Source organism: Pecten maximus, chromosome 9 (assembly GCF_902652985.1).
Source record: "Pecten maximus chromosome 9, xPecMax1.1, whole genome shotgun sequence".
Taxonomy (NCBI): domain Eukaryota; kingdom Metazoa; phylum Mollusca; class Bivalvia; order Pectinida; family Pectinidae; genus Pecten; species Pecten maximus.
In genome coordinates, this window is record NC_047023.1 from 30668695 (window position 1) to 30740783 (window position 72089).

At 36.2% G+C, this 72089-nt stretch overlaps 2 protein-coding genes across 5 annotated transcripts in view; both read right to left on the reverse strand.

Moving 5' to 3' along the window:
• Window positions 1-2439: 2439 nt before the first annotated feature.
• Window positions 2440-59209, reverse strand: LOC117334290 (lon protease homolog, mitochondrial-like). 2 transcript variants are annotated; one of them, XR_004534069.1, is made up of 23 exons: window positions 58705-59209; window positions 57252-57340; window positions 56302-56421; window positions 55001-55065; window positions 54057-54436; window positions 53102-53163; window positions 51987-52057; window positions 50214-50272; window positions 49947-50030; window positions 48896-49027; window positions 48645-48733; window positions 48279-48417; window positions 47565-47687; window positions 28197-28252; window positions 27838-27925; window positions 27425-27547; window positions 26768-26884; window positions 16588-16728; window positions 16217-16382; window positions 15615-15838; window positions 15025-15189; window positions 4231-4490; window positions 2440-4191 (listed from the first exon to the last, which is right to left on the reverse strand). XR_004534069.1 is itself a non-coding variant. In XM_033893814.1 (22 exons), the coding sequence occupies exons 1-22, from the start codon at window positions 59200-59202 to the stop codon at window positions 4314-4316; spliced, it is 3168 nt and encodes a 1055-aa protein (XP_033749705.1). In that variant the 5' UTR covers window positions 59203-59209; the 3' UTR covers window positions 2440-4313. The 2 variants fall into 2 exon arrangements, 1 of the variants encoding a protein (XP_033749705.1); XM_033893814.1 differs by having other exon boundaries at window positions 2440-4490.
• A 2006-nt stretch (window positions 59210-61215) lies between these two features.
• The window catches only part of LOC117334292 (protein rolling stone-like), a 15163-nt gene continuing 4289 nt past the window's right edge, over window positions 61216-72089 (reverse strand). For 2 of the 3 annotated variants that reach the window (XM_033893815.1, XM_033893816.1), the window contains exons 2-5: window positions 69136-69375; window positions 68159-68369; window positions 67403-67519; window positions 61216-64092 (exon numbers count right to left, since the gene is read on the reverse strand). In XM_033893815.1, the coding sequence (XP_033749706.1) occupies window positions 63722-64092; window positions 67403-67519; window positions 68159-68369; window positions 69136-69375 (939 nt within the window). In that variant the 3' untranslated portion in view covers window positions 61216-63721. Of the gene's footprint in view, window positions 64093-67402; window positions 67520-68158; window positions 68370-69135; window positions 69376-70808; window positions 71425-72089 lie in introns of those variants that run through there. The other variant, XM_033893817.1, reaches the window with a different exon arrangement.

The window sequence follows — 72089 nt, forward strand, 5'->3', positions numbered from 1 at the left end:
CTGTTTAGACTGGTTTTGATGGAGTTCTCTCGGCTTCTATTGACATTGGCTGACACAGCACATTCGATTAGCCACTCTACCTAGACGTCATCTAGCGGTTCCCTTCTACGAAAGCCGGTTGGGACCATTTTCGTAGAAGAAAATAAGTTTTTTTGCGTTATATCGCGAAACTATCGCATTATATCGCGAAACTAACGCATTATACGCGAAACTAACGCGTTTTATTATATGACTGCGCTTTTCCCCCTTTCTTAATTGGCCAATTCTAAACATTCTCACTTTGCTAAAATATTATACCAACCCCGAATCCGCGCTACAGGGTAATATAACCACCCAACAACTCGAGTTCGTACCCAAATATAGTAACACGGGACTTTCCAGCAAGCCTTCTTGTTAAACGCAGTCGTTTCAAATATCGTTTAAGCGTTAATTTGCTAAGAACAACTCTATGTACTATTGCTAAAAAACTCAAAATTACTAAAATGTCGTGCTTCATGTCGATACACTTCAAAAGTAACCGGCAGTTCTTATATATACTAGGTTTCGCGATATAACGCGTTGGTTTCGCGATATAACGCATACGTTTCGCATAATAACGCGTTAGTTTCGCGTAATAACGCGAAAAAATATATTATTTTCTTCTACGAAAATGGTCCCAACCGGCTTTCTTACCCTTCCTATCTACGTATTTAGTATAATTATTTCCCATAGGACCTGGAAATAGTGTCCTAGAACTGCTTCAGAAATCTAGTACGACATTAGTTTTCATTATATTGTACACGTACATAGACGTGAAATGAAAGAAAAAGCATGGTAGATGTATGAACTAATTTCTTTATAAAAAGACGTATCGGCTTTAAATGATCTACCTGAATCGTTTATAGTTAAGTTTATCAGGATAAAATTGCATGTCCCATGGAATGGCCTTTCGAAACAGAATGCTCTTCATTCATCACTATTTTCTACAGCATTTTTACATTCCATGTTACGCAGTATAAGCTTTCCGAGTTTATTGATTTTCGTATGAAAACTATTAAAAGGCAAATGACTCTAGTCTGTAATTACTTCTCTGGCAGACAACAGCGCTAGGGTTTTAGATCCGGGAGGTATACACGTAGGCGAGACATAACACGTGACAGACGGGGGACCACGACCGAGAAACATGGGCAAATGAAATTCAAACATTCTGGACGGATGTCAAGAACTTAAAATTATTTTGTGCATACATGGCCCAAAAGTCTAAAAATGACCTTTCAGGGCAGGGTCATGCTCTGCACCTCAGTAATTACCAATGATAGGATACTTTCAACAAAATCAGTCAGCACACATTTTCGGATGTTTTCAACTTAGTCGTCATGGTGAAAGCGGCATGGGCGAGAACATCTATGGAACATGCAGTCATACAAATGTCTGCAGCAGTAACCTTAATGTAGGACAAACTTGGCCATCATCAATTCCAAATTCAATCATATTATCATATAATCTTTAAGCTCATGTATGATTTTAATACCTTCCTTCCTAGATCATCCATTTGGCCACGAAAAAAGAGTGGGTAAGGTGCAGTTTTATTTCTTAATGACATGTACTATTCAGAGACAGATGATCACAAGTCGAACCATATGGGACTTCAGTTCTAAAAAGGTCATTAAATGTTATAATAAAATTGGATGGATGTTAAATCAAACCTCCATAAATATCTGACTGACCTTCTGAAGATTGGCGCGCAAAAGAATTATCACCATAGCAACAAAGCGAAATGCTATTTTGCATCATACCTACTGATCATATATAGTCAAACCTTTGGTTCCATGGGAGACATTTTGATAATCAAGTGGTAATGATAAAGTTCAGATGGAAGAGGGAGTGGATTAAAATGTGTAAATATAGCTTGGAGCAAGACCAGGCTTATTATTGGTGTGTTAATAAGACCTATCATTTCAAGCTTCTTTAGCAATGTTGTAGAAAGACCAAATCAGTTTAAACTAAACACTTCAGGTTGTAGATTGTCTTAGAGCAGATAAAACGGTACATCCTACCAGATCAGATGTTTAAACACCTACAAAGACAGGTATATACACCAACATCAAAGTCAAATGAGTCGAGGTTTTACCTAGGGCCTGTCCTACTCAGTCTCTGTACCATTAACTTATTCAGATTAATACTGGGCTGTGACAGTGTCAACAAAGACACTATGTAGACTCTACAAAACTCTGGAGTGGAAGTTGTGTGTCAATATAATCTTGTGTATGACATCCTGCATCGACAGAGGGAGGGACAAGCATGCAAACTGCACCGACAGATGGAAAGAAGGATGCAGATGTCCTGTGGTGGACCATGTTATTTGACAAGTAGAGCTAACAAAAATAGAAGTAACTAATATGGCTGGTTTTATAGACCCTTTAGTCTCTGTGTATGTCAGAGAGACAACAAACTGTAAAACACATTTTATTATACATTTAATAAGCACTCCTTTATAACGACATACCAAGACACCTGGACAAACTCACATATATACTGAAGCAGTCACAGGTTACATGCTTTTAACATTTTGTTATATACTGCTTACAGTTTTAATTCACTCAATGTGGTTACATTAGAGGAAAAAATTATTCAAATATATCAACAAAAAATTCTAAATCAAAACCTGAATTTCATCAACACAGTAAGCACCAACCTTGATCTGGTGACACTAGTTATGTATTACTACCTACATAGCAACATAAATTCATGTCCCTGTGTTAATATCAGTTACTGACAGTAGAGTACAATTTAATATAGCCAAGAATCTGAATTATTCACAGTATTCTTACATAATTGTATAGAGTGCATATATAGGACATATGACTGCAGTTGTAATGCTTTAATATGATACAACATATATTACAGTGCACATATTTAATAACAGTACTGCGTAATATAAATTTCTTAACATTTCTTCACATTTACATGACACAATATACACCAACTAGAAAGAAGTATGATGTAAAGTGATGACCATAAATGCCATAGATTGCCCGTTACGACATTATATACTTGTAGCCATGGAAACAGCGACAGTTCCTGGTCAAAACGGCTGTTCCATTTGCAGTAACTGAGGAAATAAGCGCAACGTTTTAATTGTGATGCAGGATTTAAGTGATTATAACTGCAGCTTTTATGTACCAAATTATTATCATTCATTACACCGTCTCATTCACACATCATACACACATCTCTTTTAAAAACATACTATATTTTTAAGTTTAATGAACTTCACACATACATAAATATATATAACATAGGACAAGGCTATACAGACATGGAAGGAACTCAGATTAACCTCCCGCCATGACAAGAGGCCTGATGGGCCTGTATTGCTCACATGTTCTGAAGCTGATGAATCGAATATAAGATTTTCCAACAAAGTCAGGTCAGCTAAAAAGAAAAAAAAACATGAAAAAGTAGCAGTCCTAACTGTAGCTTTATTTTGTTTCCTTGATCTTAAATGAGAGTCTGACAAAAGAATTTATTATCATGTAATCAAATAAAGTTTTTATTCATAGATGTATTTCTTGAACTATGTCGGACTTCCATTGATTATTATCATTATCATCCATCCAACAATAAATACATACAAGGCAATCTATTAAAGGGAAATTATTTTAATTTCTAAAGACAATATTAGTTACGACACAGGTTAATCGATGAAAAAGCTGTACACCTCATTACAAGGTGGTAATTATCGCTAAATGTTGCCAAGATAAATCTGGAATACTGTAATATGGGAAACTTTTAACCTCTTATTTTCCTCCTTTAATGAATGAGGAAATTAAACGTCAAGGTATATATATTGTCAAACAACAGACAAGTAACTTCCATTAGCTGGCAGTATTATACAGGTCATTCCAATACAATAGTTAATAAAAATCTGGCAAAATGGGGGACGACATGGCATTCAAATTACGAAAAATAAATTAAATCTGCCAACATAATTGACAGTTATGACAAATAAAGATAATCAGTAACAAAGAATATAATATTACTATCCTCAAACTCTCAGTTTCCTATCTCTAACCTCTTAGTCAACATTTACACTACAAGGTTTCTGTACCCACACTACCAGTTCCCTTTCCAATCATATCACCAAAAACCATTTGTTTCCACATTATCAGTTTATATGTCACCACACAGCCAGGAACTTGTCACCACAATCTTTTGTTTCCACACAGCCAGGTTCCTGTCATCCACAATCTTTTGTTTCCACACAGCCAGGATCCTGTCACCACACAGTCAACATCCTGTTATCACAAACGCAATATTTTGATTCCATATTGTCAGTTTCCTGTCGCCACACTCTCAGTTTCCTGTTCACCAAAAGCTATATCGTACACATCCTTGTAATCGCTGGCATAATGCACCTCAAGGTCCTTGGTGATGAAGTCAGGGAGGTCGGTGTAGTCACGTTTGTTCTCAGCTGGCAGTATTATACAGGTAACCCCAGACCTTTTAGCCTGTAATTACAAAAGTGAAGCAGTTATATGTTTGATCTACAGAAATCACACCAAGGTATTTTAGTACACTGTATATTAACCCATTTGGATAATTGCAATCTGTTTCTATTGTTTTATCCAATGTTGACATAAAACAATGAAACTGACATTATCTACAAAAACATCTTCGTGATATAAGATATCCATACTGTATTCTACTTCAAAGTAATTTTGACAGGAAAGTTCATCAAGAGGCCATATTCACCTGTTATCAATGGTGTATCAGGTATCAACTATCCCCTTATACATAGAACTTAACACTTGGTCACATCCTTTCCTGTTCAACTCCTTTATAGTTTTGCTTCAGATTGTTACATATGACAAAATATCTTCTAGTGCACTAGTCAGCAGGTTTAATATCAAGACCACCAAGGTCCTTTTGACCTTGGTGGCCTTGATATTAAACCTGCTGACCTTGACATTTGACCACATGATTTCCAGCACAACTCTGATCACCTCTGCTTCAAAATATCAAAACAAACTATTGACTTAGTAATAGAAACTTAATTTGACCTCTGTGAGATGTTACAATGAGGGCTGTACATACACCAATTATAAAACTGTACCCTTAACCTACTCAGGGGCCAGATTCTAAAACAATAATTCAGGTGACATCCTGTATATCTCTGTATAGGTTTGAGTGACCTTAACAGTGTGACCATCGCCCAGTATATCGATCCCTGTCTTAAGGTTTTAGTGACCGTGACATGTGACCATTGTCCAGTACATCCCTGTCTAGGTTTGAGTGACCTTAACAGTGTGGCCATTGTCCAGTACATCCCTGCCTAGATTTTAGTGACTGTGACGTGTGACCATTGTCCAGTATATCCCTGTCTTAAGGTTTTAGTGACTGTGACATGTGACCATCGCCCAGTACATCCCTGTCTAGGTTTGAGTGACTGTGACATGTGACCATTGTCCAGTACATCCCTGTCTTAAGGTTTTAGTGACTGTGACATGGGACCATCGCCCAGTACGTCCCTGTCTAGGTTTTAGTGACTGTGACATGTGACCATTGTCCAGTATATCCCTGTCTTAAGGTTTTAGTGACTGTGACATGTGACCATTGTCCAGTATATCCCTGTCTTAAGGTTTTAGTGACCGTGACATGTGACCACGTCCAGTATATCCCTGTCTTAAGGTTTTAGTGACTGTGACATGTGACCATTGTCCAGTACATCCCTGCCTAGATTTTAGTGACTGTGACATGTGACCATTGTCCAGTATATCCCTGTCTTAAGGTTTTAGTGGCTGTGACATGTGACCATCATCCAGTAAATCCCTGTCTAGGTATTAGTGACTGTGACATGTGACCATTGTCAAGTATATCCCTGTCTAGGTTTAAGTGACCTTAACAGTGTGACCATTGTCCAGTACATCCCTGCCTAGATTTTAGGGACTGTGACATGCGACCATTGTCCAGTATATCCCTTTCTTAAGGTTTTAGTGACTGTGACATGTGACCATTGTCCAGTACATCCCTGTCTAGGTATTAGTGACTGTGACATGTGACCATTGTCCAGTATATCCCTTTCTTAAGGTTTTAGTGACTGACATGTGACCATCGTCCAGTATATCCCTGTCTTAAGGTTTTAGTGACTGTGACATGTGACCACCGTCCAGTACATCCCTGCCTAGATTTTAGGGACTGTGACATGTGACATGTGACCATTGTCCAGCATATCCCTGTCTTAAGGTTTTAGTGACTGTGACATGTGACCATTGTCCAGTACATCCCTGCCTAGATTTTAGGGACTGTGACATGTGACCATTGTCCAGTGTATCCCTGTCTTAAGGTTTTAGTGACCGTGACATGTGACCATCACCCAGTTTATCCCTGTCTAGGTTTGAGTGACCTTAACAGTGTGACCATTGGCTAGTAAATCCCTGTCTAGGTTTTAGTGACTGTGACATGTGACCATTGTCCAGTACATCCCTGTCTAGGTATTAGTGATTGTGACATGTGACCATTGTCCAGTACATCCCTGTCTAGGTATTAGTGACTGTGACATGTGACCATTGTCCAGTATATCCCTATCTAGGTTTTACAACGTGACAATTATCTTTACCATATGAACATTAGTGTCCCTAATTATAACACTCTCTCTAGAGCATTAGTGAATGGATGCAATATAAATAAACAACCTCAACTCACAAAATCATATTTAGCTAAAACACCAAGCACATACAATCAATATCATTAATATTGATGACAGTAAAATAATGCCAATTTAAGATAATCTTCTCACGGTCCAGTCCGGTAAGTGTCCCCTACTGGCACTATATACGACAGGAAGTGGAAGATTTACATGGCACATGTTAAAGCTAAGTACCTCTGAAACCAAACCTATAATGGCCATTAACGTCAGGATTTTCTCCCACATTTCATTTGAAATTAGAAGTAATATGCTGGCAATATATTATAGCATACCAAACAGTTATACGACTGAAAACGAATAAAAAGTCTTTTTTACAGAGGCTAAGGACTGACAACTCTGTAGATAGTACGGAAACACTGCCAGAGGCTAAGGACTGACATCTCTGTAAATAGTACGGAAACACTGTCAGAGGCTAAGGACTGACATCTCTGTAGATAGTACATAAACACTGCCACAGGCTAAGGACTGACATCTCTGTAGATAGTACGGAAACACTGTCAGAGGCTAAGGACTGACATCTCTGTAGATAGTACAGAAACACTGCCACAGGCTAAGGACTGACATCTCTGTAGATAGTACGGAAACACTGCCAGAGGCTAAGGACTGACATCTCTGTAGATAGTACAGAAACACTGCCACAGGCTAAGGACTGACATCTCTGTAGATAGTACGGAAACACTGTCAGAGGCTAAGGACTGACATCTCTGTAGATAGTACAGAAATACTGTCAGAGGCTAAGGACTGACATCTCTGTAGATAGTACAGAAACACTGCCACAGGCTAAGGACTGACATCTCTGTAAATAGTACGGAAACACTGCCAGAGGCTAAGGACTGACATCTCTGTAGATAGTACAGAAACACTGCCACAGGCTAAGGACTGACATCTCTGTAGATAGTACGGAAATACTGTCAGAGGCTAAGGACTGACATCTCTGTAGATAGTACAGAAACACTGCCACAGGCTAAGGACTGACATCTCTGTAGATAGTACGGAAATACTGTCAGAGGCTAAGGACTGACATCTCTGTAGATAGTACAGAAACACTGCCACAGGCTAAGGACTGACATCTCTGTAGATAGTACGGAAATACTGTCAGAGGCTAAGGACTGGTAACTCTGTAGATTGTATGGCAAAACTGCAAAAATACAATTTCAACAGTAATCTTAATTTTGTGCAGTTCACATTCAACACCTTTGACTAAATTATGATCTCACTAATTGCACTTTCTGCACTTCCTAAGGCCATGGCTGTGGATGAGCTTTTCATCATTGTGTTAATCTGTTCAATTTCAGTTATGTCTCAAAATTTGAATGTGCTAGTAAACAGACAGTATATAACCACCTACAGAAAGATTTAAAGATTTCTGATGAGTAAAATATTGATTTGATCTGATGCAAATAATGGATGTGTATCCTTCTGTGAAAATGATAAATGATATTTCTTCCTTTGAACAATTTTATAAACTTGATAGCAGAGTGTCATGAAATATAGATTATCTTAGTAGGAACTGTTTCACTCTTCCAAACCTTAATCAGGAAAATTGATTCCAAGCAAACATTTCATGTCAAAACAGTAAACATGTTTATGCTGACACAAAAGCTATTTCAGTTCCGTTATCAGCCTTGGGCTTGTTCAAACCTAGACAGTAAATGTAATCCACAGCAAGGAAATTACTGACAGATAAAAATACCACAAATTATTGATCAGCTGAAATTAGACTGTGAAAACTAAGTATGCATGATTCAGCTTCAAAACTGTTGACTTTCTGCCAAGATAAGGATGGGACTTGGAATCTACTATAGAAAATTACATAAATATATCTCTTTAATGTTTTCTTGTAAAGAGAGAATTATACAAATCAATACACTACATAGAATTAATCTATTGACAAAAGAGGTGTCAAACCAAGTGTTTTATTACTACAGACTAAACATGTTACACATACAGATCTATATAGTCACAAAAACCATTAGTAAAGAGAAGTAGTTAGGGTAATGTCCACAGTAGTAACAGGAAAAGTAGTTAGGGTAATGGCCGTAGTAGTAACAGGAGAAGTAGTTAGGTAATGTCCACAGTAGTAACAGGAGAAGTAGTTAGGGTAATGGCCGTAGTAGTAACAGGAGAAGTAGTTAGGTAATGTCCACAGTAGTAACAGGAGAAGTAGTTAGGGTAATGGCCGTAGTAGTAACAGGAGAAGTAGTTAGGTAATGTCCACAGTAGTAACAGGAGAAGTAGTTAGGGTAATGTCCACAGTAGTAACAGGAGAAGTAGTTAGGGTAATGTCCACAGTAGTAACAGGAGAAGTAGTTAGGGTAATGTCCACAGTAGTAACAGAAGTAGTTAGGGTAATGTCCACAGTAGTAACAGGAGAAGTAGTTAGGGTAATGTCCACAGTAGTAACAGGAGAAGTATTGAGGGTAATGTCCACAGTAGTAACAGGAGAAGTAGTTAGGGTAATGTCCACAGTAGTAACAGGAGAAGTATTTAGGGTAATGTCCCCAGTAGTAACAGGAGAAGTAGTTAGGGTAATGTCCACAGTAGTAACAGGAGAAGTAGTTAGGGTAATGTCCACAGTAGTAACAGGAGAAGTAGTTAGGGTAATGTCCACAGTAGTAACAGGAGAAGTAGTTAGGGTAATGTCCACAGTAGTAACAGGAGAAGTAGTTAGGGTAATGTCCACAGTAGTAACAGGAGAAGTAGTTAGGGTAATGTCCACAGTAGTAACAGAAGTAGTTAGGGTAATGTCCACAGTAGTAACAGGAGAAGTAGTTAGGGTAATGTCCACAGTAGTAACAGAAGTAGTTAGGGTAATGTCCACAGTAGTAACAGAAGTAGTTAGGGTAATGTCCACAGTAGTAACAGGAGAAGTAGTTAGGGTAATGTCCACAGTAGTAACAGGAGAAGTAGTTAGGGTAATGTCCACAGTAGTAACAGGAGAAGTAGTTAGGGTAATGTCCACAGTAGTAACAGTAGAAGTAGTTAGGGTAATGTCCACAGTAGTAACAGGAGAAGTAGTTAGGGTAATGTCCACAGTAGTAACAGGAGAAGTAATACCCGATCAATATTATGTAACAGGATATTCTTGTTCTCTCCACTTTCAATCTTTTAGTGATGATCATCGTATGTTATTTAAACCATGCAATGTATTGTCAAGTACATACCAGCAAACGTGTCATGATTCTCATAGGGGGGGAAAGTGTATGTCAGTAACTCGACAACATACATGGTGTATAGCAATGACTGTATGGACAACATACATGGTGTATGTCAATGACTGTATGGACAACATACATGGTGCATGTCAATGACTGTATGGACAACATACATGGTGCATGTTAATGACTGTATGGACAACACACATGGGGAATATCAATGACTGTATGGACAACATACATGGTGTATGTCAATGACTGTATGGACAACATACATGGTGTATGTCAATGACTGTATGGACAACATACATGGAGCATGTCAATGACTGTATGGACAACATACATGGTGTATATCAATGACTGTATGGACAACATACATGGTGTATATCAATGACTTGTGTGGACAACATACATGGTGTATATTAATGACTTTATGGACAACATACATGGTGTATGTCAATGACTGTATGGACAACATACATGGTGTATATCAATGACTGTATGGACAACATACATGGTGTATATCAATGACTTGTGTGGACAACATACATGGTGCATGTCAATGACTGTATGCTGTATGGACAACACACATGGTGTATGTCAATGACAGTATGGACAACATACATGGTGTATATCAATGACTGTATGGACAACATACATGGTGTATGTCAATGACTGTATGGACAACATACATGGTGTATGTCAATGACTGTATGGACAACATACATGGTGCATGTCAATGACTGTACGGACAACATACATGGTGTATGTCAATGACTTGTGTGGACAACATACATGGTGTATATCAATGACTGTATGCTGTATGGACAACATACATGGTGTATGTCAATGACTGTACGGACAACATACATGGTGTATGTCAATGACTGTATGGACAACATACATGGTGTATGTCAATGACTGTATACGGACAACATACATGGTGCATGTCAATGACTGTATGGACAACATACATGGCGTATATCAATGACTGTATGGACAACATACATGGTGTATATCAATGACTTGTGTGGACAACATACATGGTGCATGTCAATGACTGTATGCTGTATGGACAACATACATGGTGTATGTCAATGACTGTATGGACAACATACATGGTGTATGTCAATGACTGTATACGGACAACATACATGGTGCATGTCAATGACTGTATGGACAACATACATGGTGCATGTCAATGACTGTATACGGACAACATACATGGTGTATATCAATGACTTGTGTGGACAACATACATGGTGCATGTCAATGACTGTATGGACAACATACATGGTGTATGTCAATGACTGTATGGACAACATTCATGGTGTATGTCAATGACTGTATGGACAACATACATGGTGTATGTCAATGACTGTATGGACAACAGACATGGTGTATATCAATGACTGTATGGACAACATACATGGTGCATAGCAATGACTGTATGGACAACATACATGGTGTATATCAATGACTGTATGGACAACATACATGGTGTATGTCAATGACTGTATGGACAACATACATGGTGTATGTCAATGACTGTATGGACAACATACATGGTGCATGTCAATGACTGTATGGACAACATACATGGTGCATGTCAATGACTGTATGGACAACATACATGGTGTATGTCAGTAACTGTATGGACAACATACATGGTGTATATCAATGACTGTATGGACAACATACATGGTGTATATCAATGACTGTATGGACAACATACATGGTGCATGTTAATGACTGTATGGACAACATACATGGTGTATGTCAATGACTGTATGGACAACATACATGGTGTATGTCAATGACAGTATGGACAAACATACATGGTGTATGTCAATGACAGTATGGACAAACATACATGGTGTATATCAATGACTGTATGGACAACATACATGGTGTATGTTAATGACTGGACAACATACATGGTGTATGTTAATGACTGTATGGACAACATACATGGTGTATGTCAGTGACTGTATGCTGTATGGACAACATACATGGTGCATGTCAATGACTGTATGGACAACAGACATGGTGTATATCAATGACTGTATGGACAACATACATGGTGTATATCAATGACTGGACAACATACATGGTGTATGTTAATGACTGTATGGACAACATACATGGTGCATGTCAATGACTGTATGGACAACATACATGGTACATGTCAATGAGTGTATGGACAACATACATGGTGTATATCAATGACTGTATGGACAACATACATGGTGTATATCAATGACTGTATACGGACAACAGACATGGTGCATGTTAATGACTGTATGGACAACATACATGGTGTATATCAATGACTGTATGGACAACATACATGGTACATGTCAATGAGTGTATGGACAACATACATGGTGTATATCAATGACTGTATGGACAACATACATGGTGTATACCAATGACTGTATGGACAACATACATGGTGTATACCAATGACTGTATGGACAACATACATGGTGTATATTAATGACTGTATGGACAACATACATGGAGCATGTCAATGACTGTATGCTGTATGGACAACATACATGGTGCATGTCAATGACTGTATACGGTCAACATACATGGTGCATGTCAATGAGAATATGGACAACATACATGGTGTATATCAATAACTGGACAACATACATGGTGTATATCAATAACTGGACAACATACTGTCCAAAAACTGGAGATAATTTGCTGTAAAATTATTTCACTGCCTGTTTACTTCCCTCCTTTAAGTTAAATAAAATGTTTTTTTTAGCCCAAAACAAAATAATACATTTTTCATCCACAAACTTTGAAAGCTTAAATTAGATTTAATTTGTCCTCAATTTACCAGGATATAGCATGTTCTTTCCAAAAGAATTGAGGAACAGTCCCAAACTGTTTTACGAAGTCTAGAAGATCATGTGATCATGTAGTCTGATTACCTGAAATGCAATCATGCATCTTTTTGTGAAACAAGGAATCTTCATTCCATCATTTTTTGCGAAAAAAGTACATTAATTTTTTGAATATTACTGTCATTCTTTTACAGCAATTCCATCAAACACGACAACTTGGTAGACATCAACCTTTCCATGGGTATGAGATTAATAGAATCTAACATGGGTCTGTTCCGTGGAAAGGGAATTCTCAACAGGAGTGTAAGAGTTTGGCCAGTAAGCATGAGGCTTGCCGAATGCTGGCCAGCCAAATTCTTACATGAGGGTTGAGATATCCTTGTTCGCAGAACAGACCAATGTTTGATTATTTTTTTACATACCTGCAAGCAAATGCAGGCTTTTATGCAAGTTTTTCATTGCACCATCTGCAATGCTCCTTGGAATGTGCGTCAAAATTAATGACGTGATAATTTAAGACATGGTTACTCAACGTAAAATTATAACGTTACATTATTGTTAGTAGTGTCATATTGCGCATGCCAGCGGTCTTTACCCCCGCTGTCCCAGCGGGATAACCCTGTGAATTATGTGAGAATTGAATCTCTATCAGGTCAACATTTATTTCTGTTGTATTACAATGACAAGTAAGATTCCATAACTGATTTGGTTTGACTTTGATCTGGGAAAATGAAAAAAAAAGTTGCAGACAAACATGAAGGAAATCAGATTTATACAACTTGATCACAAGGCACCATCTGAAATGTATGGCGACATAACTCCATGATGATGAGACAGCTATATGAGGCCCCATGTAATCAAGGTCAGAAAAGCAAGGTCATTCTCTGTGAAACCATTACATGTGTCATCCCATAGGACATAAGTAGCGATAACGACTCGTTGAACCAGATCACGTTGTATTCAGCAAAATATGAATATAAAGGAGGCTTTGTTCTGCCAACAGATCACTCAAGTGATCCCACAAGAACATACTGTACAAACATACCATCCTTCACCTGCATCCCAAAAGAGCTTCATGCCAAATTAGGGCAATTATGTCTGGACTCCAGCCACTGAATCAATGACAAGAACAAACACTGCTCGCAAATGTCAGACAGAGGCAATGACTTAAAAACATGTGATGATTTACAGACCTCATAAAGACTGCGAGGTTGGTCTGAAATGCTATGTGGGCAATTGATTTTTACTTTAAAACATCATTCATCTTTTTTCTCCTGAAGTTAAAACCAGTTATGTAATGTGGTAAGGAATATCATCAAGAGATCCCAGAGGATCCTAGTTCCCACAACGTGAGATGTGTTGCTTTTTACATACATTGAAATATTTTAATAACTTATGATCATGGGCCTTTAAACATAGGGTCGGATATGCGTACCAAGGGGGTATTTGTCTCCAAGCAGAGCAGAAATTAAAATGTCGGCACTTTCTAAGATACAATGACTAGAACATAGTCATCATATAGGGGATATCTCAAAAATGATTGCTGAAAACTGAATCATTGTATTTATATTTTTAAGTCTCAGTTGGAAGCTTTTTACCTAGCACTGTCAGCTTTAAACATGCATACCTGCAATAACCTTGACCTTCATGATCTTGACCTTATGCAATGTTTTACCATTATGAATTAAACTACATGTAGTTACTATAAATCCCAATAACATGGCTTTATGCTTTATTACTATTCCCAACTATAAAATAAACACATGTGGCAGAACTTCAGACTGGATGCCTTAAATACCAGTATGTCCAACAGATTGGATGCCTTTAAGGCCAGTATGTCTAATAGACTGGATGCCTTTAAGGCCAGTATGTCTAACAGACTGGATGCCTTTAAGGCCAGTATGTCTAATAGACTGGATGCCTTTAAGGCCAGTATGTCTAATAGACTGGATGCCTTTAAGGCCAGTATGTCTAACAGACTGGATGCCTTTAAGGCCAGTATGTCTAATAGACTGGATGGCTTTAAGGCCAGTATGTCCAAACTCTAAATGGATTTTGTTTTTATCCTGTTTTTACCAACTTTTTACTTCTCATCAATCCTGCACCATGAACACCATCTACAATCACAGCAGAATCTTCATCCTGTTGAAGGAGGCTATCACGAAGCAGAAGTTTTTTGAACTCATGTGCCAACATATTATCTTTTTATAAGATATCTTCTCCGAATGAGGGAACATTTATGTCATGTATTGATAATGTTAAAACCACAGCAGACCATTGTTTTAAGTAAAAGGATCTGTAGACTATCTAAATGTCTTACTGCTATTGTCTTTTCCTTGATGCCACCAACTGGTAAGACTTTGCCAGTCAAGGATATCTCGCCCGTCATGGCCAAGTTGTGTCGGACAGGTTTCCCCATAGCTAGTGACAACAGAGCAGTCACAATGGTACATCCGGCACTGGGACCGTCCTTCGGTACGGCACCCTACAATACAACATAATACTCCATCAACAAAGGAAGCTATTTTACACCAATTCATAGGTATGGGAATGATAGTGTGTTTAATAATCTGAAGAATTTGCCAGTTGAAGCTTTAATAAAGACTGGTGATTTAGACTGCGACACCAGTTTATATTTCATGACACTTGTTTATTTATAAAACAATAGTATGCCTTTATACCACATCAGCAGTAACAAAGCATGTACAGTTGTAGACTAACATTGACAAAGGTACAATAGGTGTTTTTCAACAACTTACAATGAGATACCGATCTTGTGGTTACACATTAATACAGTGATGTGTTATATAAGTTAATCTCTACTGTTCTTGGTCGTCGTCAATTGTGTTTAATTTCAGTAAAATTAATAAATATATAAAACACATGTGTATCTAACATTTATGTATTTACCTCAGGTAAATGTAGATGAACTAGAGCTTTCTGAAGGAATTCGTTGTTTGAGAGGTTAGTCACCATGAAGGACTTGGCGAAGGTGTAGGCCAGTTGTATGCTCTCCTTCATCACGTTGCCAAGGTTACCAGTGACTTCTATACTACCAGTCTCCGGCTTGTCACCAGTACTGGGGCTGTCCAGCGGCCGCTTCAGCACAGTCTCAATAAACAGAGTCGACCCACCTGAGAACACAAATAGTCACAAGTTAATACAGGCTAGGGATTTTTATAATAATTGTTTTACAGTTAAGTAATGGGATTCAGTGATTACAATATATCAGAAGGTAATGTATCTCAATACCAAACAAAACTGGGATTCCTTCCATTGACGACACACAATAAAACTGATTTGGTCACCTTACATAACCTTTAAGATGTGGCTGTGTCACACAAAATCAACATGTGATCTATAAAAACTCCTGTCTAAACCGTGTTTAAAATAAATGATTTCTCTACGATGTTTATGAACTCGAAATGAGGCATAAAATAAGCATATTCCACATTTTGTGAAAGACTCTTGAAAACATTTGTTGTTAGAAGAAGAAAGGTAACCAAACATACCCATAGCTGTCCATGCTAATCCTGTAACAACTCCAGGTGGGTTGACCTCGTACATCCTGTCAGATGTAAATAGTGGTTTGCCAGCATAATCTTTTAAAGAATCCGTATCCACTTCAAGGTGTTCAGCAGACTCTGTGATAATCTTCAGGGCAGCTTTCCTGTATATCTACACATCCATAACAAAAATATATTTATTCAAACTATATTCAAACTTACATTTCAACTGATTTCAAATTGTTTATATAAAACTACATTATTACTTAAGGAAACATAATGGTAATATTTAATGAAAATAGAAATTCATCTGAAATGATTATTAAATAAAACTTTTATTCATGGTACATATGATAACAATTTATTATAAAATGTACCTTCTCTATCTGTTTCTGAAGGTTTCGAACACCGCTCTCTCTACAATAGGATTTTATTAGCGTTGTCATAGCATCATCTGTGATGTTGATTTTTTCTTCCGTTACTCCCGTCTGTTTCTGAGTCTGTGGTACCAGGTATTTCTGTGGGCCAAACAAACACACACATGTTTAACTAAGGCCTTTTTCATTTACTGGGGTACAAACAGTTTGACTGGTTGGACCTTACTTGTTTGCTTATGAAATAAGGTAGCGGACCACAGTAGGATAGCCTGGCCATGGGTGATTTTTTCATAAGCAGATAACCCCTGTATTATGATGTGCAGAAAAAAAATAAATAAATAAATGTACACTATATTTGGTGTATTAAATTTGAAGTAGAAAATACAAATATGTACAGGATTCACATTTATTTATTTTTTTAAATTGTTAAAAATGGCTTTAAGATTATAAATTTCTCAATTTTCCAATAGTGTGTTCACGCAGGAAAAGTTTTACTTGCAGCAAAAAATGGTGTGTAGTTGACGAGGTAACAGCCAAAATCCTAATGATACACACATGTCAAAACAAGATCAATTCTGTCTTAGGGATAGAGACATTAATGATTTCAAATATGTTTAAGAAAAAAAAATTGAGTAGTGAATTGTGTCACTTTTGGTTATAAATCATGGTACTTTGCAATTTCTAAGGTTTTTTTGATGTGTAACCATGGTTTTCAAGGTCTGCGAAACAGCAAAAAATAAGTTTGTGACAGAAGTTAGCAGAAATGAAAGACAATAACAAATGTTACCAAAAGTACTAGTGGTACACGACACCTTAACTATGACAAATACCTGGTTTTTGTATAAAAATATACAAGAGGCAAATGGGCCTTAATGGTCACCCAAGTCATATTTGTTTTGTAATTTCTAAACAGTTTCTATATAAATGTCTATAAAGTTTGCCCCTTCCCCTGTGAGGACGTTTTTGATTCTGCCATACCTGATTGTAGAGAAAAAGATTTTTTAAATTTCATTTAATTTGACCCTTTTTAGACCCTTCCTTAGGCCTCAGGTCCCTGGCTTGTGGTGATCATATAATTTACAGTTTTGGTTGACCTTTGACCCAGGAAGGTTTATGCAAAATTTTGAGAAGATGTTGAAAATGTGAATATGTTCATGAATGATGGAAGACAACTAATGCATGACAATTGGACAAAGGCAGATTGGACGTCAAAGAGCTTTGCTCAGGTGACCTAAAAATATAACTGCAAACAATGAGATATGAGAGGAACTGTCTTCCATACATCTATGAAGCTGTTGATTATAAGCTTCATTGTCCTTTTGTGTATTGAAGACAATGATGCTACACCCACATATCCCTACTTTCACAAATAACATCTCCCAGATTGATACAAGTAGACAGTAATACCCAACATGACATGATTTTATTCTCTGCTTCTCAAAGTAGATTATATTCAGAACTTCAGACATACCTATCACATGGTCTCATGAGAACCTTTGATAAACGTCGATGATAAGAGTCTTATTGATTCCTAGAGATGGCCCACCATACATTGTCAGGAACATAACTACAGAATCATATGTTCTAAAACGATCCAGCCACAGGGAAAAGGAGCTTTGCATACCATATTATATTAGACTAAATATATACATCCCCTTCATAAATGGCTGGAGACCTGACTACATCCTCTGTCAGCCAAGTCAGTACATTCCTATCAAATCCACCACACCCACACAGTCTCCCTGAATCTATATAATTGCCTGATAAGGCATCTGTATATGTCTACAACAGATTAGGAAAAGGAACCTAGGACTTTTTGCATCAACAGCAGCCAGTATCATATATAATCTTGTCTAATCAGTAAATGGGCTCTGTAACACACATACCATATATGGTCTTGTCTAATCAGTATATGGGCTCTGTAACACACATACCATATATCATATGGTCTTGTCTAATCAGTGTATGGGCTCTGTAACACACATACCACATATCATATGGTCTTGTCTAATCAGTATATGGCTCTGTAACACACATACCATATATAATATGGTCTTGTTTAATCAGTGTATGGCCTCTGTAACACACATACCATATATCATATGGTCTTGTCTAAACAGTATATGGGCTCTGTAACACACATACCACATATCATATGGTCTTGTTTAATCAGTGTATGGGCTCTGTAACACACATACCACATATCATATGGTCTTGTCTAATCAGTGTATGGGCTCTGTAACACACATACCACATATCATATGGTCTTGTCTAATCAGTATATGGGCTCTGTAACACACATACCATATATGGTCTTGTCTAATCAGTATATATATGGGATCTGTAACACACATACCACATATCATATGGTCTTGTCTAATCAATGTATGGGCTCTGTAACACACATACCATATATCATATATGGTCTAGCTTGCCTACTGGCTATAGAGGCACTGTGAGAAACACCATTATATTGTGTATGGGCTTGTATTGCCTACCGGTAATAAGTAATTACTACATAGGTGCCAGTTTACACTTTTGCAGCCCATAAATTTTCTAATTCACACCAGATGGCAGCTTACCAAAATTGGCAATGAAAAACACTGAAACAGCAATACAATCATACAGTTAGAGATCCCAGTGTAAACAAGAATGACACATAATTATATGTCTCGCTTGTCCTGCTTTGCAGGTATAGTAAGTTTTAAGCAAAATAGAAAAATCACTAAAATAAACCTCGACCTGATAGTATGGAAGCACCATCTATATATTATAGACACATGTACACCCTCTATATATTATAGACACATGTACACCCTCTATATATTATAGACACATGTACACCCTCTATATTATAGACACATGTACACCCTCTATATATGATAGACACATGTACACCCTCTATATATTATAGACACATGTACACCCTCTATATATTATAGATACATGTACACCCTCTATATATTATAGACACATGTACACCCTCTATATTATAGACACATGTATACCCTCTATATATTATAGACACATGTACACCCTCTATATATGATAGACACATGTACACCCTCTATATATTATAGACACATGTACACCCTCTATATATTATAGACACATGTACACCCTCTATATATTATAGATACATGTATATCCTCTATATATTATAGACACATGTAAATAGTGATGCATTGCAAAACAGTTATAAAATTTTGCCAAATCACTAATTCTCAAAATATTCAAAAACATTTTTACCCCCAATCTAATAAAGAATTAATTACAATTTGGTTATTAACTAATTTGTAAATCAATTTCCTCAAATCTAAGGTTTTTAAACCAAAAAGTACAGCAAAAATAAAATCCATGTAATCTGTTGGGTGTGTTGAGATGTGATCTAACTATATAAAATTGGTTCAAGTTAGACTTATACTTTCTGAGAAAAGACCTGCAATAATAAAAGATGAAAACACAAAACTTTAAAGTGAAATGTTGACACTGATGTGATTGCTGCTGCCACCATAAAACTAACACCATATCCTCGGCTGCAGCTTTGCCGCAGACTAGACAAAAATAGATGCAATATCATAATTAAGAGACCAAAGGGACAACAAACCACAGAGTGAATGAGTGGGAATGATATAGGAGACACACCAGTATCAGGTGGTATTTTACCAACAAGATTAAAGCACAGGATCTGTCATTTCTGTATAGAATACTTTTCCTGTGTATAAACTAAGAGAGAAACCGATATGATTTATGTCCTTATGCCTGGATGATATCCAATCAACAGCCATACAATCAGTATAAGATACAGAGGCAGGAGGAAAGTTTTTCCCTTAGTCAGCATATTTATAGTTTTGGTAAGAACTGGTTCAAAGGGAAAAAACTTATTTGACGACTTTGCAACACAAAAGGAAAAATTACTATCAACAAATTCGAACCTTTTGATCAATATATTACAGTATGAAAGCATTCTGTAATAGGTCTGAAAATGAACAAACATCATCTTGACAATATTTTGTTGTAAAGGATAGAGCATTGATTAATACTGGAGTGCAACAGTTTGCAAAGTGTCTTTGCAGGCAGAGAAGTGTGGGAGTTAGCAGTAAAAACTGTCACTTTAGATTGATGAAGTGATCCACATGTATTTAATACAGCTGGTGTTATACTGGAAATCCTGCTGTAATACAGCTGGTGTTATACTGAAGTACTGCTGTAATACAGCTGGTGTTATACTGGAGATCCTGCTGTAATACAGCTGGTGTTATACTGGAATACTGCTGTAATACAGCTGGTCGCTGTAATACAGCTGGTGTTATACTGGAGATCCTGTTTTAATACAGCTGGTGTTGTACTGGAAATACTGCTGTAATAAAGCTGGTGTTATACTGGAGATCCTGCTGTAATAAAGCTGGTAATATGCTGAATAACCTGCTGTAATACAGCTGGTGTTATACTGAAGATCCTGCTGTAATACAGCTGGTGTTATACTGGATATCCTGCTGTAATACAGGTGGTGTTATACTGAATATATTTCCTGCTGTAATACAGCTGGTGTTATACTGGAGATCCTGTTTTAATACAGCTGGTGTTATACTGAATATATTTCCTGCTGTAATACAGCTGGTGTTATACTGGAGATCCTGCTGTAATACAGCTGGTGTTATACTGGAGATCCTGCTGTAATACAGCTGGTGTTATACTGGAGATCCTGCTGTAAACAGCTGGTGTTATACTGAAGATCCTGCTGTAATACAGCTGGTGTTATACAGGAGATCCTGCTGTAATACAGCTGGTGTTATACTGGAGATCCTTCTGTAATACAGCTGGTGTTATACAGGAGATCCTGCTGTAATACAGCTGGTGTTATACTGGAGATCCTGCTGTAATACAGCTGGTGTTATAGTGGAGATCCTGCTGTAATACAGCTGGTGTTATACTGGAGATCCTGCTGTAATACAGCTGGTGTTATACTGGAGATCCTGCTGTAATACAGCTGGTGTTATACTGGAGATCCTACTGTAATACAGCTGGTGTTATACTGGAGATCCTGCTTTAATATAGCTGGTGTAGTACTGGAGATCCTTTTGTAAAACAGCTGGTGTTGTACGGGAGATCCTGCTGTAATACAGCTGGTGTTATACTGGAGATCCTGCTGTAATACAGCTGGTGTTATACTGGAGATCCTGCTGTAATACAGCTGGTGTTATACTGGAGATCCTGCTGTAATACAACTGGTGTTATACTGGATATCCTGTTGTAAAACAGCTGGTGTTATACAGGAGATCCTGCTGTAATATATCTGGTGATATGCTGGATATCCTGCTGTAATACAGCTGGTGTTATACTGGAGATCCTGCTGTAAACAGCTGGTGTTATACTGGAGATCCTACTGTAATACAACTGGTGTTATACTGGATATCCTGCTGTAATACAGCTGGTGTTATACTGGAGATCCTACTGTAATACAGCTGGTGTTATACTGGAAATCCTGCTGTTATACAGCTGGTGTTATACAGGAGACCCTGCTGTAATACAACTGGTGTTATAATGGAGATCCTACTGTAATACAGCTGTTGTTATACTGGAGATCCTACTGTAAACAGCTGGTGTTACTGGAGATCCTGCTGTAATACAACTGGTGTTATACTGGAGATCCTACTGTAATACAACTGGTGTTATACTGGAGATCCTACTGTAATACAACTGGTGTTACTGGAGATCCTGCTGTAATACAGCTTGTGTTATACTGGAGATCCTGCTGTAATACAACTGGTGTTATACTGGAGAATATGCTGTAATACAGCTTGTGTTTTACCAGAGATTGAAGCAATCAAACTGTATTTACCATTGGAAACCCTGCTGTAACTACTGACTGATTACAATATCACAAAATAAACAACAGATTTAAAGGCTGAAATTCAATAGAGGATGGTAAAAATGAACTATGCCAAAGTATTCTCGTAATTGATCATTTAATGAAGTTCAAAATATGTCCAAAAATTGAAGTTGTAAGAGGGATGAAACAGATTTAAAACATATGTACATATTTGTATTGACAGAAATGCTTTTTCTGATCAGTCCCAAAATTGAACATGATCAGTCCTTAGATTTCACAGACACAACTAGGGACAAAACAAGAATCTATGAAAGAAATTGGAAAAGATCCATCTCATACTTTCTGAGAAATATGCCACTGACCCATGACCCCTGATTCTACAAATCAATATGATTGATTTTCTCATAAAGAGAAACAATTATTCCAAATTTGATTATCCTCAATGATGTGTTCCCCCATCCAACCCATCAGAATCAGGCTGACAACAAATTTTGTTTATTACAGTATTACCTTGTGTATTTGACCTTTGAGCCTTATTACTGTCAATAAAAGGGAGTTGATCTGAAGTTTGAAAGAAATTATATACCATGCAGCTAGGAAAACATTTATATTATGCTCCTTAGTGGTTTTCTCTTCACCTTGATAATAATTAATTCTGTTTTATGATCTAATGTGACATTAGCCTTTTATCCATGATTTATGATTCCTGAGTTGGGACTTCGACTTTTGACCCCTTGACTATAAAAATCAATAGGGTTCATCTTATTATGAATGGCAACACGTACACAAAGTCTGATTAATCAGATGTTCACACAGATGAATGGAGGTGACACTGGTACAAGTAGCATATCCTTTCTGTATTACATTTATACAAACGGACAACAAATGTCTATTCCCACATCGACTTGCTATCCATTCCATTCCAGGTCCACTAATGGAAACACCACTTGAACCATCAGCCTGGACTTTAGCAGACACCATCATTGCTCTTAAGGCTAAAAATAGATAGAGCCGACTCTTTAAATATAGACAATTTACTGACCATGTTGCCCTGATAAACCGACCATCTGAATTCATTATCAAGCCACATTTCCATGACATGAATATTTATAGACCAAATGTGCTGTGTTGGAGTCTCGGACTGTGGTTCAACCTTACCCGATTGTAAGTCCTACTACTAAATCACTTTAGACGAAAATTAAATCTCATCTTATAAGGGCAGAGTGCTGGTGCCCCCATGGAATTCTACAGAAACAATATGCCAGCTTCACATGAAATTGTGTTCAAACTATTTTTTTTTTCTTGATTTAAATAAGATTGGATGTGATTAAAGTACATATTGGTGATCACGATCATCCAAATTAATCAATAGAAAACAAAAATTGTACTTACGATTTATTTAAGCTGATAGTGCAGATGTACTCATGGTGTATGATAGTAAATCTTTATGAGTTCTATGTTATTTTGAACGATCTGTTCTTTCCACTTCTACTGGTATGTTAGAAAGTCAATGGATCATGTGATGATTACCAAAATATTTATACTGCCGTGTTTGACATTGTGTCATTGCTTTCCAAAATGATGTTCTCATTTGAACGATTAATTAAAATAAATAAATAGAATTTTCTGATAACGTGGCTGCAACACTTTTCTTCTGACTGTACAGTTTGAAGCTGAACACAAAACTAGACAAGAGGACCAAGTGCCTTAATAGACTCTGGAGTTTTGATGTGTACTCTGAAAGTTGATGTTTTGCTTTTAAACCAACATTTAACACATCTCAGCCCTGTGACCTTGAAAGTAGGGCAAGGTCATTCATTTCAACAAAACTGGAAGACCTCGATTCTAGCATACTACTGGCCTAATATCATGACCTTGGGGCTCCTGGTTATTGAGAAATCTTTTTTAAAGATATTTGATCTATGTGACCATGAAAGAAAGTCAAGGTCATTCATTTAAAAAAAACTTGGCAGCTCTTAATTCCAGCATGCTACTGGCTCAATATCATGACCCTGGGCCTCTTTGTTATTGAGAAATAGTTGAAAATGTAAATTGTTTATGGATGGATGACAATTATACCATGATGGATTGTCAAAATCTAAAATGATTTTCTGGTGGGGATCATGCTCATCAATGGAAATCCCCTCAAGATCAGTGGGCATTTTGTGATAGAAAGAACCCTAAAGATGAATGAACAAAATCATTCTATGCACACAAACATCATTTAGTTTAACAGAGGTTATAAAATGATTTATACATTGTAGTATCATTATCAAGACAAATGCGTAGTACCCTCGATTGGCAATTCAAATGATTTTATCACATAGTGTTGGTAATTTGGCTTTAAAATACCAATATGTGCCCTCCTCTTTCCTGTCAGTCAAAACTGCTGCTTTCTGTAAGACTCCAGCAACATATTTGAGATTACGAAATCAGATATCTCATGTTCACAGACAAATTGTACAATAGAGATGCTGATCATAAGTATTACTCATCCATTCCCAACATGGCAGGTTGTTCTAGTTATTTTGGCGTCTACCTTCCCCAACATGGCAGGTTGTTCCTAGTTATTTCAATGGCTACCTTCCCCAACATGGCAGGTTGTTCCTAGTTATTTCAATGGCTACCTTCTTCAACATGGCAGGTTGTTCTAGTTATTTTGGCGTCTACCTTTCCCAACATAGCAGGTTGTTCTAGTTATTTCAATGGCTACCTTCCCCAACATGGCAAGTTGTACTAGTTATTTCAATGGCTATCTTCCCCAACATGGCAGGTTGTTCTAGTTATTTCAATGGCTACCTTCCCCAACATGGCAGGTTGTACTAGTTATTTTGGCCTCTACCTTCCCCAACATGGCAGGTTGTTCTAGTTATTTCAATGGCTACCTTCCCCAACATGGCAGGTTGTTCTAGTTATTTCAATGGCTACCTTCCCCAACATGGCAGGTTGTACTAGTTATTTTGGCATCTACCTTCCCCAACATGGCAGGTTGTTCTAGTTATTTCAATGGCTACCTTCCCCAACATGGCAGGTTGTTCTAGTTATTTTGGCGTCTACATCCCCAACATGACAGGTTGTTCTAGTTATTTTGGCGTCTACCTTCCCCAACATGGCAGGTTGTACTAGTTATTTTGGCCTCTACCTTCCCCAACATGGCAGGTTGTTCTAGTTATTTTGGCCTCTACCTTCCCCAACATGGGAGGTTGTTCTAGTTATTTCAATGGCTACCTTCCCCAACATGGCAGGTTGTACTAGTTATTTTGGCCTCTACCTTCCCCAACATGGCAGGTTGTTCTAGTTATTTCAATGGCTACCTTCCCCAACATGGCAGGTTGTTCTAGTTATTTTGATGGCTACCTTCCCCAACATGGCAGGTTGTTCTAGTTATTTCAATGGCTACCTTCCCCAACATGGCAGGTTGTTGTAGCTATTTTGGTGTCTACCTTCCCCAACATGGGAGGTTGTACTAGTTATTTTGGTGTCTACCTTCCCCAACATGACAGGTTGTACTAGTTATTTTGGCGTCTACATCCCCAACATGGCAGGTTGTTCTAGTTATTTCAATGGCTACCTTCCCCAACATGGCAGGTTGTTCTAGTTATTTTGGCCTCTACCTTCCCCAACATGGCAGGTTGTTCTAGTTATTTCAATGGCTACCTTCCCCAACATGGCAGGTTGTTCTAGTTATTTTGGTGTCTACCTTCCCCAACATGACAGGTTTTTGTAGTTATTTCAATAGCTACCTTCCCCAACATGGCAGGTTGTTGTAGTTATTTCGGTGTCTACCTTCCCCAACATGGCAGGTTGTACTAGTTATTTTGGCCTCCTCTACCTTCCCCAACATGGCAGGTTGTTCTAGCTATTTCGGTGGCTACCTTTTTGTGTTCTGATGCTGCTTTCAATTTGATGTTGAATAACGATTTTCACTTCAACCTGTACTGTATCATAGTTCTGTGCATTTGGAGAGACGGGCAGAGATCTAGGATTCTGAGAATGCTACCCACTTTCTAATAAGGGAATTTTGAAATGAAAAGCTTGGTTCAAAGGTCAACGGCTTCCAAAATAATACTGCATGCAGGAGCCAATATGAGAGCAGAGTTGCTAAATATCAATAAAAAAAAATGTTCTCCTGGGTTTTTTTTTCTTGCTTTTTTTATTATCATTTATCATAGGAGAAAAAACAGCCTGTGTGAAATAAAACCTTATGTAGGTAATAAAATAGGTCTATATTTACCGCTGAGGAGTAAGGGTTGATTTGATGGAAACTCAATAAAGAAGTCAACTTTACAGAAACAAGGTTGCTTTGTAATTCATACTAGATTACCAAACAAGATCATCAATCTTTACCTGTGCAATGGCAAGCTTTTCTTCTGCCACATAGCCAGAGACATCAATCATTTCCATCCGGTCTTTGAGTGGCTCTGGAATGGTGTCCGTTACATTGGCAGTACAAATGAACAAAACCTGTCGGGAAAGAACCAGTCAATATTTACCAGACAATATATAACTTGAAATCACTCAACCTTTACCAAACTATAAATGACTTGAAATCACTCAACCTTTACCAAACTATAAATGACTTGAAATCACTCAACCATTACCAAACTGTAAATGACTTGAAATCACTCAACCTTTATCAGACAATAAATAACTTGAAATCATTTAACCTTTACCAGACAATAAATGACTTGAAATCACTCAACCTTTACCAAACTATAAATGACTTGAAATCACTCAACCTTTACCAAACTATAAATGACTTGAAATCACTCAACCATTACCAAACTATAAATGACTTGAAATCACTCAACCATTACCAAACTATAAATGACTTGAAATCATTCAACCATTACCAGACTTAATATCACTCAGCTTTTACCAGATTATAATATGGAAATGACTTTAAATCACCCAACTGTATTGCAATGACTTAAAATCACCCAACCTTACCCAGATTGGCTATCAATTCTTAACTAGAGAAAGTGAAATCACAAAGCTTGTTACCTTTGACATATCCACTGTGACGTCTAAATAGTGATCGAGGAAATTGGCGTTCTGTTCAGGGTCGAGCAGTTCCAGTAAAGCAGAGGATGGGTCACCCTGCCAACTCCTTCCTAACTTATCAACCTACAAAAAGTAACAACAATCACTACACAGAACAATGGTGGAATTTAAGCATGACAGAAATAAAGTATTCAACAGATTCAGTGAGCTGTAATAAAACTGCAAAGACATTTTTCAAAGAATATTGTATTCTAATGTTTATTTATGATACGTCTCCATATCAAGTTTTTAAGTAGTTTTGCTTGCAAAATAATCACAACAGAAACTTAAAGTCTCATATATGATTTTAAAAGCATTTATATTGACGTTATCTATTTCTATTAATCACATGAGAAGGTAATTAATTATCTTACCTCATCAATTAGTACCAAAGGATTTTCTGTCTTTGTTGTCTTTAGACACTGGATCATCTTTCCAGGCATGGCCCCGACATAGGTCCTCCTGTAAGTATCATACATAAACAATCAGTTCTGTATTGATACAGAGAGATTAGGCTTATTTTGTAATGTAATTATTTCACAGTGAATATATGTGAATTTTTGCACCATCTCTCACTTTTAACAGATGTACCATAAATATGTACTTAATTTTTATTGGGCTTTGTCTCTGTGTTCGCATGGGGGAAAGGGTGCACTGCATGCTACCTTTAATTTATAGAAAACTAAAATCCCTTGCACCATACCAAGATTATTTTATCCATTGTTTGACTTACCTGTGACCTTTAATTTCAGCCACATCCGTCATTCCTCCAACACTAAACCTAAAGTACTGTAAAATACAAACATTTACACATGGTACAGTGGAATAACATCCAATCAAAAATGAGACAGCAACACTTTAAAGTTTATATGGAGAAATGTCAGACATGATGCTTTTAATTCAGTTGGTATTGAAATGACAATACATGTATTGATTTAAGTTGGAATTGACAGAATGAAAATCAAACTATTAAAAGAGTGTTGTGATGGCAACTGTTCTTAATGCCACATCATGAGGACAGCGTGTGTTACACCATGGCCATCTCAGATTACTGTTCCAGGTGGTAATTTCAGAGCAGCAACAGTCTACTGACACTGTGTTTGTTACCTGGATGTCTCTGCTTGTTTCCTTCAGGGACAGATTTGGATCAACCAATATATATCAAAGGTGCTTCATTCCCCTCCAAGAAGACTTATTGTCAATTGAAAACAAGACCCAGCTGTTGATATTTTTATACAACACCAAACATTACAGACACATACATTATGCTATTACCATCCTCAAAACAAGAGATCCCAGAGGGATCTTGGCGCCCACCATTGAATGATCTTCATAGGTTCCATGTCAGATTGATTTTTTCTCTACTTTTCCCTTCATTTTACTAATCTGTGCAAATTGAGACATCCCTCCAGTACTTTTCAAATAAGGGAATCCTAGCTATATAAGAAATTTGAGATTTAACGATAATGGCTGTTTGTTTGCCAGGTTGTTTTCAGGACAGACTGGTCCAAAAATGCAATACAAGGGACCAAGGGGAACCTACTTATGAAATTTGAGAAAGATCCATTCAGTACTTTGAGAAATAGAGATAACAAACTTCAATTGTCAAAATCCAAGATGGCGGTCTGTCGGCCATATTGTTTTCCAATTGATCTCAAAATGAAATATGCATAACTAGGCACCAAGGGAAACTTACATATGAAATTTGAGAAAGATCCCTTCAATACTTTCTCAGAAATAGCGATAATAAACTTCAATTGTCAAAATCCAAGATGGCTGCCAGTCGGCCATGTTGTTTTTAGATTGGTCTCAAAACGCAATATGCATAACTAGGCACCAAGGGAAACCTACATATGAAATTTCAGAAAGATCCATTCAGTACATTCTCAGAAATAGCGATAACAAACTTCAATTGTCAAAATCCAAGATGGCTGCCTGTCGGCCATGTTGTTTTCCGATTGGTCTCAAAACGCAATATGCATAACTAGGCACCAAGGGGAACCTACATATGAAATTTGAGAAAGATCCCTTCATTACTTTCTGAGAAATAGCGATAACAAGAATTGTTTACGGACGGAGGGACGGAGGGACGGACGGAGGGACGGAGGGACGGAGGGATGGACGGACCACGGACCACGGACGCAGGGCGATTTGAATAGCCCACCATCTGATGATGGTGGGCTAAAAATTGAGCTTCTAGTTTTATCATTTTAATTTAACAAAAAAAATAATTAATTGCATCCTGAAAGGATACAAACATGCTCTCTCTCTATATATCTGGTATGTAACTCACACTCTGTCTCTATATATCTGGTATGTAACTCACACTCTGTCTCTATATATCTGGTATGTAACTCACACTCAGTCTCTATATATCTGGTAACTCACACTCTGTCTCTATATATCTGGTATGTAACTCACACTCTGTCTCTATATATCTGGTATGTAACTCACACTCTGTCTCTATATATCTGGTATGTAACTCACACTCTGTCTCTATATATCTGGTATGTAACTCACACTCTGTCTATATATATCTGGTATGTAACTCACACTCTGTCTCTATATATCTGGTATGTAACTCACACTCTGTCTATATATATCTGGTATGTAACTCACACTCTGTCTCTATATATCTGGTATGTAACTCACACTCTGTCTATATATCTGGTATGTAACTCACACTCTGTCTATATATATCTGGTATGTAACTCACACTCTGTCTCTATATATCTGGTATGTAACTCACACTCTGTCTATATATATCTGGTATGTAACTCACACTCTGTCTCTATATATCTGGTATGTAACTCACACTCTGTCTCTATATATCTGGTATGTAACTCACACTCTGTCTCTATATATCTGGTATGTAACTCACACTCTGTCTCTATATATCTATGTACTCACACTCTGTCTCTATATATCTGGTATGTAACTCACACTCTGTCTCTATATATCTGGTATGTAACTCACACTCTGTCTATATATATCTGGTATGTAACTCACACTCTGTCTATATATATCTGGTATGTAACTCACACTCTGTCTATATATATCTGGTATGTAACTCACACTCTGTCTATATATATCTGGTATGTAACCTCACACTCTGTCTCTATATATCCTGGTATGTAACTCACAGCTCTGTCTCTATATATCTGGTATGTAACTCACACTCTGTCTCTATATATCTGTATGTAACTCACACCTCTGTCTCTATATATCTGGTATGTAACTCACCTCTGTCTATATATATCTGGTATGTAACTCACACTCTGTCTATATATATCTGGTATGTAACTCACACTCTGTCTCTATATATCTGGTATGTAACTCACACTCTGTCTCTATATATCTGGTATGTAAACTCACACTCTGTCTCTATATATCTGGTATGTAACTCACACTCTGTCTCTATATATCTGGTATGTAACTCACACTCTATCTCTATATATCTGGTATGTAACTCACACTCTGTCTCTATTACCCTCTTCTCTATTATCTGGTATGTAACTCACACTCTGTCTCTATATATCTGGTATGTAACTCACACTCTGTCTCTATATATCTGGTATGTAACTCACACTCTGTCTCTATATATCTGGTATGTAACTCACACTCTGTCTCTATATATCTGGTATGTAACTCACACTCTGTCTCTATATATCTGGTATGTAACTCACACTCTGTCTCTATATATCTGGTATGTAACTCACACTCTGTCTCTATATATCTGGTATGTAACTCACACTCTGTCTCTATATATCTGGTATGTAACTCACACTCTGTCTCTATATATCTGGTATGTAACTCACACTCTGTCTCTATATATCTGTATGTAACTCACAGCTCTGTCTCTATATATCTAGTATGTAACTCACACTCTGTCTCTATAGATCTGGTTAACTCACACTCTGTCTCTATATATCTGGTATGTAACTCACACTCTGTCTCTATATATCTGGTATGTAACTCAAGCTGTCTCTATATATCTGGTATGTAACTCACACTCTGTCTCTATATATCTGGTATGTAACTCACACTCTGTCTCTATATATCTGGTATGTAACTCACACTCTGTCTCTATATATCTGGTATGTAACTCACACTCTGTCTCTATATATCTGGTATGTAACTCACACTCTGTCTCTATATATCTGGTATGTAACTCACACTCTGTCTCTATATCTGGTATGTAACTCACACTCTGTCTCTATATATCTGGTATGTAACTCACACTCTGTCTCTATATATCTGGTATGTAACTCACACTCTGTCTCTATATATCTGGTATGTAACTCACACTCTGTCTCTATATATCTGGTATGTAACTCACACTCTGTCTCTATATATCTGGTATGTAACTCACACTCTGTCTCTATATATCTGGTATGTAACTCACACTCTGTCTCTATATATCTGGTATGTAACTCACACTCTGTCTCTATATATCTGGTATGTAACTCACACTCTGTCTCTATATATCTGGTATGTAACTCACACTCTGTCTCTATATATCTGGTATGTAACTCACACTCTGTCTCTATATATCTGGTATGTAACTCACACTCTGTCTCTATATATCTGGTATGTAACTCACACTCTGTCTCTATATATCTGGTATGTAACTCACACTCTGTCTCTATATATCTGGTATGTAACTCACACTCTGTCTCTATATATCTGGGTATGTAACTCACACTCTCTGTCTCTATATATCTGGTATGTAACTTCACACTCTGTCTCTATATATCTGGTATGTAACTCACACCTCTGTCTCTATATATCTGGTATGTAACTCACACTTGTCTCTATATATCTGGTATGTACTCACACTCTGCTCTATATATCTGGTATGTAACTCACACTCTGTATCTATATATCTGGTATGTAACTCACACTCTGTCCTCTATATATCTGGTATGTAACTCACACTCTGTCTCTATATCTGGTATGTAACTCACACTCTGTCTCTATATATCTGGTATGTAACTCACACTCTGTCTCTATATATCTGGTATGTAACTCACACTCTGTCTATATATCTGGTATGTAACTCACACTCTGTCTCTATATATCTGGTATGTAACTCACACTCTGTCTCTATATATCTGGTATGTAACTCACACTCTGTCTCTATATATCTGGTAGTAACTCACACTCTGTCTCTATATATCTGTTATGTAACTCACACTCTGTCTCTATATATCTGGTAACTCACACTCTGTCTCTATATATCTGGTATGTAACTCACACTCTGTCTCTATATATCTGGTATGTAACTCACACTCTGTCTCTATATATCTGGTATGTAACTCACACTCTGTCTCTATATATCTGGTATGTAACTCACACTCTGTCTCTATATATCTGGTATGTAACTCACACTCTGTCTCTATATATCTGGTATGTAACTCACACTCTGTCTCTATATATCTGGTATGTAACTCACACTCTGTCTCTATATATCTGGTATGTAACTCACACTCTGTCTCTATATATCTGGTAACTCACACTCTGTCTCTATATATCTGGTATGTAACTCACACTCTGTCTCTATATATCTGGTATGTAACTCACACTCTGTCTCTATATATCTGGTATGTAACTCACACTCTGTCTATATATATCTGGTATGTAACTCACACTCTGTCTCTATATATCTGGTATGTAACTCACACTCTGTCTCTATATATCTGGTATGTAACTCACACTCTGTCTCTATATATCTGGTATGTAACTCACACTCTGTCTCTATATATCTGGTATGTAACTCACACTCTGTCTCTATATATCTGGTAACTCACACTCTGTCTCTATATATCTGGTAACTCACACTCTGTCTCTATATATCTGGTATGTAACTCACACTCTGTCTCTATATATCTGGTATGTAACTCACACTCTGTCTCTATATATCTGGTATGTAACTCACACTCTGTCTCTATATACTGGTATGTACTCACACTCTGTCTCTATATATCTGGTATGTAACTCACACTCTGTCTCTATATATCTGGTATGTAACTCACACTCTGTCTCTATATATCTGGTATGTAACTCACACTCTGTCTCTATATATCTGGTATGTAACTCACACTCTGTCTCTATATATCTGGTATGTAACTCACACTCTGTCTCTATATATCTGGTATGTAACTCACACTCTGTCTCTATATATCTGGTATGTAACTCACACTCTGTCTCTATATATCTGGTATGTAACTCTACACTCTGTCTATATATATCTGGTATGTAACTCACACTCTGTCTCTATATATCTGGTATGTAACTCACACTCTGTCTCTATATATCTGGTATGTAACTCACACTCTGTCTCTATATATCTGGTATGTAACTCACACTCTGTCTCTATATATCTGGTATGTAACTCACACTCTGTCTCTATATATCTGGTATGTAACTCACACTCTGTCTCTATATATCTGGTATGTAACTCACACTCTGTCTCTATATATCTGGTATGTAACTCACACTCTGTCTCTATATATCTGGTATGTAACTCACACTCTGTCTCTATATATCTGGTATGTAACTCACACTCTGTCTCTATATATCTGGTATGTAACTCACACTCTGTCTCTATATATCTGGTATGTAACTCACACTCTGTCTCTATATATCTGGTATGTAACTCACACTCTGTCTCTATATATCTGGTATGTAACTCACACTCTGTCTCTATATATCTGGTATGTAACTCACACTCTGTCTCTATATATCTGGTATGTAACTCACACTCTGTCTCTATATATCTGGTATGTAACTCACACTCTGTCTCTATATATCTGGTATGTAACTCACACTCTGTCTCTATATATCTGGTATGTAACTCACGCTCTGTCTCTATATATCTGGTATGTAAACTCAACTCTGTCTCTATATATCTGGTTATGTAAACTCACAATTGTCGTCTATATCGGGTTGTAAACTCACACTCTGTTCTCTAATCTGGTATTGTAACTCACACTGTCCTCTACTTATTTCGGTAAAATCCCCCCAAAAATTTTTATGTTCCCTCGTCCTATTTTGGTAAATAATTGTTTAAAAGGGGGGTAACCACCTCTGCCTTAACTGGAGAAAAATCTGTTTATACGGAGGGGAAAAAACGCTTTATTTTGGTTTACATGCCCCTTATATAATTGGGTTTAAAAAACCCCCTGTTTATATTTGGAAAATTTAAAATTTTGAATTGGTTGGAACTAAGTTTTATAAGGGGATAAAAATTTTATATATAGGGGGAGGGGAAAAAAGGTTGTTTATTACTGGGGGGAATAATAATCTGTTTATTTCTGGTATTAAATTAACTCGTTCTTATACTGGGGATTAAAAAAAGTTTTCTATAGGATTAACTCAATTGTCCTAAATTTTTGGATGACTCCCTTGTCCTTTTATATGGTTTTAAACATTGTTTATATATTTTATTAAAAAAATTGCCCAAAATTTGGTTGTAACTAAAATTTTTCCTATAATCGTAATGTAACTCACACTCTGTCTCTTATATAATCTTGGTATTGTAACTCACACATCTGGTCCTCTATATATCTGGTATGTAACTCACACTCTGTCTCTATATATCTGGTATGTAACTCACACTCTGTCTCTATATATCTGGTATGTAACTCACACTCTGTCTCTATATATCTGGTATGTAACTCACACTCTGTCTCTATATATCTGGTATGTAACTCACACTCTGTCTCTATATATCTGGTATGTAACTCACACTCTGTCTCTATATATCTGGTATGTAACTCACACTCTGTCTCTATATATCTGGTATGTAACTCACACTCTGTCTCTATATATCTGGTATGTAACTCACACTCTGTCTCTATATATCTGGTATGTAACTCACACTCTGTCTCTATATATCTGGTATGTAACTCACACTCTGTCTCTATATATCTGGTATGTAACTCACACTCTGTCTCTATATATCTGGTATGTAACTCACACTCTGTCTCTATATATCTGGTATGTAACTCACACTCTGTCTCTATATATCTGGTATGTAACTCACACTCTGTCTCTATATATCTGGTATGTAACTCACACTCTGTCTCTATATATCTGGTATGTAACTCACACTCTGTCTCTATATATCTGGTATGTAACTCACACTCTGTCTCTATATATCTGGTATGTAACTCACACTCTGTCTCTATATATCTGGTATGTAACTCACACTCTGTCTCTATATATCTGGTATGTAACTCACACTCTGTCTCTATATATCTGGTATGTAACTCACACTCTGTCTCTATATATCTGGTATGTAACTCACACTCTGTCTCTATATATCTGGTATGTAACTCACACTCTGTCTCTATATATCTGGTATGTAACTCACACTCTGTCTCTATATATCTGGTATGTAACTCACACTCTGTCTCTATATATCTGGTATGTAACTCACACTCTGTCTCTATATATCTGGTATGTAACTCACACTCTGTCTCTATATATCTGGTATGTAACTCACACTCTGTCTCTATATATCTGGTATGTAACTCACACTCTGTCTCTATATATCTGGTATGTAACTCACACTCTGTCTCTATATATCTGGTATGTAACTCACACTCTGTCTCTATATATCTGGTATGTAACTCACACTCTGTCTCTATATATCTGGTATGTAACTCACACTCTGTCTCTATATATCTGGTATGTAACTCACACTCTGTCTCTATATATCTGGTATGTAACTCACACTCTGTCTCTATATATCTGGTATGTAACTCACACTCTGTCTCTATATATCTGGTATGTAACTCACACTCTGTCTCTATATATCTGGTATGTAACTCACACTCTGTCTCTATATATCTGGTATGTAACTCACACTCTGTCTCTATATATCTGGTATGTAACTCACACTCTGTCTCTATATATCTGGTATGTAACTCACACTCTGTCTCTATATATCTGGTATGTAACTCACACTCTGTCTCTATATATCTGGTATGTAACTCACACTCTGTCTCTATATATCTGGTATGTAACTCACACTCTGTCTCTATATATCTGGTATGTAACTCACACTCTGTCTCTATATATCTGGTATGTAACTCACACTCTGTCTCTATATATCTGGTATGTAACTCACACTCTGTCTCTATATATCTGGTATGTAACTCACACTCTGTCTCTATATATCTGGTATGTAACTCACACTCTGTCTCTATATATCTGGTATGTAACTCACACTCTGTCTCTATATATCTGGTATGTAACTCACACTCTGTCTCTATATATCTGGTATGTAACTCACACTCTGTCTCTATATATCTGGTATGTAACTCACACTCTGTCTCTATATATCTGGTATGTAACTCACACTCTGTCTCTATATATCTGGTATGTAACTCACACTCTGTCTCTATATATCTGGTATGTAACTCACACTCTGTCTCTATATATCTGGTATGTAACTCACACTCTGTCTCTATATATCTGGTATGTAACTCACACTCTGTCTCTCTATATCTGGTATGTAACTCACACTCTGTCTCTATATATCTGGTATGTAACTCACACTCTGTCTCTATATATCTGGTATGTAACTCACACTCTGTCTCTATATATCTGGTATGTAACTCACACTCTGTCTCTATATATCTGGTATGTAACTCACACTCTGTCTCTATATATCTGGTATGTAACTCACACTCTGTCTCTATATATCTGGTATGTAACTCACACTCTGTCTCTATATATCTGGTATGTAACTCACACTCTGTCTCTATATATCTGGTATGTAACTCACACTCTGTCTCTATAATCTGGTATGTAACTCACACTCTGTCTCTATATATCTGGTATGTAACTCACACTCTGTCTCTATATATCTGGTATGTAACTCACACTCTGTCTCTATATATCTGGTATGTAACTCACACTCTGTCTCTATATATCTGGTATGTAACTCACACTCTGTCTCTATATATCTGGTATGTAACTCACACTCTGTCTCTATATATCTGTATGTAACTCACACTCTGTCTCTATATATCTGGTATGTAACTCACACTCTGTCTCTATATATCTGGTATGTAACTCACACTCTGTATCTATATATCTGGTATGTAACTCACACTCTGTCTCTATATATCTGGTATGTAACTCACACTCTGTCTCTATATATCTGGTATGTAACTCACACTCTGTCTCTATATATCTGGTATGTAACTCACACTCTGTCTCTATATATCTGGTATGTAACTCACACTCTGTCTCTATATATCTGGTATGTAACTCACACTCTGTCTCTATATATCTGGTATGTAACTCACACTCTGTCTCTATATATCTGGTATGTAACTCACACTCTGTCCTCTATATATCTGGTATGTAACTCACACTCTGTCTCTATATATCTGGTATGTAACTCACACTCTGTCTCTATATATCTGGTATGTAACTCACACTCTGTCTCTATATATCTGGTATGTAACTCACACTCTGTCTCTATATCTGGTATGTAACTCACACTCTGTCTCTATATATCTGGTATGTAACTCACACTCTGTCTCTATATATCTGGTATGTAACTCACACTCTGTCTCTATATATCTGGTATGTAACTCACACTCTGTCTCTATATATCTGGTATGTAACTCACACTCTGTCTCTATATATCTGGTATGTAACTCACACTCTGTCTCTATATATCTGGTATGTAACTCACACTCTGTCTCTATATATCTGGTATGTAACTCACACTCTGTCTCTATATATCTGGTATGTAACTCACACTCTGTCTCTATATATCTGGTATGTAACTCACACTCTGTCTCTATATATCTGGTATGTAACTCACACTCTGTCTCTATATATCTGGTATTGAACTCACACTCTGTCTCTATATATCTGGTATGTAACTCACACTCTGTCTCTCTATATCTGGTATGTAACTCACACTCTGTCTCTATATATCTGGTATGTAACTCACACTCCTGTCTCTATATATCTGGTATGTAACTCACACTCTGTCTCTATTATCTGGTATGTAACTCACACTCTGTCCTCTATATATCTGGTATGTAACTCACACTCGTGCTCTATATATCTGGTATGTAACTCACACTCTGTCTCTATATATCTGGTATGTAACTCACACTCTGTCTCTATATATCTGGTATGTAACTCACACCTGTCTGTCTATATATCTGGTATGTACTCACACTCTGTCTCTATATATCTGGTAATGTAACTCACACTCTGTCTTATATATCTGGTATGTAACTCACACTCTGTCTCTATATATCTGGTATGTAACTCACACTCTGTCTCTATATATCTGGTATGTAACTCACACTCTGTCTCTATATATCTGGTATGTAACTCACACTCTGTCTCTATATATCTGGTATGTAACTCACACTCTGTCCTCTATATATCTGGTATGTAACTCACACTCTGTCTCTATATATCTGGTATGTAACTCACACTCTGTCTCTATATATCTGGTATGTAACTCACACTCTGTCTCTATATATCTGGTATGTAACTCACACTCTGTCTCTATATATCTGGTATGTAACTCACACTCTGTCTCTATATATCTGGTATGTAACTCACACTCTGTCTCTATATATCTGGGGTGTAACTCACACTCTGTCTCTATATATCTGGTATGTAACTCACACTCTGTCTCTATATATCTGGTATGTAACTCACACTCTGTCTCTATATATCTGGTATGTAACTCACACTCTGTCTCTATATATCTGGTATGTAACTCACACTCTGTCTCTATATCTGGTATGTAACTCACACTCTGTCTATATATCTGGTATGTAACTCACACTCTGTCTCTATATATCTGGTATGTAACTCACACTCTGTCTCTATATATCTGGTATGTAACTCACACTCTGTCTCTATATATCTGGTATGTAACTCACACTCTGTCTCTATATATCTGGTATGTAACTCACACTCTGTCTCTATATATCTGGTATGTAACTCACACTCTGTCTCTATATATCTGGTATGTAACTCACACTCTGTCTCTATATATCTGGTATGTAACTCACACTCTGTCTCTATATCTGGTATGTAACTCACACTCTGTCTCTATATATCTGGTATGTAACTCACACTCTGTCTCTATATATCTGGTATGTAACTCACACTCTGTCTCTATATATCTGGTATGTAACTCACACTCTGTCTCTATATATCTGGTATGTAACTCACACTCTGTCTCTATATCTGGTATGTAACTCACACTCTGTATCTATATATCTGGTAACTCACACTCTGTCTCTATATATCTGGTATGTAACTCACACTCTGTCTCTATATATCTGGTATGTAACTCACACTCTGTCTATATATATCTGGTATGTAACTCACACTCTGTCTCTATATATCTGGTATGTAACTCACACTCCGTCTCTATATATCTGGTATGTAACTCACACACTGTCTCTATATATCTGGTATGTAACTCACACTTTGTCTCTATATATCTGGTATGTAACTCACACTCTGTCTCTATATATCTTGTATGTAACTCACACTTTGTCTCTATATATCTGGTATGTAACTCACACTCTGTCTATATATATCTGGTATGTAACTCACACTCTGTCTATATATATCTGGTATGTAACTCACACTCTGTCTCTATATATCTGGTATGTAACTCACACTCTGTCTCTATATATCTGGTATGTAACTCACACTCTGTCTCTATATATCTGGTATGTAACTCACACTCTATCTCTATATATCTGGTATGTAACTCACACTCTATCTCTATATATCTGGTATGTAACTCACACTCTGTCTCTATATATCTGGTATGTAACTCACACTCTGTCTGTATATATCTGGTATGTAACTCACACTCTGTCTCTATATATCCTTGGTATGTAACTCACACTCTGTCTCTATATATCTGGTATGTAACTCACACTCTGTCTCTATATATCTGGTATGTAACTCACACTCTGTCTCTATATATCTGGTATGTAACTCACACTCTGTCTCTATATATCTGGTATGTAACTCACACTCTGTCTCTATATCTGGTATGTAACTCACACTCTGTCTCTATATATCTGGTATGTAACTCACACTCTGTCTCTATATATCTGGTATGTAACTCACACTCTGTCTCTATATATCTGGTATGTAACTCACACTCTGTCTCTATATATCTGGTATGTAACTCACACTCTGTCTCTATATATCTGGTATGTAACTCACACTCTGTCTCTATATATCTGGTATGTAACTCACACTCTGTCTCTATATATCTGGTATGTAACTCACACTCTGTCTCTATATATCTGGTATGTAACTCACACTCTGTCTATATATATCTGGTATGTAACTCACGCTCTGTCCCTATATATCTGGTATGTAACTCACACTCTGTCTCTATATATCTGGTATGTAACTCACACTCTGTCTCTATATATCTGGTATGTAACTCACACTCTGTCTCTATATATCTGGTATGTAACTCACACTCTGTCTATATATCTGGTATGTAACTCACACTCAGTCTCTATATATCTGGTATGTAACTCACACTCTGTCTCTATATATCTGGTATGTAACTCACACTCCATCTCTATATATCTGGTATGTAACTCACACTCTGTATCTATATATCTGGTAACTCACACTCTGTCTATATATCTGGTATGTAACTCACACTCAGTCTCTATATATCTGGTATGTAACTCACACTCTGTATCTATATATCTGGTAACTCACACTCTGTCTCTATATATCTGGTATGTAACTCACACTCTGTCTATATATCTGGTATGTAACTCACACTCTGTCTCTATATATCTGGTATGTAACTCACACTCTGTATCTATATATCTGGTAACTCACACTCTGTCTCTATATATCTGGTATGTAACTCACACTCTGTCTATATATCTGGTATGTAACTCACACTCTGTCTCTATATATCTGGTATGTAACTCACACTCAGTCTCTATATATCTGGTATGTAACTCACACTCTGTCTCTATATATCTGGTATGTAACTCACACTCTGTCTCTATATATCTGGTATGTAACTCACACTCTGTCTATATATCTGGTATGTAACTCACACTCTGTCTCTATATATCTGGTATGTAACTCACACTCTGTCTCTATATATCTGGTATGTAACTCACACTCTGTCTCTATATATCTGGTATGTAACTCACACTCTGTCTCTATATATCTGGTATGTAACTCACACTCTGTCTCTATATATCTGGTATGTAACTCACACTCTGTCTCTATATATCTGGTATGTAACTCACACTCTGTCTCTATATATCTGGTATGTAACTCACACTCTGTCTCTATATATCTGGTATGTAACTCACACTCTGTCTCTATATATCTGGTATGTAACTCACACTCTGTCTCTATATATCTGGTATGTAACTCACACTCTGTCTCTATATATCTGGTATGTAACTCACACTCTGTCTCTATATATCTGGTATGTAACTCACACTCTGTCTCTATATATCTGGTATGTAACTCACACTCTTGTCTCTATATATCTGGTATGTAACTCACACTCTCTCTCTATATATCTGGTATGTAACTCACACTCTGTCTCTATATATCTGGTATGTAACTCACACTCTGTCTATATATAATCTGGTATGTAACTCACACTCTGTCTCTCATATATCTTGGTATGTAACTCACACTTCTGTCTCTCTATATCTGGTAATGTAACTCACACTCTGTCTATATATATCTGGTTGTAACTCACACTCTCGTCTCTATATATCTGGTATGTAACTCACACTCTGTCTCTATATATCTGGGTATGTAACTTCACACTCTGTCTCTATATATCTGGTTATGTAACTCACACTCTAGTCTCTATATATCTGGTATGTAACTCACACTCTGTCTCTATATATCTGGTATGTAACTCACACTCTGTCTCTATATATCTGGTATGTAACTCACACTCTGTCTATATATCTGGTATGTAACTCACACTCTGTCTCTATTATCTGTGTCTCTATATATCTGGTATGTAACTCACACTCTGTCTCTATATATCTGGTATGTAACTCACACTCTGTCTCTATATATCTGGTATGTAACTCACACTCTGTCTCTATATATCTGGTATGTAACTCACACTCTGTCTCTATATATCTGGTATGTAACTCACACTCTGTCTCTATATATCTGGTATGTAACTCACACTCTGTCTCTATATATCTGGTATGTAACTCACACTCTGTCTCTATATATCTGGTATGTAACTCACACTCTGTCTCTATATATCTGGTATGTAACTCACACTCTGTCTCTATATATCTGGTATGTAACTCACACTCTGTCTCTATATATCTGGTATGTAACTCACACTCTGTCTCTATATATCTGGTATGTAACTCACACTCTGTCTCTATATATCTGGTATGTAACTCACACTCTGTCTCTATATATCTGGTATGTAACTCACACTCTGTCTCTATATATCTGGTATGTAACTCACACTCACACTCTGTCTCTATATATCTGGTATGTAACTCACACTCTGTCTCTATATATCTGGTATGTAACTCACACTCTGTCTCTATATATCTGGTATGTAACTCACACTCTGTCTCTATATATCTGGTATGTAACTCACACTCTGTCTCTATATATCTGGTATGTAACTCACACTCTGTCTCTATATATCTGGTATGTAACTCACACTCTGTCTCTATATATCTGGTATGTAACTCACACTCTGTCTCTATATATCTGGTATGTAACTCACACTCTGTCTCTATATATCTGGTATGTAACTCACACTCTGTCTATATATATCTGGTATGTAACTCACACTCTGTCTCTATATATCTGGTATGTAACTCACACTCTGTCTCTATATATCTGGTATGTAACTCACACTCTGTCTCTATATATCTGGTATGTAACTCACACTCTGTCTCTATATATCTGGTATGTAACTCACACTCTGTCTCTATATATCTGGTATGTAACTCACACTCTGTCTCTATATATCTGGTATGTAACTCACACTCTGTCTCTATATATCTGGTATGTAACTCACACTCTGTCTATATATCTGGTATGTAACTCACACTCTGTCTCTATATATATCTGGTATGTAACTCACACTCTGTCTCTATATATCTGGTATGTAACTCACACTCAGTCTCTATATATCTGGTATGTAACTCACACTCTGTCTCTATATCTGGTATGTAACTCACACTGTCTATATATATCTGTATGTAACCTCACCCTCTGTCTCTATATATCTGGTATGTAACTCACACTGTGTCTATATATATCTGGTATGTAACTCACACTCTGTCTCTATATATCTGGTATGTAACTCACACTCTGTCTCTATATATCTGGTATGTAACTCACACTCTGTCCTATATATCTGGTATGTAACTCACACTCTGTCTCTATATATCTGGTATGTAACTTCACACTCTGTCTCTATATATCTGGTATGTAACTCACACTCTGTCTCTATATATCTGGTATGTAACTCACACTCTGTCTCTATATATCTGGTATGTAACTCACACTCTGTCTCTATATATCTGGTATGTAACTCACCCTCTGTCTCTATATATCTGGTATGTAACTCACACTCTGTCTCTATATATCTGGTATGTAACTCACACTCTGTCTCTATATATCTGGTATGTAACTCACACTCTGTCTCTATATATCTGGTATGTAACTCACACTCTGTCTCTATATATCTGGTATGTAACTCACACTCTGTCTCTATATATCTGGTATGTAACTCACACTCTGTCTCTATATATCTGGTATGTAACTCACACTCTGTCTCTATATATCTGGTATGTAACTCACACTCTGTCTCTATATATCTGGTATGTAACTCACACTCTGTCTCTATATATCTGGTATGTAACTCACACTCTGTCTCTATATATCTGGTATGTAACTCACACTCTGTCTCTATATATCTGGTATGTAACTCACACTCTGTCTCTATATATCTGGTATGTAACTCACACTCTGTCTCTATATATCTGGTATGTAACTCACACTCTGTCTCTATATATCTGGTATGTAACTCACACTCTGTCTCTATATATCTGGTATGTAACTCACACTCTGTCTCTATATATCTGGTATGTAACTCACACTCTTCTCTATATATCTGGTATGTAACTCACTACTACTGTCTCTAATATATCTGGTATGTAACTCACACTCTGTCTCTATATATCTGGTATGTAACTCACACTCTGTCTCTATATATCTGGTATGTAACTCACACTCTGTCTCTATATATCTGGTATGTAACTCACACTCTGTCTCTATATATCTGGTATGTAACTCACACTCTGTCTCTATATATCTGGTATGTAACTCACACTCTGTCTCTATATATCTGGTATGTAACTCACACTCTGTCTCTATATATCTGGTATGTAACTCACACTCTGTCTCTATATATCTGGTATGTAACTCACACTCTGTCTCTATATATCTGGTATGTAACTCACACTCTCTCTCTATATATCTGGTATGTAACTCACACTCTGTCTCTATATATCTGGTATGTAACTCACACTCTGTCTCTATATATCTGGTATGTAACTCACACTCTGTCTCTATATATCTGGTATGTAACTCACACTCTGTCTCTATATATCTGGTATGTAACTCACACTCTGTCTCTATATATCTGGTATGTAACTCACACTCTGTCTCTATATATCTGGTATGTAACTCACACTCTGTCTCTATATATCTGGTATGTAACTCACACTCTGTCTCTATATATCTGGTATGTAACTCACACTCTGTCTCTATATATCTGGTATGTAACTCACACTCTGTCTCTATATATCTGGTATGTAACTCACACTCTGTCTCCTATATATCTGGTATGTAACTCACACTCTGTCTCTATATATCTGGTATGTAACTCACGCTCTGTCTCTATATATCTGGTATGTAACTCACACTCTGTCTCTATATATCTGGTATGTAACTCACACTCTGTCTCTATATATCTGGTATGTAACTCACACTCTGTCTCTATATATCTGGTATGTAACTCACACTCTGTCTCTATATATCTGGTATGTAACTCACACTCTGTCTCTATATATCTGGTATGTAACTCACACTCTGTCTCTATATATCTGGTATGTAACTCACACTCTGTCTCTATATATCTGGTATGTAACTCACACTCTGTCTCTATATATCTGGTATGTAACTCACACTCTGTCTCTATATATCTGGTATGTAACTCACACTCTGTCTCTATATATCTGGTATGTAACTCACACTCTGTCTCTATATATCTGGTATGTAACTCACACTCTGTCTCTATATATCTGGTATGTAACTCACACTCTGTCTCTATATATCTGGTATGTAACTCACACTCTGTCTCTATATCTGGTATGTAACTCACACTCTGTCTCTATATATCTGGTATGTAACTCACACTCTGTCTCTATATATCTGGTATGTAACTCACACTCTGTCTCTATATATCTGGTATGTAACTCACACTCTGTCTCTATATATCTGGTATGTAACTCACACTCTGTCTCTATATATCTGGTATGTAACTCACACTCTGTCTCTATATATCTGGTATGTAACTCACACTCTGTCTCTATATATCTGGTATGTAACTCACACTCTGTCTCTATATATCTGGTATGTAACTCACACTCTGTCTCTATATATCTGGTATGTAACTCACACTGTCTTTCTATATCTGGTATGTAACTCACACTCTGTCTCTATATATCTGGTATGTAACTCACACTCTGCTCTCTATATATCTGGTATGTAACTCACACTCTGTCTCTATATATCTGGTATGTAACTCACACTCTGTCTCTATATATCTGGTATGTAACTCACACTCTGTCTCTATATATCTGGTATGTAACTCACACTCTGTCTCTATATATCTGGTATGTAACTCACACTCTGTCTCTATATATCTGGTATGTAACTCACACTCTGTCTCTATATATCTGGTATGTAACTCACACTCTGTCTCTATATATCTGGTATGTAACTCACACTCTGTCTATATATATCTGGTATGTAACTCACACTCTGTCTCTATATATCTGGTATGTAACTCACACTCTGTCTCTATATATCTGGTATGTAACTCACGCTCTGTCTCTATATATCTGGTATGTAACTCACACTCTGTCTCTATATATCTGGTATGTAACTCACACTCTGTCTCTATATATCTGGTATGTAACTCACACTCTATCTCTATATATCTGGTATGTAACTCACACTCTATCTATATATATATCTGGTATGTAACTCACACTCTGTCTCTATATATCTGGTATGTAACTCACACTCTGTCTCTATATATCTGGTATGTAACTCACACTCTATCTCTATATATCTGGTATGTAACTCACACTCTGTCTCTATATATTTTTCTGGTATGTAACTCACACTCTGTCTCTATATATCTGGTATGTAACTTACACACTGTCTCTATATATTTTTCTGGCATGCAACTCACACTCCGTCTCTATATATCTCTTTATACTTGGTATGTATAAGTATTCATTTTTGGAACATTTTGTGTGTGTGTGTGTTAATTTAGATATATTTCTATACAATGAGTGTTGGTTCACAGGCATCTGCATCTGGTTAGTATTGATAGAAAAAATATTAGGCCTTACCCCTTCTATATCAACAAGGTGTAACACTTGAAGATCTACGATGCATCAACTGTGGAATGGAAGAAGACCTGATTGGTCGGCAGCTCTATAAACAATACTAAGTATAATTGTCGACCAATCAGGTCTACTTCCATTGCACAGTCGATGCATCGTAGATTTTCAAGTGTTACACCTTGTTGATATAGTAGGGGAAGGGGCTGATATTTTTTCTATCAATACTGACCAGAAGCAGACGCCTGTGGTTAGTTTATGCATTTTTGTGACGGGCGGCATTAAATCAGAGTACTGAACTAAACGTAAACATGTTTTGGTTTACCACAATTATTTGTCCTAATACAATCCTGCGCTACTACCGACATGAGTGTATAACTTACCTCTCTATTCAATGCTCGTGCTATAGACTTAGCTATACTTGTTTTCCCTACTCCTGGTGGGCCGTAGAAACACAGAATCTTTCCTTGGGTACCACCCTTCAGCTGGCTTACAGCAATGAACTCCTGCAATATACCATTATAATGCTTTACATACTGAAATGGTGAATTTTACAGAACATAGATACAAGAGCAATAACTCTTGCTCCACAGGAATTTATCTCAGTAATACATTGCTTTATAAGATTTACATGTACATGGGAAAAAGTTTTGCTCCGATTTACAACAAAATTCTTCAGCCAGGAAATATTAAACAATAGAAATGCATTCATCATCTGCAATACTCCATAGTTTAAATCTACTTTCACTCTCTGGCTCTGCACATAGGGAATGTGTCATAGCGAAAGTGAACCCATGCAACTAGCTATTTGATCGGTGTCAGGAAAAAATCCGACCCATCACTGAACTGATGCATTTGTTTTGAAGATCACAGAGGAGTGACAGGCAAGTTCAAGGCCAAACAATGAATTTTACTGAAAGGCGACGTTGAGATTTGTTTGATGTACATCAAAGGACCAAGCAGTCTTTTTCTTTATCCACAAGGTGGTGCTGACCGAGCCTTTAATTTGCTATGACATATTCCAACGGTGCAGAGCATGAAAACAATTGTAATTTCTAGAGTATTGAGGATGTAGAATCCTTTACAAATAGCCTTACCAGTATTCTATTTTTCACATCATCCATCCCATAATGATCTTCCTCTAGAATAGTCTTTGCCCTTGTTAGGTCCAGATTTTCTTTGGTGTGTTTTCCCCAGGGTAGCGATGTTAACCAATCAAGATAATTCCTTGTAACGCTGTAAACATCAAAAGAGTATACAGTACAGCCAATCCAATTAACATTGTACGTGACAGGCAAAAATTGTAGAAAATTTAAAGACATATAGCTTACTGAGAGTGGTTAATTCAGACAAATTACCCAGAATGTGGGTCTGACAAACAGCTCTCCAGATTTAAATATTGAATAATTTACTGTTTAACGATATCCTTTTATAATCATTACACTGTAAATAACAATACTTACTTAAATTCTGCAGAATGATAATCCAGGAAGTTGAACTTGGCCATTTCTTCATCAATCAGGGTTTTTACATGTTCAGGTATAACCAAATCCTGGAGAGGAAATCTTTACACCATTAATATGTTTTCATTTTCCCCCAGATCACTGATTATGAGATATATTACAGTAGTTTTAATATTGAAAAATGTCCCAAACTCTGATCGTTACAAATAGCATGCTTATTTAGAAAATGAGTGGCATGATATTGTCCTGACCTTCAGCCTCTCTCTGAATTTCTCCTCAATGGTGTCCTTGTCATCCTTCTCCATGCCCAGACTCTTCTTTATATGCTTCAGTTGTTCCCTCAGCATATATTCCATGTGTTGTTTCCTCACCTTCTCCTCCACCTGTTCAAGGCACAGTGAAATTATGTTTTGTAAAAAAGATCAGGTGTACAATGTAAATATATGTCAGGTGGACTTGTAGTTTTGTGTGATACTTGATACCAAATATACAAAGTAAATATATGTCGGTGGACTTGTAGTTTTGTGTGATACTTGATACCAAATATACAAAGTAAATACAATATATGTCAGGTGGACTTGTAGTTTTGTGTGATACTTGATACCAAATATACAAAGTAAATACAATATATGTCAGGTGGACTTGTAGTTTTGTGTGATACTTAATACCAAATATACAAAGTAAATATATGGCAGGTGGACTTGTAGTTTTGTGTGATACTTGATACCACATATACAAAGTAAATACAATATATGTCAGGTGGACTTGTAGTTTTGTGTGATACTTGATACCAAATATACAAAGTAAATACAATATATGGCAGGTGGATTTGTAGTTTTGTGTGATACTTGATATCAAATATACAAAGTAAATATATGGCAGGTGGACTTGTAGTTTTGTGTGATACTTGATACCAAATATACAAAGTAAATACAATATATGGCAGGTGGATTTGTAGTTTTGTGTGATACTTGATACCAGATATACTAAGCATTGTACAAAAGTATGTCTGTGTGAATAAATCCTTTGAAACGGGCAGATATTCTACCTATTAAGAAGTTTTATGGAATTTTTTAAACATTCAGTGGAAGCATATTGACAATAAAAAGTCATGATAAACTTTACATTTTGTATATTGTATATCACATTGAAACATGACATTGTACAGGGCTTTCTCATTATACTTTAAACTTTTAGGATGATTTATAAATAGCTGTTAAAATATAAACATTTACTTACGAATAATGTCAATTTTTTTTCAAGTAGTCTACTGACAAGTGTTTATTATCGAATAGCACTCACCTGTTCACGAATACTTTTCTGCAATTTAATCATCTGTAATTCTTTCTTCAGCAATGACAGGGTCAAATGTAGCCGTTTTAATATCTAAAATCAAAAAATGTATCAACAGACATTTACACATTAAGTATTTATAATGTTCACTAAACAATAATTGTAAAGATTAGACTGATATATATATATACACAGACATATGACAAAGTTAAATCAGCCACAACTATGGGAGTTTACAATGAGGTGAACATTTACAGTACAGAACAATATACATACATCAGTTTCCTCCATTACGGTCTGTAAATCTGCCGAATCTGCTCCAGTCATTGCACAACCTGAGTACAAAACAAAACAATTATTAAAGATTAAATGTTCATTGTTTTTCTATAAAGATTTCTATAAAACAAAGCTGTTAAGTCTACTGCTTCATTAAACTATAAATGTGATTATTTCGCAATTTGTATAGGTGAGCTATACGTGTGGGCGTTAATTCTGCAATCAATGTTTTTCTTTTCTACCTGCTCCATGAACTCCATGAACATAACAACATAATATATGCCGGGGCAATTTCCAAATGACCTTCCCATATTTGGTAAATTGACCCCTCACATGAACTTCCACATCTACAGTAACCTGTCCTCCCCTATCCCTGTTGCTGATCTGTCATATACAGCCCTGACTTCTACAACGTTGGCCAATACATCAATGGTCACAGGTGATGCCCAATGATAAAATGTACCCAAGAACAGAAGCAGTTACTTTATCAATAGATTCTGTGACTGGTCATGATTGGTAGACATTTGTCTTACTGTTGTTAGTTAACTTTCAAAATTTACAGATTTGTAACTTGTGAAATATGATCAGAAAACGATGTATATAATGAATCTTTGACCTTCTAACATTACTGATGTCCTTACAAAATCTACTAAGCTTACAACATGACGCCATTTTACTATGGTACAAACTAAACTGTTAAAGAGATTAATTAACAATTGCTGTTTACTATAGATGGACAAAGGGGTGCATTTGCTTGTTCACACTACATGGACAAAGTGATTACTATACAAGTACATGAATTTTGTATACTTAACAACCTAACTAAATGGGGATTTATCTAACTTATTGAGTTGAGATAAATTTTAGATGGAAGGTCTATCTATCAGACTTACCTAGATCAGACAGGTACACTGGGTTGTCTATCAGACTTACCTAGATCAGACAGCTACACAGGGTTGTCTATCAGACTTACCTAGATCAGACAGGTACACGGGATTGTCTATCAGACTTACCTAGATCAGACAGCTACACAGGATTGTCTATCAGACTTACCTAGATCTGACAGGTACACAGGATTGTCTATCAGACTTACCTAGATCAGACAGCTACACAGGGTTGTCTATCAGACTTACCTAGATCAGACAGCTACACAGGGTTGTCTATCAGACTTACCTAGATCAGACAGGTACACAGGGTTGTCTATCAGACTTACCTAGATCAGACAGCTACACAGGGTTGTCTATCAGACTTACCTAGATCAGACAGCTACACAGGGTTGTCTATCAGACTTACCTAGATCAGACAGGTACACAGGATTGTCTATCAGACTTACCTTGATCAGACAGCTACACAGGGTTGTTTTTCAGACTTACCTAGATCAGACAGGTACACAGGGTTGTCTATCAGATTTACTTAGATCAGACAGGTACACAGGATTGTCTATCAGACTTACCTTGATCAGACAGCTACACAGGGTTGTTTTTCAGACTTACCTAGATCAGATAGGTACACAGGGATGTCTATCAGACTTACCTAGATCAGACAGGAACACAGGGTTGTCTATCAGACTTACCTAGATCAGACAGGTACACAGGGTTGTCTATCAGACTTACCTAGATCAGACAGGTACACTGGGTTGTCTATCAGACTTACCTAGATCAGACAGGTGCAAAGGGTTGTTTTTCAGACTTACCTAGATCAGACAAGTACACAGGGTTGTCTTTCAGACTTACCTAGATCAGACAGGTACACAGGGTTGTCTATCAGACTTACCTAGATCAGACAGGTACACAGGGTTGTCTATCACTCGTGTGTCCGACTGCAAAAGCTGCGCCAATGCTTCTCTATAAATGATGGAATACAGAGTAAAATGAATATCAACACTTTTGTGTGTGACCAATCTTATAAAACATATCACATATACCACTGTATCACTGATAACAATGATTTTCTATTTAATGTTAGTCCTGTCAACATACCAGTATCATATCATTTGGACATATCTTATCGTATTTATCCTCAAACAGTGTTCGAAAGTAAAGGTGGTCCGATGGCCCGAGGCTATAGAAAACCTGGTCGGTCTATGTAAAATTTCTATGTGTTGGCCCGATTGGCTATGAAAAGTTTTGAGTCCTGACATACATTACAATTCATGTAAACAACATTCCAATATTTTCTGACAAACGATCATATCGAATCAGAACTTACAATTGAGGTGTTTTCACTGAGAACAGCACATTATTGGCTTCAAACATTTGAGTGAGTATGAACTGGATGATGCAAGCGTTTGCTTGACACAGTTATGCTACTTTCAACAATAAGTATTTGACTTGGGCTATGGGATTTCAATTTTCTGTAGACCAATTGTCTAAGGAATTTTCATATATACTTTCATACACTGCTCAAATAATCCCCCTACCATTGGGTAAAATTTAATACCAAACTCATCCTAAAATAAGCCCCCTCACCAACTGTAAAAGTTTAGTACAAAATTTATCCTAAAATAAGCCCCCCCCCCCCACCTAGTGGAAAAGTTTAGTACCATATTTATCCCCAAATAAGCCCCAGATCACATGGTGTTAAATTTAAGTACCATATTTATCCTCAAATAAGCCCCATCACCTGGTGTAAAAGTTTAGAACCACATTTTTCCTCAAATAAACCCCTCCTCTAGTGTAAAAGTTTAGTATCATATTTGTCCTCAAACAAGCCCCCTCCCCAAGTGTAAAAGTTCAGTATTTAAGTTATGGGAAGGCTTTTTTGTGAACCATATTTAGCATTCTATTCTAAAACTGATGATTCTGCAAAAATGAAGAAGCAAGCTTAATGGTGGAAATGGGCTTATTTGCAGATAAATTCGGCACTGCCAGGGTATAAAACTAACTCACCTATAAACAGGATTCATGCTGATGACATCTTGTATTGTTTTCACAATCTCAGATGTAACTGCCTGCAAATAGAATAGCTTGTCTTAATACAAAATTCAGCTGAAACCAAACAGTAAAAACTTCTCAACGTTCACCCACTAAAAATTCACAGGCATCCTAATAATAAATACCTCTCTAACACAATCAAACAAGTTAAATATTTACTATTCATACTGAAAATTAAAAACATAAAGATGAAACAAAATACCCAAAGGTAGTCTAAAATTCAAATGTGTGTGCATGTGTTATCAAGGATTTGAGAGCCAAGTTTACCATTGTCCAAATGATGCACTGACCCTCACCACCATGGCACTGTATTTCTATGGATGGCATATTACCAATAAATTAAACCCCATAATACATATTCTGTCAGCAATTATGAATTATTAAAACAGAATATTTTAAAGCCAGACAATTTGGCAAACTACATCCCCCTCACCCAACCAGATGTGAAATTATATTTCAAAAATGACAGGTGATGAATTTATGCAGAGCTAAATCTAAACACTGATGGTTTGACAGACCTACCATTTCAATCATTCAAAAATTGCATTTGGTGTTATCAATCTGAATAAGTTCGGGAATATCACTAATTTTACAACAATATCATAAGTTCAATGCAGGGGAACCCATGCCCCAAGTATGAAATTCCAAATTGACAAGTAGTACAACAGATCAAGCCCTTAATTTTTTCTTTGATATTGGTCAAAGGTCAAAATGTAGGTCAGTGTTATCTACTTTGATACATGACACACCAGCTAACTTAGGTAAAGCTATTCCCCAAGTATGAAGTTCCAATAACAAATTGTGTATACATAGGAGATAGAGCCTGGACAAGATTAGTGCAAAACTATAGCCCCCTCCTACTAGTTCCTGGTGGGGACAAATGCTCCTCAAAATGACACAAATAATATACCTTAACTTCATCATTGCGGGAGAACGGCTCATGTTCAATATTTTCCACTTCCACGAAAATTACTCGCTCTGATGTCCCAGACCCTACCACTTTCACATCATCCTCATTCATTTTATTGAAAGAATTTGGTGAGACCACATTAGGAGTGGATGTATCATCATCAACAGGCATTGCATCATCAGAAATTGGCATGGCGGCATCAGATAACGGTGTGGCATCTTCTGATAAAGGTGAAGCATCATCTGCAAGTTCCACCTCAATGTCGTTTGTGCTGACCTCTATATCTGTTGCTGCTGTAACTTCTTCTGCTTCCGCATTTTTCTTTCTCCTCCTCCTTTCTTGTCTCCTATTTCCATTGCTTTTGTTTTTGGATATTACTTCTGTTGTAGATATATCAAGTAGAAATACAATATCAGTTAGGCTAAATAAAACTAATTCCATGTACTTGATTCTCGGCCTATTTTCCTAAATAGAGATGAGGGGGAGCTAATTCTTTTATTATTTTATTTGTGAAAACAGATGGAGGCATGTTTTTTTTAATTATTCAAACCATTCATTATCCATTTTTATATAAACTGTTTCAAAATGTGGGAATAAAGATTAATCATGGTTCTTTGTCTTCGTTTCACATTTATGAACATGTACATATACTCTAATTTCATGGTTAATATTACAGGAGAAAGGTTTGTTGTTAATCTGTTTTCAACACTTTCTGCTCCCAAAAAATAAGATTTAATCTATTCAACCAGGAAAAAATATGCCTTGAATAGGTTCTATATAATATGGTCACCAATTCAATTTAATATTCAGTTAGTGAAAATTTAAATTGTCTTTTCAGAATTTTTATAAAAAATTTGTTCAGATAAGAATTATTGTATTTGTTGAATCAAAGTCCTTATGACACTATCTTGTCTTGAAAGACTGAAACACATGTGAATTCGTACCATAGTTGGCTGACTCCTTTTTGTCCTCCTCAATACTGTCTGAAGCTAATGCTGTTATCTTGATTCTAGTGAAAATAAAATTGATCTGAAGAAATAAGAATCCAAGCAAAAATCTCTTCTGGTAAGAAGTCAGAGAAACTATTCATTATTGAAATACTGTAAGTAATCATTATAAACAACAAGAGGCCATATGGGCCTGTTTCATTCATCTGGTTCTAAAGCTACTTTAAAGTTTGGTCATTTCTACAGATACTATGCTTATTACCACTTTATTCAAATATCAGAGTAGGCTAGGTTTATTAATGTCAATAAGTTTTCAAACCCTTCATTCCAGCATACTATTGGCCTAATAGCAGGTCTCGGAGTCTCTTGACTATCGAGAAAGCAATGTCTAAAGATTTAACCCTGAATTCTGTTACCTTGAATGAAGGTCAAGGTCATTCATTTGAACAAACTTGATAGCCCCTCATAATAGCATGCTACAGGCCAAATATCAAGTTTCTTGGCCTCTTCGTTATTGGGAAGAAGTTGTTTAAAATGTTTTAGTCTATTTGACCCCTGCAACCTTAAATGTACATCAAGGTCATTCATTTGAACAAACCTGGTAGCCCTTCACTTACGCATGCTACAGGCGAAATATCAACTTCCTGGGCCTCTTGGTTATTGAGAAGAATCTGTTTAAAGAATTCAGCCTATTTGACCCATGTGACCTTGACTGTAGCTCAAGGTCATTTATTGGAACAAACTTAGTAGCCCTTCACCCCAGCATACCATTGGACCAATATCAGGTCTCTGTGCCTTGTGGTTATTGAAAATAATTTATTCGGTTGATTATTTATGAATATTATTCATATCCTTATAAAAGCATTCTGACATGTGTAACAGACAGTATCTTTTGTGCCATGAGTTAGACAATGAAATTGTGTGATTGATGAGAATAAGTAGAGTATTACAGTATACTGTACTTACACTCTGATAATGATGAGGACGAGTATATATCTACATTCTGATAATGATGAGGATGAGTTGAGTAGTATAATAGTGCCTACTTTCTGTGAATGATGAAGGTAATTATGAGTCACTGTCTATAAGTTCTGTGAATGATGAAGGTATATAATCATAAGTCTATATTAAGCTATGTGAATGATGAAGGTAATTATAAGTCAATATTAAGTTATGTGAATGATGAAAGTTGTTACTATAAGTCTATAAGTATCTAATAAGTTCTGTGAATGATGAGAATGTGTTGAATATAGTATATATGTTCGATGAATGTTGAAGATTACTCATTTAGTGCATACCTTCTGTGAGCAAGAAGCATTAGTCTAAGTTTGCCTTCAAACTCCTGGACACTTGTTATCTGTACAAATGTTCCTATTGAGTGAAGGTCATCCAGGTCCTTGACCACATCATCTTCATTGCTGCAAATGGTGTCAAGAACTGATATAGTACTGAACGTCAAAAATATTATAAAAAGTAAGCTTTTGTTTTATATAATAATGCTTTACTTAAAGTTTCCTGGACTTTTTGAAGATGTGCTAAACAAAACAAAGACTAATAATATGTTTTGGTACAAAAGTATATTTTACTGCATCTGACCACATTTAATCTGTACAATAATCATTGTGTGGCTATACAAGATCAATAGGGTTCAGATTTGGTACAGATACATCCACTGTAATTAGTAAATTAAATATAAATGTCCTTGCATGATGGTGAAAGTCATTACATTTCTTTTTATCATTTACAGATACCCTAGCTGAGTTTCCTCTGGCCCTGACACCATGGCTGGTGTACCAGACATCTAGCTGTCAGAATGTCCAAGTCTGGTGACAGGGCAAGAGGAATCTCAGGCTTCAGATACCCATCTCAGCTATCAAGATATAACGACTATGAACATGGGACTGTATTAATGTGGGGGAAAAAATAGCAGTTTTTAGCACCATATCTGACTGAGTTCACATTTATGATTTAACAAGACTATTTTCTGCTGTCATCTGGCAGGATTTCTTACAAAATGTTTTCAAGTTTTCTGGTTTTTTTTTAACATTTGGTAAATTTATACATCAGAGCATGTTGCAATATGCATCGGAATAGAAAATCTGTAGCCTTGATTGTGATGAATGGAACACACAGTTGTAATAGCTGGTATCACTTTTATTACCAGTCAAATCATTAATACCAGGTAGCTAAGGTTAATAATAAAATCTTTACAACGTAAAACTGATAAAATTCACCATTGGATACTCACTTGTCATCCTTTTTCAGAAACACTCCTGCATATGGTTGGTTCAATCTAAGTTTCCGTCTTATAATTTGTTTAAGCTCATCATCCTTAATCTGAAATTTAAGGAAATATGCAAAATCATCAATATGAAACAGGTTCACATCAATCAATATCATCATAAGGATAAGTGATAGCATTGAGATTTGAAGCAGCCTGGGAAATTTGGGCAAGGCCACAAGAAATAACATAGAGAAACATTCCTGCAGATATTGAACCCAGGTCACAGACAATCTCTTACATTATGAAACATTGCAGTAAGTGTAGATCCGATTAATCAATGATTGGTTGTTTTACCTCTGACTATGACTAATAGATCATGGTTTAAAAAAAAAAAAAAATAGTTTGAAATATCTTACAGGAATCAAATAAAAAAACAAAAAAAAACATTTGGCTTTGGAACTATGTTTTGTTTATTCCTGTAGTTAATTAGCAATTTCATTTATTGTCTGGCTGTTACGTGTATTCTTATAACGCATGTTGATTTAATTTTTTAATAACATTATAAAAAAATGAAATGTTAATATAAGGAATAATTCTTGTTTTTTATTATTTACTGCTGTGTAAACAGCATTTTTTTCACAGATAAATCCAGCATGACGCACTACCGTGCATCATTTGAAACATCTTTAAAAAAAATGCAGTTACATATACACCATTTAGAATTATTCCTTGAATAAATGAACAATACCACTGGTAAATTGAAATAAAAATGCATTAAAACAACTTTTTTAAACAAAGCTAGATGCCTTAAAACATATCATATTCACAACGGTTTCCTGTATTGATTATGCGTGGCAAAAAGCGAGAGTTGTGGCCGCAAGCTATATTATTTGTACATGATCCATGTACTTGGTTGTTAAAATAATGGCATTTAAATTTAAATGTCACCTGTGCATTTTTATGTAACATCGCCGTTTTCTATCTCTATACTAACTGAATGGAATGAAGGGAAGTTACTCTAATACAGCAGAATGATGGTAATTAGCATCTCCAGAGTTAGAAAAGGTGCTGCGTTACTCCACTTCTGATTGCAGTGGCTGTGTTTGGATTGGGACAATTACAGGAAAGCATGTACAGATGAATGTAACGTTTGGATGAATTAGATATTAAGAAAGAAATAAGCAAATGAAACAGAAATTGCAATTCCATGTTAGAAAAAGATGATTTTACAGCAATATGCAGAGTTGACATTTTGATTTAATGCTGTTATTGTAGCAACCAAGTACATGGATCATGTACCTATCAATCATTACTCTCGATTTTGTCACGTTGACCTTTTATGGTGGAATCTATGCGATTTGCTTTTGTTTAATATAGCCATATAGTTATTACTATAATGGTCACACAGATCACTATAATAGTGAAATCATGACTTCTCTCCGACCTGATGATGCATATATTCTGACAGTATACTAACTTCAATCAATTTCACAAATCGTGGAAACACAGGTTGTCGACTAACGGCTATGACGGGAACTTTCGGATATATGTCTGGTATCACGATAGGTGCCAGTGCTCGTAATGGGGCCTTGTTCGGAATTTCCTCTTCCTGGTATATTTCCTTCTCATCAGGGTCTGCACTGCTGCAAAAATACCTATGCTGAAAACACGAAGTTCTCCCATGACGCATAATGCTCGAAGAAAAAGTAGAACTTCTGTGTGATGACAATACATTTCTGTAGGTGTGCATCTCCGCTGACCGACAAACATGATGTAATCGACATTGAGCTAAGGTTGCCTTTTTACCCTCACAAAGCGTTTGTGTGCCAATGAATCTCGATGATTTTCTTGCACTAATATAGCTCTTGCATCTTACATTGGCCAAACGTGTAGGAACACTTCCTAATTTAACCATAAGCTCTATATTTGATAGTTTTAAAGCACACGTGCCGGAATTTCTCATCAAGGCAGCCATCTTTATTTGTTTCTACTTCCGGTAAAATTCTAAATATTTTGATAAAAAAATAACGGAATAATTATCCGGAAAAATAATATTTGGGAAATATCCCATGCTTGTCTGCTGAACATAATATACAGGTAGCAATTGAATTATACTTTTATAGGAGCTGTTGACTCATATTAGAAATAATTTACCAGTATGTATACCCAGTGCTCAGACTCGGAGCTCAATTAACACATCTCAGCCAAAGAGATTATTTCCAATTTGAAGAAATATAGGGAACATCTCATTATACCAATGAATCTATAGTCTGGAGATTTTTTTTTTTCATTTTTTTTCTTCTAAATTTATATATAAGCCAAATGATATCTGTGGTTTATATTCACTTCTTTATCGGAGTCCACATTAATACTTTTGTAGGCTTTAATAATTAGTAATTAAGATTAAAGTAGCTGTCACTGTCATCTTGTCAATGACACAAAAAGACTTAAATTATTTGCATCCACATGTGCATGATCATTTGATGTGTGCATCAAACAAGTTCTGAGGTCCCCATACTGTTAAAATTGATAAAATATGATAATTAAAACTTTTCATTAGAATATTATATAAATTAACAAACTTAACATGTGACCTTGACCTTTTACATTTTACCAAATTATCTTTATATTTCATTTAATCAAAATTTTGCTGGACTCAATCTTTAACATATACATCAATTTTTTTTTGTTTTTAAAAAATATCTGTCAGAATTCTGTGACCTTTATTTATCTTAAAGGGTTAACCTTTGAACTCTGAACAACTAATTTGCTTGAGAATCCCATTGTAATTAATAATCAAAATGACAAATTAAAAGAAACTAAATTTCATTACCAGACTTCCACATTTGAAGTTTGATTCAGACAGTCACAATTTAATTCTGCCAATAAAGAGAAAGAAAATTGGCTTGTGACCGTTTGACCTCAGGTGACAATTTGTCAATGGTTTGCATTGTTTTGTAAACCCTTTTTTTATTCCTGTTTACTTTGATACAGGATGTTACATATGTTACTATTAATTACAAAACTTAATTAGCCCTTCTACATAAAGTTATTTACCTAGCGGGGTACAACAGATGAACACATGAATCTGTGCTTCCTAGAGACCCATGGATTGTGTACAAATCTACATAATTTTTTTCCAGAGAGCTAGTATACCCGATGGGAGACAATTTTACCATGACTTCATTTGACAGCTGAGACATATCACAAATAAGACTATATATATGTAGATCTGTGATCCCTGGCCTCTGGTAGTACCTGTGGAAACACACAGACTTGCTAATACAAATCTGACATTCCATTTGGTTAATGGTAGTATGGTCCAAGACACATGAACAAGTAAAAATCTGTGATTCCCTCTAGTAATACCTGATGACCCTCTGGTAAAATGTAAGTCGTCACTGGCGTCATAGTAAATTCTGAAGAACCTCTGGTAAAATGTAAGTCGTCACTGGCGTCATAGTAAATTCTGTAGAACCTCTGGTAAAATGTAAGTCGTCACTGGCATCATAGTAAATTCTGAAGAACCTCTGGTAAAATGTAAGTCGTCATAGTAAATTCTGTAGAACCTCTGGTAAAATGTAAGTCGTCATAGTAAATTCTGAAGAACCTCTGGTAATATATGTGTCGTCACTGGCATCATAGAAAATTTTCTTTATTTACCAGTACACAACCATATCCTTTTACACGTTTTTAAAACCAAATGTCGAATAGCTACATTTTATAAGCAAATCTTAAGCCAAGTACTTTCAGTGACAATTAAAGCACACTGAAGAAGTTTGATGCAAAATCCTCACTTTTTGCAGAAACCAACTATGACTTCAGTAACCCTGACCTTTGCCTTCTAGGCCTGAATAGAAATTCATGCCAAGCAAGTGCTTTTGTTCAGTAAACACTGAAGTTTTATTGGCAAAAGTGAAACAGGCTGAGGTGATTAAAATATCCCCTTTCATCTGATCAGAGGTTAAAAAATACTCAGAAGCAAAAATGTAATTTTCATCATTTTATTTTATTTTTTCCATTTCAATAAGGTCTTAATATTGTTGTATGTGTTACATAATATTATATCAGTAATATCAGCACTAGTTACCTGAGTCAGCTAAATATACATATCAATCAGTGCAACTCTGACTTGGCCAATATATACACTTCTGAAAATTGTACATGTTAGCATACATATAATACTGTTGTAATGTAGCTACCATATCAAGAGCTTTGTATGGTATACAGGGACCAGGCACAAAAACCAACAGGATGGAGATTCGTGCCAAGTCCCTGTGGTAGAGGGCGTTACCCTTAACTTCACTCCTGGTATATAATAGCTGTTACATGTAATACAGCATGTATCACTGTTATTCTTTATCAACTTCAGATCGTAAGGAAACTAAAAGACATTTGGGTCATCTGACTCAATTATTCAGACACAGTTACAATTTTAATGGAGCCATTCACAGTTAAATGACTTTGCAGATAGGCATAGTTAATGCTGTAGCTCTAGAACACATTAAATTTACTCCCTGCATAGATTAAAGCCTAAAGCATATCAAATTTACTAGTAATTATATGTACTAGGACACAGAAATACCACTAAAGATCCGTAAAAGCACTATTATAATGAGATTCAAATTTTAAATTTAATATCAATTTATTCTATACAATGGTATAAGCTGTTGAATTTGTGTAAAGAAATCAACTGTATTTTTTATCTACTTTACAACAATATGGCGAAACAAGTTATATCAACTTATGTAAATAATGCTTGTTGGCCCGGGTGGGAGCGCGCATGGGGTCTTACTGTGGGAGGAAACCAAAGTACCTGGGGAAAACCTGTGTGGTTGGGCAGGTGACCCCATACCTTTTCACATTTGATTGGGGAATCAAAACCCTGGCCACCTACGTGAAAGGCAAGTGTGCTACCACTGTGCCAATTAACTTCTTAACCCTATTTAACATTTTACCTTGAATTCTATTGCATAGATAACATAGATCTACTGGCTATCTTGGATCATATCCTTACACATACATGCATGTAAACATGGCAAAAAACAGGTCACTTCACTGTCAAAACATAATCATTATGTAAAAGTATATTATGTTATAAATAGCAGTACACCAGCAAAATAATCTCAAATAATAAACATCTCCGACATGGCTAAATCACTTGCATTGATATGGCAAAAAATGCCTCATAAGGTTGACTAATAGTATAAATACAGTATAAGGCATGGGCATACATGCGTATATGATACGTACACTCTACAGAAAATATATGGTGTGTATAAAACTTCAAGAAAGCACAAACATTTAGGAAACAGATATAGTAAAAAACTGACCTACCAGATTATTTTTGATTGGTATTTTAATCACAGATCTGAAATTTTGTCCAACCCTTAGCAAAATGAATATAAACTCAATTCTGTGCATAAATCAAAAGTGGCAAAGCATATTATTGGATAATTTTGAAGTGAATTAAGATCTAAAATTACAAAGTAGAGATTTTTTAAGCTTATCAATACTAACTTGGATCAGGTCAATTCATAATTACAGAATTCGGCAGTATTTGTCAAATTTTCTGGACAAACAGACATATAAAAACATCAACAAGAATATAAATATGATTTCTCTCCAGTTTGAAGGAATCGCAAAAACATAGCACATATACAATTAATTGAATTTATAAGAATTCCTGTATAGACTTTTACACCATAGAGTACAAGTAATTTTTCTTTCTTTTTTCTCTCTTCAATTTTTCCAATCTATATTTCTATATATTATCTTTCATATGTTATTATGTTAAAGAATACAGCATAGCACAATGAAGTATCTGACTGTCTGCTATAGATCTACCTGATACCAGGACAGGTACTAGCCTCGCCTGTCAATACACCCATTATATACCGGTAATTGATTATGATGGGTGAATTGACAGGTGAGGCTTGCGATACCAGAGCATAAAAAATACATGTATTCTGGTTTTATAAGCACTTTTTTATAAACATGAAATATTTTGGAAGTTATTATCAACAAAATGAATTATTGTTCCCTTATATTTGAACAAATAAGACAACATGAAAGACAAATGTCAAATCAATGCACATGAAGCTTTTAAAATTGGTAATGTTGTCAAGTATATTTAATACACCTCATTTAACTGTGATGAATCTGCCCATTAACAGCAGTCTTGAGTAACCATGCAACATCGGTCCACATTGTAATCTCAGGAGTACTCCATTATACCCAGTTATTTACAGCAGCAATTGATAAAGATTCACAAAAAGCACAGATATCAAAATCTTGATAAGTTTCAAGATTTGCGGAAATGAGCACAAAATATATTACCCAGATACATGGAATATATATACATGTACAAAAATATTTTGCAAAAGCAAAATCAAAATAGGGTTTCACTTTTGCATTTTGTATTAAGCCCATATGGCAAGAAAAAAACAAAAACCGGAGTCAAAATAAATAACATATTTACAAACAATTAATCTTCACTTTGTCATTGAATGACGCTTGTCCATGGTCCGCAAAAATCTATGAATGAAGACTCGAAACCTATACAGGAAAAACACCATGCTGTGTATGAGAGGACCGACTAGTAATGCTATTACTATGATGTAGGCCAAAGCAACGCCAGGTTTTTCTCCGTAGTTCAGTGGCTTGTAAATGTATGAATTTCCTAGATGACTTGTGCCGCCTGCTAGAAAGTACAAGACGGTGAATAGGCTGTAAATGCAGCCAAATACACTATTGTAAATACATTGTAGAAGTCGTATAGGTGTCCTTGTCACAAGCATATCCACTAACACAAAAACAGCGTTAACACCATGGCTGTTTAGATTTATCAATGTATATCCAGAACCTGAAAAATAATACAAAAGTTAGCACAAGAAACTCTCATGATCTACAGGTTTAGATTTTAATGAATTTACTGGTATATATTATATCACAAAACAACTACACAAAACTGCATAATATTTCAGATTCAATGATGTCAATTTATGTCATATTGCAGCTTTAAAGTGTTACATTTTCAGGGCATCCACTTGACCCTTGGCTTTTAGCAATTTCAGAAGTCAAATCACTTTTTCTGAGAAATCTGAAGGGTCAAAACATATGTCAAATAGACAAGTTCCTTCAAACCAAAGAGTGTCAAATAGACAAGTCCCTTCAAACCCAAGAGTCAGATCTCAATTTGGGGAGTCAAAAACATACTCTCAAGGGTCTACTGGATGCCCTGCATTTTGTATATCATGGCAAAGAGGCTTACCAGAAACCAGCTTTGAATTAGGTAGATTATTAAAACACTATAGATAACTGGTCATCAATTACATTTTCTTTTTTTTTTTTTTTTTACAAATAATGTAATTAATAAACAAGAGGCCCATGGGGCCTGTATCGCTCACCTGGTTGGATTTGACCAAATGTCAAAATAATGTTCATGTTCAATTCCTTTTGTTTGTTAACCTCAAACAATGCTATTTATGGTTATAGCGTGGGGATCCCAACTGCTTTAAAGAAATAATGAAGTCCAGACTCTCTGAGTTTACAACATGCATTTATAACTTTATGACTAGTAGTGATTTAAAGGAATTACCTCTATTTCCTATATGGGGCCCCGCCCCTTTTGCCCCTCGGGGGTCAGAGTCACCATTTATGCAAAATCTGTTCCCCTTCCCCCAAGAATGTTTCTTACCAAATTGGGTTCAAATCCATTCATAACTTTATGACTAGTAGCGATTTTAAGGAATTACCTCTATTTCCCCATTAGGCCCTGCCCCTTTGGCCCCTTGGGGGTCAGAGTCACCATTTATGCAAAATCTGTTCCCCTTCCCCAAAGAATGCTTCTGACCAAATTCGGTTCAAATCCTTTCATAAATTTATGACAAGTAGCGATTTAAAGGAATTACCTCTATTTCCCATATGGGGCCCCGCCCCTTTGGCCCCTTGGGGGGTCAGAGTCACCATTTATGCAAAATCTGCTCCCCTTCCCCAAAAGATGTTTCTTATTAAATTGGGTTCAAATCCATTCATAACTTTATGACTAGTAGCGATTTAAAGGAATTACCTCTATTTCCCATATGGGGCCCCGCCTCTTTGGCCCCTCGGGGGTCAGAGTCACCATTTATGCAAAATCTGTTCCCCTTCACATAAGAATGTTTCTGACCAATTTGGGTATAAATCCATTCATAACTTTATGACTAGTAGCGATTTGAAGGAATTACCTCTATTTCCCCATTAGGCCCTGCCCCTTTGGCCCCTTGGGGTCAGAGTCACCATTTATGCAAAATCTGTTCCCCTTTCCTAAAGGATGTTTCTGACCAAATTGGGTTCAAATCCATTCATAACTTTATGACTAGTAGCGATTTGAAGGAATTACCTCTATTTCCCCATTAGGCCCCGCCCCTTTGGCCCCTTGGGGTCAGAGTCACCATTTATGCAAAATCTGTTCCCCTTTCCCAAAGGATGTTTCTTACTAAATTGCGTTAAAAACCATTCATAACTTTATGACTAGTAGCGATTTAAAGGAATTACCTCTATTTCCCATATGGGGCCCCGCCCTTTGGCCCCTTGGGGGTCAGAGTCACCATTTATGCAAAATCTGTTCCCCTTCCCCCAATGATGTTTTTGACCAAATTCGGTTCAAATCTTTTCATAATTTTATGACAAGTAGCGATTTAAAGATATTACCTCTGTTTCCCCATTAGGCCCCGCCCCTTTGGTCCTTAGGGGGTCAGAGTAACCATTTATGCAAAATCTGTTCCCCTTCACATAAGAATGTTTCTGACCAAATTGGGTTCAAATCCATTCATACCTTTATGACTAGTAGCGATTTGAAGGAATTACCTCTATTTCCCCATTAGGCCCCGCCCCTTTGGCCCCTTAGGGGTCAGAGTCACCATTTATGCAAAATCTGTTCCCCTTCCCCAAAGGATGTTTCTTACTAAATTGGGTTCAAATCCATTCATAACTTTATGACTAGTAGCGATTTAAAGGAATTACCTCTATTTCCCATATGGGGCCCCGCCCCTTTGGCCCCTTGGGGGTCAAAGTCACCATTTATGCAAAATCTGTTCCCCTTCCCCAAAGAATGCTTCTGACTAAATTGGGTTCAAATCCATTCATAACTTTATGACAAGTAGCAATTTGAAGGAATTACCTCTATTTCCCCATTAGGCCCCGCCCCTTTGGCCCCTTGGGGGTCAGAGTCACCATTTATGCAAAATCTATTCCCCATCCCCAAAGGATGTTTCTGACCAAATTGGGTTCAAATCCATTCATAACTTTATGACTAGTAGCGATTTAAAGGAATTGCCTCAATTTCCCCTATTGGGCCCCGCCCCTCAGGCCCCTTGGGGGTCAGAGTCACCATTTATGCAAAATCTGTTCCCCTTTCCTAAAGGATGTTTCTGACCAAATTGGGTTCAAGTCCATTCATAACTTTATGACTAGTAGCGATTTGAAGGAATTACCTCTATTTCCCCTAATGGGCCCCGCCCCTTTGGCCCCTTGGGGGTCAGAGTAACCATTTATGCAAAATCTGTTCCCCTTCCCCAAAGGATGTTTCTGACCAAATTGGGTTCAAATCAATTCATAACTTTATGACTAGTAGCGATTTGAAGGAATCACCTCTATTTCCTCATTAGGCCCCGCCCCTTTGGCCCCTTGGGGGTCAGAGTCACCATTTATGCAAAATCTGTTCCCCTTCCCCAAAGGATGTTTCTGACCAAATTGGGTTCAAATCCATTCATAACTTTATGACTAGTAGCGATTTAAAGGAATTACCTCTATTTCCCCTATTGGGCCCCGCCCCTCAGGCCCCTTGGGGGTCAGAGCCACCATTTATGCAAAATCTGATCCCCTTCTGCCAAGGATGTTTCTGACCAAATTTGGTCAAAATCCAATAAGAACTTTTTGACTAGTAGCGATTTGAAGCAAATGTTGACGGACGGACGCCGGACGCCGGACGATGGACGCTGCATCATGGCATAAGCTCACCGGACCTTCGGTCCAGGTGAGCTAAAAATTGAGCATTTGAATTGTTTATTATAAAGTTAAAACACTGCTTTGTTGGTTAAAAACAATTTTCCCTAACATTCAAAATTGTGTCAATAAAATATTTATCCATGCAGAAAGTATCAAATTTGCTTTAGGTAGAATAGGTTACTTACCATCATAGGCAATGGTCCAAAATAAAATGGTAACTATTTGAGAAGAGCCAGCAGTTAAAATGTGTAGTAGCCACTGAAGCTTGATCCGTGGTGCATTCCGCAGTTCTGCATTTATATCTGTAATGCAGTCAAACCATACTTGATAATATTATCATTTACCACTAAGCATATACCTGGGTACAAAATTGTTACAATTAATTTTTCTATAGAAATCAGAGGATTTTTGGGAGGCATTAGGAAAATGTGATGCAATACCGACCTTTGGCTATACTCCAAATATCATTTACCATCAATATACAATATATTTTTTATATAGTAAAACTTTCACAAGATGAACAGACTTGATTCAAATTTCTGCTTAATATGAAGTAAATCAAAATCACCAATTTGACTCATCCTTATATTTTAAAACCCTATAATGAATTTCTGATATATCAAACTACTTCCTTTGGTCCCATGCAATTCGTTGATAACAAGATTTACTACATTTGGAAAATTTTAAAAGCTTCTCATTTCAAAATATTATGCTCAACACATAGGAAGGATCTCTCACTCTATTGAAATAATAAGAATACAGTAATATATCCATCCAAGAAGATTTCCACTATCAGAAATGATAGGAGTGATGGTTCTTATATCTTCAATTGGTTCTCAATGGTATACAAGTATGGAAAGGCTATGACAATATATTCTATTAACTGATCTAGATTAGTGACAAACTGTAATTTTCAGAGCTTTAATATTGCATGTTCTTACCTTTCTTTTCCTTCTTTAGTGCGATGTAGTGCCAGACATTGACAGCACGGAGAATCTGACAGAAGGTGAGGATATAGAAGGACCAGTAAGTCAGCATAATGAAGATCTTCCAGCCAAGGTTACCCCCAAAGGCTGTGTAAAACACCATGATGGAGAAGTATAAGGCAACAGCAGTCCTGTATATGGCATAAGGCACCGGGTTGTCACTCCACTGAAAACCAAGCACAGCAAGACTTAAATGCCAGTTAACTGATAATAACTCTGTAATAGTTGCTGAAATAGAAGCAATCTCATTAAACCAATATCTTTAATTCCACCCGAATGTTCTAAGTTCCTGTCAAAGAACATTAGAATATTGGACATATGGTGTGGAATTAAAAATCTGGTTCTAATTATAATCACTCAGTGCTGTTGAATTGCTGTAAGCTGGCCATGGTGAATAGTGTCCTAAAGCACAACTAGTTAGAAATGTTTCAGTGGCCACTGAAAATTTGACATACATTTTATTTTATTATATATATTGTATTTATCTGTGAATAGGATATGGGAGGGGACTAATTTGAGGATAAATACAGTACTAAACTTTTACAATAGAGGAGGGGGCTTATTTGAGAATAAATATGGTACATTTGACTAGTATATACTACATACATGGCATTCATTTACAATATATATAGCTATCTGTCACTACTCTATGTATATTACTATATATGACAGTAAGACTGCATGCAGCCACAAAAGCATCACAGATATTTTACTGCTTGCATTTTGTCATATCAAACTTAATACTCTTATGCTTACTATGTATGTATGTAACAATAAATAATTACCGATATATAATTCGGATGATCACATCTCTTTAAACATTACTACAAAACTTCAGTTAGCTTGTAATCTCATCATTGATTTAGAACATATATAAGTATCATGTGGCATGCATATTAATTATCAATTTGTGATGTATAACTACAGTCTACCTGTGATAGAACAAAATCTTCTGGACGATCATGATCCAAACCATAGCGAGGTTCATACAGTTCTGAGGAGCGGATGCCACTCTTTCCAGATGGCCTGCCTTTCTTGTCCGTGAGAGAGTAGTAGGCATAGCGAGTATAGGTGGTCAGAGCACGGTGAGCCATCCGCATACCACCATTGGTAGCATCCACAAACTTAGCTGTTATCTTAAACATCACTAGACTGATGGCTAGACGAACCACCTACAAAATAAAGAACAAAACAATTCTAAAATTGGTCATGAAATCAGTTATGTAAAGGAAGTAATGTTTCAGGTTTGTTCACATAGCCTTTTCCACAGATTTCTATTCACACAGGCATGAACCTTTCAAATTCGTTCTTGAGAATATATATATATATATTCTCCGGCATATCATTAACCAAGTACCAGTATATATCAACATAATCCAACAATAAAGAACAATCTACAGACTGCAGGTACATTCATTTATGGATTTATCACACAGTATAGACTTTGGACCAGTATACTTAGTATACATATGTGTACCAGTGTTTTTTTAAACAAACTCACATTAAAGATGAATAAAACTTACCATTACACATACAGTATTACCTAAATTTCATCAAAATTGACATATGGACCTCATGATCATTATTCATACAGTTAAAATAAGTGAAACTACATTACATCCATAAAACAAGCAAGTTTGCTTCATCAGCGCATTCATTATATTTCATAATCGTTAGATATATCTTCCATATTACCGGTATAGATTTACTGATACACCTGATTATTTGGTCCATGGTATTACATGTTAAGGACATATACTTTATTAAAATTACAAATATATCACATATCTTTTACTAAGGCCGTAATTTATAGATATAAAGTTACTAACTTCAAGATAGAATGTCAAAGTTCCTGTACATGTATATACACATAGTAGATATCTATGTTTTGTATAATACATATCAAATCTTATAGTTTTATATTATCTGTAATTTATAACCTATAACATTACTGAAGACCTAATGTCAAAATTCTTGTACATGTAGTAGATATCTATATATGTTTATATACAGATCAAATCTCACAGCTATATATATTGGCTGTAACGTAACATTTAAATCACTTTTAAGATAAAATGTCAAAAGTTCCTGTACATTTAGATATGATCTATGTTTTGTTTAACCTAGATATAAAATCTTATACATATATAAGTGTAGCTATATATAGGCTGTAAGTACAGTAACATATAAAAATACTTTAAGATGAAATGTCAGAGTTCCTACATGTATATATGTAGATACATGTATCTATGTTTTGTATACAGATCAAATCTTAAAGCGATATTATAGGATGTAACATATATAAGATTACTTTAAGATAATATAAAATGTCAAAGTTCATTTACATGTAGATATTTGTATAATACATATATGCATGTACAGATCTAGATCTTACAGCTACAAACATACGTGTACTATTGTCCTTTTTCCTTTCTCAACCATCAATTTTTCTGCTCTGACTGTAAAAATTCAGAATATTGTTCTTCCTTTAAAACTTGTATCAATCCTTAGGTTAATAATGAATGAGTTTGCGATCAAATCTAAATGTGTATGTAGTTGTATACCGTTATATGTTATACATTAATGTATATACATGTATACAGACCTGCTTTCAATATCTTTTACTCCGCAAAGGAATATGATTTCCTTTATGTACTGTACAGTATGATATGTAAAGAAGAAAAACATGTACATATAGGCCCATGTACATTTATAACCTATAGCTACAGACTTTTGTACGTATATATACGGGTATATATATATAGATACTCAGTAAGGTTCAGCATATATTTACACACACTTGTGAAATCTATGTGACATGATAAAATGCCACTGGTAATTTTAGTGTCTGACACTAAAATTTCCACATATGATGCAAATTACACATAGGTGATGGTGCATGAGAATGAATCATGGTACAGAGTTCAAGTACATAACCACTTCATAACAGGAAATTGTTACTGTATATCCAAAACAATCCACTCACATAGATATCTTCCTCAACAATGAAATTTTCACCATCTATATGTACGGTATACAGTTCTCATGAAGGTTCAAACTCAGAGTACATGTATGTAGCAGTTTAGGCAGATATACATAACGTACATTAATCTCTTTTCACCTATATAGAATCAAAATATACCTATTAAGTGCCCTGATGTCAGTAAAGGAATGAATGCGTCAATGGTTGTAACTTACGTCTTCCTATTGTTGACAACGGCCTGGCTTGTAGTAATCAATATTGTATACAGATATATATATGTGTACCTGGTTTTACGTCACAATAGATTATACACATGTACAAAAGAAAACCTTGTCATGTAATATAATCTTTACTCTATAAAGTTCTTAAACTAAATAAGTATACTGCATTTATAATCCCTTGGGGCCACAGTAACTTTAAATAACATTTATTTTTTTTTTACTTTAAGATATGATAACTTTCTATTTAAATATTTAAAAATGTCTTCAGGACCTGAAAAAATATTGACCTGAAATTGACCTGAATAATTATTTGACATGGGCTTATTGCTGGGTATACAGCAGTTGATCCTTACATTAACATGTGCACATATATACACAATGATATATATTCTATATCTATTATAATTAAGCCCAACCCCTTCCCTCCTTTTATAGTGCATTTCCCACCTATTTGACCAAAGAACTGCATTCCATACCCTATTTTTTACCCGATGTATATATATATGTACCAAGATTCAAAGAGTTAATTTTCATTGATCCAATCTGTTTACTAGCACATTATTAAGAAATTCAAGGTACAGTTTGGCCAATGGACAAAATATTATCCTGTTCGTAAACATAAAATATTTTTAAGCATTTTATGCCAGATTAAGGTTAAGCTAGTATTAAATAATATTTTCAC

Excerpts from the sequence above, each read along its gene's own strand:
- LOC117334290 (XM_033893814.1), bottom strand. The coding sequence starts at position 59,202 with ATGGCTGCCTTGATGAGAAATTCCGGCACGTGTGCTTTAAAACTATCA. Across the intron at positions 56,422-57,251 it reads TTTCTGAAAAAGGATGACAA|CAATGAAGATGATGTGGTCA; the intron begins GTGAGTATCCAA and ends CACCATTTGCAG. Across the intron at positions 27,926-28,196 it reads GCTGAAATTAAAGGTCACAG|GAGGACCTATGTCGGGGCCA; the intron begins GTAAGTCAAACA and ends TGATACTTACAG.